The following is a 71,276-nucleotide window of genomic DNA, read 5'->3' as shown; positions in this document are numbered from 1 at the left end:
GGTGAGTTTGGCACTTTAAAAAATCAAGGTACTCATTAACCTTGTTCATATTTTAGGAACTGGCAAGACTACATTTATCAGAATGCTGGCTGGCCGACTAAAGCCAGATGAAGGAGGTGAGTAGCAATAGCTGTAATTTCAGATATTTTTGCAAGGTGGCCTTTAAGCCTTCCCCTTAGTTGCAATGTAAGTGTTTTATCCGGATATTGAATCAACTCTGTCTGACTTTAAGGTGATGTACCCCTCTTGAACGTCAGCTACAAGCCCCAGAAGATCAGCCCAAAATTCAAAGTGAGTCCGATCACCATTCTGCATCCAGCTAATCTCTATGCTGCATCTATAGTAACAATACATTAGCTTTACCAAACAATATGTTTCAGTCTTGCCCCATATAGTTCTGCTGTATTTCTAGTTGATAGCAGTGTGTCATATGTAGGTGTATTTTTTAAAACACTGGCATTTAAACAGGCAATTGAAAGGCTGTTCAGCTGTCATTTTTCTGATAATTCAAAAATGGTCCAACTGATCCCGTTGTGGTGTGTGTTTTCTTTAAGGGAAGTGTGCGTGCACTGATGCATGATAAAATCAGGGACGCTTACATGCATCCACAATTTGTCACTGATGTCATGAAGCCCATGCAGATTGAGAGTATCATCGACCAGGATGTAAGTGACGTAACTTTTTCTCAAATTCAAATTCTATTCTTCAATTCAGTTAGTGTTGTGTTAATTAACCTGTCCAAGGCTACATGTATGCAGGGGTAGCCTCTGGCATTCTCCAGACCTTGTCCCCTTGAGATTTCCAGACAATGTTTGAAATGGTCTTCAGCATTTTGTTTGAGGAGAACAAGTGATTAAGTATAAGATGGAACGGAAAGTGAGGATATTCAGTGCTGATGATGGTGTCTACATGCAGGTCCAGAACCTGTCAGGAGGAGAGCTGCAGAGAGTAGCCCTGGCTCTGTGTCTGGGCAAACCTGCTGACGTCTATCTGATCGACGAGCCGTCTGCCTACCTGGACTCTGAGCAGCGTCTAATGGCTGCTAGGGTCGTCAAAAGGTGAGAGGCCAGACACAACATCTGCTTGTTTTGCCCTTTCCTTAACAATGGCTGTACTTACATTTGCTGTGAATTAATTCTCCAGATTCATTCTTAACAATGGCTTCATTTACATTTGGCGTGAATTTATACTCCAGATTCATTCTACATGCCAAGAAAACCGCGTTTGTTGTGGAGCACGACTTCATCATGGCCACCTATCTTGCCGACCGGGTAATTGTGTTTGATGGAATCCCATCAAGAAGCACAGTTGCAAACACGTGAGTACATGTAGTCACAAATGAAAGTTTAAGATTAGATATACAGCTATATTAGCATAGCATCAGCATTTTAAAACTTTAAAAGGCTGGCAGGCTGGTCGTGATGCAAACAATGTGATTATTTTTTTCACATTGCTGTACATTTGTCCAGATGTAGTTTTACCCAGCCATATATGAACGGGTTAGATCTCTATAGATGTAAACCTTGTTATGGGAAAAAATAAATGAAGCAGGGGTAAAAAAAATAGAGTTCTTGATTGTACAGGCTGAAATAAATGAATATGTGAACTCTTGAACCTTCAGGCCACAGACTCTGCTCGCCGGCATGAACAAGTTCCTCTCCTTGCTGGAGATTACTTTCAGGAGAGACCCCAACAACTTTCGACCAAGGATCAACAAACTCAATTCCATTAAGGTATGAGGACACCCTCAACTCATCTGTGTGTTGGAATATTGAAAGGGATGTAATAATTGGACCAAATTCTTGTAATTTAGCCCATGAAAAGAGATTGGAGATGCAGTCATTCTAGCAACCTATTTGCTTGATGGCTCAGTAAAGTAGTCGGTAACTGAAGAACGAGAATAGGTCCAGCTTGGTACCACGTCTCTTGAAGATGACCTTCCTTCTCTATAGGCCACAGATTTGACCTTGCTGGTCAGTGGTCCTCAGCCTTTAGCTCTGTCAGTTATGCGGTCGGATATTTTGTATTTGCTGCGGCAAGTCACTTCATCAAATAAATATTTAACAGCAACTGCTTTGTAAACTTTCTTGCCAGGATTTGGTCCTGTGATGGCACTGAGAGTAGGGCAAATACCAGTTTCAAGTATTTTATTGTCAGATGCACAGAAAAACAGTCAGGCTGGGCATTGAAATTCTTAAAGGGATAGTTCGGTTTTTAAGACATGAAGTTGTATGGCATCTACATCACCAGTGTAATGCAATCCACGCTGACTTACCTCCGATAGCGTCCTGTGAGCAGAGTTCTCGTCCAGTTTTGGTCAAACCGAAAGTAGTCCGGCTGGTTTCTAGACCCAGGAAAATAAAACGTTTCTCTTCCCAAAACATTATGTGTTCAAAAGAGTGATATATTTGCATCCCAAAACCGTTGTAGTTTTTATCGAGCATTATCGAGCGTATTGAAAATAGGGCCAAGTGATAACGAGGTGTGACTTTTTCCACTACAACGGTTTTGGGATGCAAATATATCACTCTTTTGAACACATAATGTTTTGGGAAGAGAAACGTTTTATTTTCCTGGGTCTAGAAACCTGCCGGACGACTTTCGGTTTGACCAAAACTGGACGAGAACTCTGCTCACAGGACGCTGTCGGATGTAAGTCAGCGTGGATTGCATTACACTGGTGATGTAGATGCCATACAACTTCATGTCTTAAAAAACGAACTATCCCTTTAAGACAAGACATTGCACAACAATCTAACATGATATAACATAACATATAAGTACTCTGGACATAAATTATACATAAACCTACCTAATATGCAATACAATATGCTCAGCATACACATACACATATAATAACTTAAGTAGCAGCAACGGAGCTCTCGTCAGTACGACCATACTGCAGGCGCACCGGAACACAGTTTCATTTACTATCATTTTCAGTGTCATTTTATAGAATGAAAAGAAATTGCAGATGTATTAAAGGGGATTTTTCAGTAAGCCACTTGTGTTGTAGTCTACATGCACATTGTAAGTCTTCCCATGCTTACTCTAAGAATATTCAGATGCTTCCCCAATAGCTAGTTTTAGGCCGAATCTCGATTCTTCCCCTTGCCCCTTTTGCTTTGTCTTTGTCTTGTCTTAACCCTAGCACTTTCCCCTATGAAATGAGACGCCACTCGGTTTCGGGTACGTCATGCGTGACTGTATGAGCTATGAAACTAGCGATTTGAAAAAAAAGTCTAATGAAGAACATGGTTGCAAATATATATGTATACAACTGTGTAGAGCACGAAACAAGACTGTCGTCATTTTTAAATTAATTATAAGCCAAAAATACTTACATGTAGTGTATGTAGCATGATAGCTGGCAAGCTACCATATAAGCCAATGGAGTGGTGGTATACGCGCTAATTGTATCCTAAAACTACCGTTTGAAAGCTTCAGTTAAGACCTACAATACTATGCATCGTTCGTGTAGTACATTTCAGATCAAACCGAGTCATTATAAACATATAAAAAGTTGTGTAGATAGCTTTATTCATGTAAAATATTCCTCGCTTCAAGCAGCCATTTTTTTTTGAAAATTCCCGAACTGGTTTCGCTATGTGCTCTGGGATAGCCCTTGGAGGTAAGTGAGCTCTCAAGTGAGCTCTCAAATAATCTTAAAAATAAGGGGTACATAGCACTCGATCTTATCCCTTAATCTTGATCAAATTGGGTATTGAGTAGTGGTGGTTGAATCTGAGTCAATCGGATTCAAAGATCCGAATCCTTACATTCACCCATGAGTCACGAGTCCGTGGTCTCAATTAACCCGAATCTTTCGGTTCTGGCTGCTACGGACGACATTATTAAAACAATGCACGAATGTCATCAAACCCTATAACAACATTAACCCATCCGTTTTTCATCTGCATAGTAACTTAGATTAAGCATAACTATTGATATACGGACCCGGAGCTGCGTTGTTGAATAAGAACTTCCTGTAGACAGAGCTGTACACAGATCCAGATCCATAGACTGAGCGAATTCATGGGTCGGATTCGTATCCGGTTGAGTGAAAGACTAACTCAAAAGATTCAGGGGAAATGGGTCGGACTCGTATCCGGCTGGGTGAAAGACTAACTCAAAAGATTCAGGGGAAATGGGTCGGACTCGTATCCGGTTGGGTGAAAGACTAACTCGAAAGATTCAGGGGAAATGGGTCGGACTCGTATCCGGCTGGGTGAAAGACTAACTCAAAAGATTCAGGGGAAATGGGTCGGACTCGTATCCGGCTGGGTGAAAGACTAACTCAAAGGACTCAGGTGAAATTAAAAAGGATGCAAACATCGGAGATGTCGCCAACGTGACTGCTATCTGAGACTGATAGTCGCGTTGGCGACATCTCCGATGTTTGCATCCTTTTTAATATTCAAATATGTCCGACCCATTCAATATGAGTCATTTGAGTTAGTCTATCACTCAACCGGATACGAGTCCGACCCATTTCCCCTGAGTCTTTTGAGTTAGTCTTTCACCCAGCCGGATACGAGTCCGACCCATTTCACCTGAATCCTTTGAGTTGTCTTTCACCCAACCGGATAGCCTACGAGTCCGACCCATTTCACCTGAGTCCTTTGAGTAAGTCTTTCACCCAAACTCAATTGATTGATACAGCAAGCAGGCCCGTCGTCAGATTAATTTTCTACGTTTGTAACAGCATTAACGCTACTTTCAGGCCGTGTTTAACGTGCGGTAAGGTAGATAAGCTGACTTAAATCATTTGATGACTTCTTTCAGTCAAAATCGATTGTAACTCGTCTGAACCAATTTTCTTGAAATTTGTTTATTGTAAACATGACAATTAAATTATTAAATTAAGTAAGAATAAAAAAATAATTATCCATTCACAATTTACGAAATTACATATTTAATTTTGATAAGCTGCCTAACCAGCCAAGCCTATCATGTTACAATTTGTTCAATGTATCTAGGCTTACTGTGTGTGTGTGTGTGTGTGTGTGTGTGTGTGTGTGTGTGTGTGTGTGTTTGCGTATTTCCCCTGGATATCCTCAAAACTGCATTACAGTGGTTTGCTGTGAGCGTGCGCATTAGGCACTAGGGAGTGGGCTGCTGGGCTCATTCAGCGACAAAATTTCTACTGATTCAGATTCAAAGGACTCAAAAGATTCGGATCTTTTTAGTGATTCACTCAAAGGACTATGAGTCTTCTAAGTGAATCGAAATTCCCATCACTAGTATTGAGACACCACTAGCTCTCACATGAACGTGCAATTTCAAGGGTAAGGGGTAAGATAAGGGGTAAGGGGAAGTATTGAGATTGGGCCTTAGTCTTGTGTGTCAATCTATAACAAGTGACCGTATTTCCGGTTTTATTCAATGCATAGGGATGCGTCAGTTCGCCATCAATGTGGCATGCCCAATTTATTTTAAAACCTCCAAACTTGAGAGATTGATGATATTGAGATTCATTAAGTTGTCTGACAACATCTTAGGTGTTCCTGTGTCACTCATGCAGGCATAACTGTTGCCTAAAACGATATTGGATGTGTTTCTCATCCGTCATTTTATTTAAGAATATCAAATTCCACACAATTCCACATTTAACTGTGTATTCCGTTTCCTTACTGAATTACTGAGAGGACGTAAATATAGTTCAATCCTGCACTTGACTAAAATCCCTCTTCAGCTGTACACTTTGAAGCACCCTGTTTGCCCAGCTGAAGTAGGACTTGAGTCAGAAGTGTTTTAAAGGAAACCTTGCGGCAAGATAAGAACTACTTTTACTGCCTCATCGCCTACTTCTGTACACATCAGTTACGCCATGGATTTTTAATGGATTATTAATTGCATTTTGTTTTCTCCTCCAAGGATGTGGAGCAGAAAAAGTCTGGGAACTACTTCTTCCTGGATGACTAGCGGCACCACCTCTGATCGCTTTGACCTGCCGTGCTATCCATCCCACTACAGCCGTCTAGCATACCATATACAGCTTAGAGAAGAGAGGGAGCCTTACTCTGCTGCTCGACAGACGGCCTGAGTAGGGGGGCGAGGGCCTGATAGGGGTGCAAGGGCCGGGGACCTGCTTCTGCTTCTGCTTCTGCTTCCAGCCATCACTTGTTTGTGCTCAGCTGGGCCTCTGCCATCCCTTCAGGAGCACCAGCAACAACAAATGTGTCATTTTATCTTTCTGATTTATCATATTAATTATAATTTTTTTTTTTTTAAAGAAAGAATATTCCTCTTCTCAATAAATGCTAGCCCCCCCTACCTCCTCTGCATGGCTGTCCTGTGTGTATGTGAATAAGTAGAAGTTTGTCCACCAGAGAGCTGTTTGTAAAACGGACCACTCCGCTCCTGACTGCTGCTGTAAGATCAGGTCATGACTCCCCTTTTTCCACCTTTGAAACTGGCCATAGACCAGTGGTCAGGGGCATGATGTGTCAACTTCTAACCTCCACTGGTGACCAAGTAATGATATAACTGATTACTCACCATCTATGCTCAGACATCCCGCCTCTTTACATTGATTGCAACCTTTCTAAATTCCATGATTCAAAAATGGTCCTGAAATATCACAGGTTAATATTATGAATTATAATTTTCACTACAGTTAATTCTAAGTGACATTTCCTTTTGTTTGTCACACAAATTTGAGATGTGCTGGAATTTGGAAAGGTTTCATTTTTTCAGTCACCATTAGCTTAGTGTGTATGAGAGTGTGTGTGTGTGTGTGAGAGAGTATGTGAGTATATAAACTTTGGTGGTAATTGTTGAAGGCCATCTCATTTCTTGAAGCCTGAAGTGGATATTGTACCAAAATGAATGAAATAAAATCCATTTACGTAGATTCTTCTGAAAACAAGTGGTGTTGCTCTCTGAAATGATGAATACTTGGAATGAATCTCATGCAGTTCTTTATCAGAGTCCAAGACAAAACTGGATAGAGGAAAGATGATGCAATATAACAATATAATACAATTTACCACACAACCAAAGGATGTTGCTGTTTTAAAACGGTGGTGTTAAGATATCAAACTGGAGAATTCAAGATTTATTCACAAAGCAGTCTTAAATTCTCCATCTTAGTGGGACAGGTTAGTAATGTGTATGACCAACCAACAGGTGGCACTGAAGAACAGCCACAATTAAGTTTTGTCTACAGAAGGATTGTATGCAATGTTAAATATTTGCAAGCATAAGGGTTTACCTCCAGGATATCATTATCCTTTATGAATTTTTGTTTTATTTGCGCATCCAAATATACAAAAACCGCATTTGATGATGAAATGTCACATTTTAGTAGACAAACCGAAAACAAACTGCTGTTTATCCATTTATTTTGTTGTGTACAAGAGACAGAAATCAGTTCTCAGTGCAGTGCTTTTTAGCAATTGGAATTGGAATTGAAATAAATTCTAAATGTGAAGTTGTTCCACATCCAAGCTCCTAAGTGACAACACAATAAGGCTAGAGTGGCCAGAGATCAATCCCATCCCCCTAAAGCTGTCTCCTAAGTGACATGCTCCACAGAGAGGTTATCAAAGGGCAAGAGCTGGGCTGCAGCTGGTTGGCCAGCCAGTCTTGGTCGTAAGAGCTTGTAATTGGACTTGATCGATGGCACTCTCCAAGGGATGGCGAGGGGTGGAAGGGTTGGAGGGGAGCCATTCCGGCAGTGAGCAGAGCTGTGTTGGGGAGGGGAGGTTTTGCACTATATATGTTGAGGGTAAAACCTGATCCAGGGTGAGCCTCGCAGAGATGAGCCAGTGAGACAGCTAGTTAACCGAGCTAACAGCTTGCCCTTTGACCTGTGCGTCCACAGCTGCAGGGGCAGCCAGGGCTGTGGCGGAGAGATCAGTGAGGTGTCGGCCAGTGACCTCATCCCGCAGAGACTGAAGCAAGATCATGTTAAGGAAATTTGCCATTTATTTTCTGTGCATGTGTTTGGTTTAAGCTTTCTAACCACGTGGATATCTGTAAAATGCCCCACCGTTTTAGATTGGGAGACAAGTAAAGATTCTGTAATTAATATATTTCACCAAGAGCCTTGGGTATATTGCAGCTGTTGTGACTAGGCATGTAAAAACTGAAATATTGGTATATTTGATACTGTGAAGGCTCTGTCATAGGGTATCATTCATAGACTGTCTTACCCAATCCATCCCCCATATTAGATTTTTATAAGACAAAACACCTGGTCGTGACCTCACTTCCCTTAATGGTGTCTTTTTGTAAGACAAACAAATCACTCGCCGTTTGGTTTGGGAATTGAGGCTATTTTTTAGCCTCACAACCTGTGTTTAGAACATACACTATGAGAGGGGATGATGTCACCAGCCTGTTGCTTACAATAACCACCCCCCCCCACACGCACACACAACCAGATGAATGACATATCCCTCCTGAGAGATGACCTCACCATCCAGTTGTGAAGCAAAATTTGCGTGGAACCTGGGTACGTATTGTGAATTATGTCCATTTTTATATGATACCTGACGTCATTAGGATGTCCTGCTCCATATGGAGCCGATGTTTGTCCTGCTTGGGTTTACTTTATGTGTGACTGGAAAAAGATGTTTAAATGTTTCATTCTCGAATTTTTTTTTAAAGTAGTAAAATCAATATACAGCCTCAAAAGATTTATTCTCACACGACACCATTTACTGAGTACAATTAAAACTACAATCTCTGGATAGAAAGAAATAATAATCATGAATTTTTCTGTGAAACTGTTTACTATTTGATTTTTAAGTGATATTTGGCAATAATAGGATTTCATCTATGAATTTATATCATTTTACAATACAAAAATGCTTGAATTGGTTTGTGCAACTGAGACATTTAGAACTAGACAACAAATGAACCACATATCCCGTCTTGAACCTTACACTTTGTCTCAGCATCTGAGGATGGTCCTTCCTCAAAATCAATTGAATTTTAGTCAGACCGTTAAGAGCTCCCTGATTAATGCCAGTGCGATCTAAAGCTGTGTAACTCCACTCACCAGCAAGTGACCATAGCAGCTGTTGTGGTATTCCCAACCCAAAGTCTAAACTCCTAAATGTGCCTACATACCTCATGCAAAATGTTGGGGGTTGAGGGCTAGAGAATAAGGCAACTAAACCACCCTCTTAGTAGAGTCCCAGAAACTGAAATTTGGGAGTGCAGGGGTCAATGGGGACATTGGAGGTGGTGGGGTGCGTGTGTGTGTGTGTTAGAAGGGGGTTGGGTGGGGTTGTACAACTGTGTAAAGCCGCTTTGACAGTCCATAGGAGCAGCTCAGCTTACACATACAAATACCATCTATTTACAAATGGCACATTGTTCATTTTAACAACTGCCAATCACTGCTGGACCTTTACTGAGCATGGCGCAGCCTAATGAAAGGTGTCAGCTGGTGTGTGTGTGTTCAGGGCACTCATCTCCTACACAAAGCGCCCCCCCCCCATTCCTACTATGCTACTTCCGTGCAATACTGTGTAACCATGACAATGACAAGGCAATTAAATGTTTCAGCTGCAGTAACTATAGTGTATTAGAGGAGGCAGTCTTATGACAGACTTTATCTTTTGAAGAATTCATACTATAAATAGTACATATTTATTGAGACAATCAGTTGTGTTCTTGACACCTTCTCACAGTGATATTGTGGAGTATTGCATTGCAGGTACAGTCTGTAATTCTGGCAAAAGGTTGTTAACATCTGAGCATAATAGCCAATGAAATCCCACCCCTCCCTTCCGTGCTCCTGAAGGAAGTTGTTGATTGGATGGAACAGTGTATGGCTTGGTCTGAGCTTTCCCATTTACAGAGCCAGGACTGTGTACAAACACCATTTGAGCACACACACAGAATGGACAGAGGACTGTGAGAGGCAATTGGCTGAATTTGACAAAGGTGGATAGGATTACAATCTTTACTTATAAAACATACTAAAACACAATACGAAGGTGCTAACATAAACATAATGCATGACCTCTAATGCATGACCTCTTATCATGTCGTCCCGTGTGATGTCACTGCCTTTTCAATATTTCAACAGCATTTAAAAAACCCAAGCAGGGGTGCATTTCCCAGGTACATCATCTCTTGGCATTCTACGAAGACTACTAAAGATGTTTACTTTTCTACATGTGTTTCCCAAACCATCTCTTAAGAGTTCCTTTAAAGGTAGAGTATGTAGGATTTAGTGACATCTAGTGGTAAGGCTGCAGATTACAACCAACCAACATTTAGAGAAACCTTCTGCATTTCTTGTTTCTGGAATCGAATATTGCCATGCACATAGGTTTGAGCATGCATGAGATGAGTAGGATGAGCATATGTCAGATTGGAAAGATCAACAAGAAATAATATGCAGATCAAAATATATACATATTTTTTTAATCCACTCGTAGATAACTAATCGTTTTGTATTCACAAGAGATTAAAAATGATTGCCTATTTCATTTTATACCAATTTTTTTTGTTTAATTAAATGACGCACACAATGTGGGCCTCATGCATCTCAAATCTTGGCCTTACATCGCAGTCAATGCATACATCCGGATATTAACACATGAGTCATGGTGTGAAGACCAACCTTCCAGAGGTATCTCAGGCTGACATATTGCCTCTTCAAGATATATCTTATGAACAACACAGCATTAAAGGGGCTATATGTCAACCTGACTAGCTGTCGGCTAGTGAGCTAAATTATTTCATCCTGCCCACCCCATCACAATTGGGGGCCATATATCACTACATTTGCAGAAGTAACCAAAAGTTTGGCCAAGGTGGTGGAGGATACAAGTAGCATGAAAACATTTATGATTGAAAGATATCTACGATCCAATTAGCGTCTTGATTAACGTTGATTGATATTTAATTTATATGTTGCATTAACAATGTGTTGATTGGCGCTTTTGAGGCAAACAGACCCCTGTAGGTCTTCATTTAAGCACTCAAGCTTTTGAGCTAGGTGATAGTCTAATCATGAATGTTAACCGACGGGCTTGCTACTGAGCTACTTGTTAATACTAACTACAAGATAGCCATGCTTAATTGTGCCCATTCGTTAATTCACACCGGCACTCTGAAAATGGATTGAGGCTCTGTAGGTCAAAAAAATTGAGCGTTCCATTTATCCACAAATCAGTAATCACTCTCTCATTATTTAAGCCTCTGAAATGGGATTTTAGCAATTAAAAACACCCTTCCTAAAAGGCTTATGCTAGTCACTGCATCCTTGCTTTGCCTTGCTGTATTCGCTACATTGACTGTCACCAACACCTCTTGAGGTAAACTTGGTATTATGAGAGGATAGGCTGGGGCTAGCTGGTTAGAATGCTAGCTTTAGTGAGTATCTACCATTTTTCTTTTATCATTGCCAGGTGGAGGGGGAGGGGAAGGGACGTTAGGGGAGGGGGTATGGAATCAGATCAATGCCATAAATATTTTGAATCTGTAATATAGATGTTGTATCTGTAATATAGATTTTGTATCTGTAAAACCATCTACACTTTCAAAAACTATCTTCACTTTCAAAATGTATTTACAGATACGGATTTCAAATACGAAATGTATCTACTACACTTTCAAAAATCTATCTGCGCTTTTGGCAGATTTTCTAAAGCGCCAATCAACACATTGTATCATGTACTGACTAGCCGATACAATGTGTTGATTGGCGCTTTAGAAAATCTGCCAAAAGCGCTGATTGGTTCTTTAGAAAGGACGTAAAATCACTGCCATAATTCGTAACTGAAATCCCTATCTGTAGGGAGTTTTTGAAAGTGAAGATTTGAAATCCGTATCTGCAGATAGATTTTGAAAGTGAAGATAGTTTTTGAAAGTGTAGATACATTTCGTATTTGAAATCCGTATCTGTAGATCTGTTTTGAAAGTGTAGATGGTTTCACAGATACAAAATCTATATTACAAATACAAAATCTATATTACAAATACAAAATATTAATGGCATTGATCTGATTCCATACCTGATCTCTGCAGAGGTTAGTAGGCCTATACCCAACACCGAAATGTCAGCTGTTTCACATAGCTGCATTAACCTAATAAACGATAACATATTTAATCAAAATAACCAGTGATGTTTCATTGAATGAAAAAGCGTATTGACCGAGCAGACACCGTCATCATACCTCATGATCCACGATTTATAATGTTACAAACACGCCAAACATCCCATTAAAATGACATGACATACGGCTGAAATCGCTTAGTCTTTACTGGTTTTGAATTTGGAGTCTGTGACATACATGGTCGTATCGTCTGTTCTGTCTAGCATATCCTCACGCTCTTGACTAGCACTGTTTTCCCAGATTTCACATTCACGTGCAGCTTACTCGCGCCTCACTCAGACATTCTGTCGCCAGCCGTGTGACGTAACCAGCGCGCTCGGGACTTCCACTTTCGTTGTTTTCATCCGCCGAGAAACCGAGCCAGCCTTCAGTAGAATGTAGTTCCACCTCTCAAGCATTAACAGTGGTAGAGCCATCTGAAGACGGGAATGAATTTGGCACTTGAACTGTGTTAGAACCGTAGTCACAATTTCCAGAACAAATATATGCTTGCACCTTTCAAATAAATTAATATTTTTGTACAGATGTTATTTCAAAATATTGAATTCAGGCTGTTAGTGTTCACTAGCCTTAGTGCACTGCAACACAATGCAGAATGCGAATTTGTTGATAAAATATTCACTGCTGCTGATTACCACTGCATACTCAACTTTGTATGGCTATGTTAACTGTCAACTGAACTATATACAACTGATACAGCTAGGCTATTCAAACTGCCATAGGCTTGATTGCACTGACATGGCCTAATCTAGGTGGTCTGCAATAAAACATTTTGCCAGAACATGATTTTTCTTATACTCTCATCAGTAGAGAACCCCTCACCACACACCCACACACACTTTGAGAACACTATAAATAGATAAACAAAATGTATGATTGCATAGGGATTAGACAAACGCCTGTGCATGCCCTTAAGTGTTTGGTTAAGCCTACAATCTGGTCAGTTTTTTTTTTAAGAAATCCACATTCTGTTCATTGTTCTTCTCATCAATTAGTCACCAGAACTGTGCATTTTTTTTCATAATTCTAACTAAACTAATTAATTTACAATCTCTCCAGAGAGGGCCTCTGAAGCAGACTGTAACAACATACTTGGCTAACCATTCTACGAAAGAATACATTGTTTCACAGTTACATAATCTCATTCCAGAAGGCCTGCAAACATTAGATGTGTAAAAAAAGTAGGTCTCTTTATTATCGCACCGCCCCTAACTGTATCCCGCGGTGTGATACCGTCTTCGCGCGGAGGGTGAGGTGGTTCCGCGACACACTGACGCCAGGCGAGAGCAGATTGAGCCAGGCTGTAGGACGGACGCGCGGAGGGAACGCTTAGAAGAGGCAGTCGAGGTATAGTAAACTTCTTCCAGCCTTCACTAACAAAGCACGTAAAGTTACAAAGACGCAGTGTCAGCACTATATTTACGCATACACATAAGAAAGGGGCATCTTATTCAACTTACCGTTTGTATCTGAAAGTATCTTTGTGGAGCTACAAAACTTTTGTCTTTTATAAGGGACGTCGACAGCATGTTGGGGGTTTTCGTTACTGGAAACATTATATTGTGCAAGATATCTATTAATTTGTTTTCCTCTATTGCAAACCTAGTTGACATCTATGAATGCATAGGATACATATCAGTTGGTCTTCGATATTGCGTGTTAGTGTACTTTCAATGTCTGGCTCTTGGTATAACGTTACCTCATTATTCTGTGTCTAGCATAGCCATAGATGTGGAAGGCTACAGTCAAGCTTTAATTTCTTGAAGGAGAGAGGTTCTAGATGTGGTATTTTTTGATAAATGTTCTTTGATAAAGGTTTAGAATAAGTGATGAGAGACAAATAGATTGACAAATGTCATTGTGGCCTACATTTTAAGACACTCTATGGTTTTGGAGACAGTCTGACAGTGTTGTGTATTTGAGAGGAATATGCTATTTTAGCACACATTGTACAGTGTGTGTGTCTGTGTGCATGTGCGCTTGTGTGGGTGGGTGCTTTGTGGATGCAGAGGCTGTTAGTCCTGGGCCAGATCGCCTGACATCATTGAAGATGACATATCAGATTACTCAAAGGACGGGGAATTTGTCCTTGTCTGTGATTTGGTTGAATTGTTTTATTCTCCCACATTCCTCTCATGACTTTGGCTTATGTTTTCCCTTTGGGTTGGTCTGTCTGATGACTGGAGGTGTGAGATTTTACATGGTCCACTTATAACATGCTATATATGCAGATAGAGTGTTTATAAGAATCTTTTTTGCGTCTTTCTCTGAGTTTTTTTAATGTGGTGCATTGCATCACCCAAACTCATCATAATCCTGTAATAAATATTACAATATCTGTTTATTTACAAATGTAGTAATGTAAGTAAATGACAACTGTTCTTCACTGGCATACTATAGAGGCAACATATCTGAAAGACACGCGGAGTCCCTCTCTTAAAGCCAAATGTTCTCCAAGGGTGTATGTTCTCCATGTGCATGTATCTGGGCCCCAGAATCTACCAGAACTTATGATGAACAGATGAAGTGTATTTCAAGTGCATTTCTCCCTCTCCCCCCCTTCATTCATTCTTTTTCCTGTATATTTATTTATTTCCCCTCCATCCCACCACCCTCTTCTCTTCCCTCCATTTTTGGTTACATTCTTCAGTCAGTGTCCTTTCCGCCATCGCTTCCAGTCAGCCTCTCTTCCTCAGAGATACTGTGCTTCTGGGATGTCGAGAGTATTTGATCAAAAGCCTTTAGAAAAGGTCAGATTTACTGGCATGTGTCACCAGATATAGGTCTAGCTGCATGACTTTTCCACCACCACTCCCAATCTCTCCTGCGAGGACTGTGCCTCTGTTTGTTTCTGTCTCCCCATTCCTTTCTCTCCCTTTATTTTTTGAGCTATCTCTTCAACGTCTCAATTGAACTGCCAGATCTTAATGGAGAGCCTCAGATCCAGGCCCCTGATAAATAATGTAGGTTCTCTATAATGCAGCGTCCCCTGGGATCCCAGAGAGAGCACCATTACTGCCCCCTCATCCTCTGCTGCAGGGGGCTAAATTGATTAACAGCACTGAAGCAGCGCAAAATGATACATGCAGAAGTAGGGGTGGTGAGGGATAAAGCTTGTCATGTGATCAAGCTGTGTTAGCTTGGTAACACTAAGTGAGCACGGTTTTGCACACTTCTGCTAGTGTTTTAGCATTGGGGTAAAATGTAATAATAGGTTATGTGCATGTAGGTTATGATAGGTATGATAGGTTATAATAGGTTATGTGCATTAATCAATTATTTGATCAAATTGAGTTTGGTTGAGGATCCTGTTTGACTCTCTCATCAACCTTTATGCATGTCTTTGAGGGTTTTTTTTACGGTAAATATCCTCTTGTGAATACAAAAGATGCATGTTCTGTCTGTCTCATTATGGAAAGGCATTACTGTACACCTAATAATGAAAAGCTTATAGGTATTGATGTGTCTTGCATCCACATCAGTTTTCTTTTGACCAGCATGTTAGATGATCTAAAACATCTATTGTCCGTAAGCACAAATACAATCAGCACACTGATATATATGTCGTAGAGTTAGCAGAACGTATAGATTCTGAAATTAGGGGCACATTTGGAATGCTCTTGAAGATGACAGTGAGTGTCATTGTGCTCTCAGGGTCCAGATGTTTAGCCGATGTGCTTTCCTGGAATTAGCCACAGAATTGGATTAAAAGTCGTTGTTTTTTTTCATCCTATCCATCTGGTGGCAAACTGTGCAAGGTCTGTCAGAAGTTATCAACGCAGACCATGTTTCCACGGATCAGTAAGGTACTCTTAGAGATAGCATAGGGCTCTCACATGAGTTTTTTTTACCCTTATAGCCTTAGTTATATAAATACAACAGCATTTTGTTGAGAGACTGCAGCGTTTGGTATACTTCTGAGGACACAGTCTGTGTATGTTTTCCACGGTAGAGATGACACACATTTCATCATCCGTATAGCCCATATGGACAATCCATGCTGCAGCTGAATTTTGTGTCCGTATTGACTGCACATGTGCGAAATTGAGAGCGCAGTAGTGCCCATGTGGTTAATACAGTAAGGTCGTAGTGCGCATGCACTCAGTTTGTCCGTATCTGCTTATCCACAACAGCACAAAAATGAGTATACTTTGGACACACCAATGCGCATGTTCGTGTTCATATTGCGCAAAGCCTTGTCAGCAGAAGTGTACCTCAGCTAAGTATGCTCACTGTATTGTACTAAATTAATTGAATTGAAACTGATTGAAAATGTGTTATATGCAATGATTTCTATTGCTCTGGCACAGACATTGTGATGTCCATCGGACCACAGTGAGAGTCTGTATTCAAGAGTCTGGCGCTTGAATCATCTCATCCAAAGTTGCCAACCTCCCATTTGCTCATTACAGAACAAAAGTCGTTGCCAACCTCCCCTATGCCCACGACAGAAGAAGAGTCGTCAACCTCCCCTATGCCCACGACCGAAGAAGAAGAGTCGTCACTGAATGCGGAGTTAGGTTAGATAACAGCATGTTAGATGGAAAACTATTTGATTGTATGTCTGATTGTATGGTTACATTTTAGGTGGAAGAACACATTTATATTGTCCTTAGTCTCAGCTTTTCAAAACGGTAGATTCAGTCAAAATCACGTACATTTGTGCAGAATGACTTCCCGGTGCTGTTCTATTAAACTTGCCTAGTGTGGAGTGGCAGTAACCTTCAGCATCACCTCTGTGCCTGCCCACTGCACTCTTCCTCCGTCCCGAAGAGAGGTTGTGCATCTGTGGCCGATGGACAGACCCCCGGGACGAGTCAGCGGAAAGGGTCACCACTCCCTCAATTGTTCCTCTCCTCCACCTGCATGGAGCCCTGGGGTTTTGCCACGGTGGCTACCCATTGAGGATATTAGATGTTTCCTTTGATGCCTCTTCATTGGATAAGAGAAGGATGTGGCTGCCTTCCTCTGCAGTCCTCCCTGGTAACAACACAGGTTCCAGGGATTTTAAATTAGCAGTTGGCGCAGAGATTGGACTGCATTGCTAAATATAGGAGAAAACTTTTTAGCTTTCCTGTCGCTGTGGACCATGATAGCAGCCACAAAACCCCACACAACCCAGCCCCCCTCCTGGGATATAAACAGCACCTGTTTTCATAGCATGTCTCTCAATCTTCTTATGCCACACACTCACAAACACATGCACACACATGCAGCCACTCCGTGGGCTACTCCGATCTGTAAACTGTGCCAATCTCCTAGCACCAAATCCAAAAATAAAACTCTGTTCTCTAGGCCCCTAGGACCCTGATGTGAAAGACCGTGATGCAGGAGTTGCTGTTTGTCTTGTTTCTTGGGAGATATAGGATTTTCAGACCTCAACCTGACGCACTTTTGAGAATTTCTTTGTGGCCCGGTTGGGAAAAGCGCAGCATGTATGAGGGGGCAGACGGCCTCTTTGAAAGGGCCATGGGTGATGCATGAGGCATAACCATCCACACATGTGACTAACTCACCATGTTACAGGCACATGTCTAGTCTGCTCTCTCCTGACTGATTCTAGTGCAGCTATCTGAGGACTTTGAAAGACAGGGGGCTGTCCCTTCATGTGTCTTTTTTTCTCTGATCGAATGTAATCGGCAACATAGGTGGTGGCACTGTGCTGACTTGGTTGATTGCAGTTGGTTTAGTGAAATAAGTGCAAAAGTTTTTTCTGTGTCTACTTTCAGATGCCCCAAACTATTTAAAGGGTGACAAATACCACATTCACACTTTTCGTAGAGTATCACATTACATGAATGCTGTGACTCACCACAGCTCCTTTCTGGCCAACTTCAAAGCAGGGTGTGAACTTTCAAGTCATACGTTCCTGTTTCCCTCCAAATACCCACAATCCCTGTTCCTCTCTACTAAATGAGGGTCCTGGGACATGCCTGAAAATGGCACATTTATGCCAAGTTCCACTAGTATTTCCTTTCTTATTGTCACAGGTTTGTAGTGATTGAAGTTTCTGACAAACACCAACGTAATATATTTTTGAAACTATTTACTTGAAGTGCAAGCTGCATTTTGGTAATATTATGAGAATGTTCATCATAAAGGATCTGGTAACCAGAAATGGAAAGCTTAGTAGTAGTGTGGGCATGTCAATTGTGACAATGTAACTAAGATATTATGCTAGATGTTATGACATACTTCCATACCCCCTTACACTGACACCTGCGAACATTGTCATGTCATTAATTACAATGAGAGAACCTCTGTTATTAGTTACAATGAGAGAACCTCTGTGATTAGTAACAATGAAAGAACCTCTGTTATTAATTACAATAAGAGAACCTCTGTTATTAATTTCAATAAGAGAACCTCTGTTATTAATTACAATAAAATAACCTCTGTTATTCATTTCAGTAAGAGAACCTCTGTTATTAATTACAATGAGAGAATCTCTGTTATTAGTTACAATGAGAGAACCTCTGTTATTAGTTGCAATGAAAGAACCTCTGTTATTAATTACAATAAGAGAACCTCTGTTATTAATTTCAATAAGAGAACCTCTGTTATTAATTACAATGAGATAATCTCTGTTATAAGTTACAATGAGAGAATCTCTGTTAGTAGTTACAATGAGAGAATCTCTCTACATCTGGGCCCGTATTCACAAAGCATCTTAGGACCTAAGTCTTTGAGAACTAGGAAGTAGTCGAGAGGACCTCCTAACTCCTAACTCACTAAGACCAGCTCTCAAACAAATGAAAAATGCCAGTTTCTATCATTTCACATTACAATGTTTTAGAATGCAGAATTAGGCTGTGGAGCTTGTAAGGGGATGCAATAATGTCAACCAATCGAAACAATCCACTCTCTGCCGAAATGTAATTGAGTGTAAGGTTTGATTACAAAATTGAACCAGCTTCTGTGTACACAAACGTGTCATCATACACTGAGTTGGGGAGTAACTAGTTACATGTTACAGCGTTACTGACAAAACAAAATGTGATTTAATTACAACACTAATCAAAATGTTGGTGATTACAAAGGGGTTACATGGGAAAATATTCTTGTAGGTAAATAGCTTTAACGCTTATATGTAGAGTCTTACATTCATTCTCTGCATCTTTTCGCCAACAGGCTTTATTTCATTTGGCAATATGCGCTCACATTTTGAGCATTGTTTTTGAATTTGCACCACCAAAAGTTATTTGATTAAGTAATTAAAATATTTACACGACTTAATGCATTTTTAACAGGGTAACTAGTAATCTGTAACCTGTTACATTTCAAAAGTAACCCTCCCAGCCCTGATCATGCAGATGCATTTTGAAAACTGTGTGAAGTCTGTGGGATTATTTCATGTGCATGTCACATATTTATTTGTTGTTCTCTGCGTTAGGCTATGAAGCACATGCTGTTGTGTTAGGAAAGGTTCACACACAAACACAGTTGTAGCATCCACACAAATTCTCATTTACTGTTTTGCATCTTCAAAAAAATCTCACCATCAGAACCAAGCAATGCAGTACCCATCACTCAGACATAACACAATGATTGCAGCAAAATAGAACAAGGCTAACCCAATGCATCGCTGAAGACACGCGCAGACAAAACACATGCCTACTCGCCAGCACAGGCCTGTCACTCATCTGCCGAGGTCTTTGAGAGTAAGCTTGTGCATGAGACTTGGCATCAGTCATAGCAGTGGAGTCTCCTTAGCCAAGGAGTTCTTACTCTTCCTTAATAAAAGTTTGTCTCAGCAGCTTTGTAAATAGGATTTAGGTTCAAACCTTTAGTGAGAAACTTTTAGTGCGACTCAGGAGGACTCTTAGTGGTAAGATAAAATGCTAGGTGAAAACAGGCCAAGATTTAGAGAAGCCTGATATGATTATATGAGTTTCAAGTAGCCCAATGTAATGATAAAATCTGTTCATCAGTCCAAGATTATACTTATTGTACCTCATCTGTTGTAGTGTTTTGTAGGGGAGAACAGAAATGCCTTATGCTTTTGTCTGTCTAGAAGGAAGGTTTTTGTGTAGTATGCTAATACAATCTCTGTCTCCACTTTCTCCCACTAGGCTTCCTGAATATCCTTTCTGATCTCCCTGACTAGAAACTCCAGAGGACCAAGAGTTGTTTTGTGTGTTTCTGACTTGCACCCTGTGGACACCCCCCTCCACCATCAGTGTGTGTGTGTGTGTGTGTGTGTGTGCTTATGCCCGTGAGAGCTGTGTGGGGATCAGCAGGAGTCCTCTCCTCTCTGTGAAAGGCCCAGACCAGGACAGGTGGTGTGGGGTGGGGGTGGTGGGCGTCAGCTGCCTGGGGCGTGCAAGGCAAAGCCGCCAACCATGAACGTCACATCGCTGTTCTCCTTCACCAGCCCGGCCGTGAAGCGGCTGCTGGGCTGGAAGCAGGGGGACGAGGAGGAGAAGTGGGCGGAGAAGGCGGTGGACGCCCTGGTGAAGAAGCTGAAGAAGAAGAAGGGTGCCATGGAGGAGTTAGAGAAAGCCCTCAGCTGCCCCGGCCAGCCCAGCAGCTGCGTCACCATTCCACGCTCCCTGGACGGACGCCTCCAGGTGTCCCACCGCAAGGGTCTGCCACATGTCATCTACTGCCGTGTGTGGCGCTGGCCTGACCTCCAGTCTCACCACGAGCTGAAGGCACTGGAGTGCTGCGAGTTCCCGTTCGGTTCCAAGCAGAAGGATGTCTGTATCAATCCCTATCACTACAAGAGAGTAGACAGTCCAGGTGAGGCGTCCCCATCCAGCACAGCTCTGCTTTGTAGAGTAAGATTGTCATTTTGTTGGGAATATGTTTTTTCTAAATAATGTGTTTTCTTTTTGGGTGGCCAGAGTTATGCAGCTATGCCACCCATTTGAAACTGAGGTCTTATAAAGTGCTTTGTTCTTCATCTTTCTGAAAAAGCCTAGGCACCTCTCTGGTGTTGATGTGAAGACCAGTATCAGGCCCTCCATATTAGGTTGTTGTTGCAGTGAGACTGTACATGTCTAGGAATCACTTGTATGTTTTTTTTCCATTCATCCACAAACTTAAACATGTTTCTTGACCATTTTCTCACTTCAGTCTCTACATATAAAACCTGGGGTCACTTAAAGCAGAAATAAGGAGTTCTGTTCCTAAACTAGGAAGCTAACTACCTAAAAGGCATGTAAAAACCTTGCAAACACCACCAACAGCCCAGTTGACACTGATAGAAGCTTGCCAACCCACTAACTGGTGTATTTTGGCAGTATAGCTGACAATGTCATGCCGTGAGAGCTTTTCTTCCATTTTTGCAGGGTGTTCCAGTAAGGACTATATAGTGCATATCCTGGATGGCTAGTGGGAAAGACACAGGTGTTTATCTGTCTATCACCATATGACCATATGCTATCAAAATTAATTTGAGGATTGTACCAAAACTAGTTGCCTATAAAACCATACATCATAAAGTGTCAAATTGTTTCATAGTATTACTTTAATTGTCACCTAATTGTACTTACCCATAATTGTTAGAGTTGGATTGGCAAAATGTCCATATATATAGCAGTGATAAGCTTTATACCATGAGCACTACAAAGCAAAACAAGTATAATAACAGAAAAGGCTGTAAACTCACTTGAAACCATTTATTTAAACCACAAATAGTTCCTATTTTTCTTTAGTCCAAATCTGACTGTATTGTTCTAGATAATTTCCGGTGTTTTGGTTTTACTATCACCACTGATTCACTTCCCTCATAACTAGTACATTCAACCTCCACTTAGGATCAGATGCTCCATTATCGGCCTTCCCTTTGTCCTCTCACTCATCCTTCCTGTGGCCCCTGCAGATGTTCGTTCTGCTTCTCTATCTCTCATCGCAACCACATTTCCCCCCCTCCTCCCCCCTCTGCTCTCACTGTCCACCATTTGTTAGCCCGGTGATTCTGCTGCAAAACACTTGTGAAGAGGGGCGGGTGGTGGAGGGGTGCACATCAAAAGCTCAACCCTCTTTTGTTGGCTAAGCAGAAGATGAGGGTCAGCTGACGAGACAGAAACAGCTGTCCACAGGCTGTGATGTGTGTGTGTGTGTGTGTGTGTGTGTGTGTGTGTGTGTGTGTGGTGTGCAGATCTGTGTGTGCATACATGTGGATGTGTGTGAGCAGAACGGGAGCAGGAAATTCCAGCCAAGGGGAGAATGAAGGCTTTGTTTCATGGCAAACTGTGTGTGTGTGTGTGTGTGTGTGTGTGTGTGTGTGTGTGTGTGTGTGTGTGTGTGTGTGTGTGTGTGTGTGTGTGTGTGTGTGTGTGTGTGTGTGCACCGTGTGTGTGTGTGCACCGTGTGTGTGTGTGTTTGCATGTCTGCTGTATGTGTGCGCGTGTGTGTGCTGTTGCCTAGCAGGCACAAGTGAACATGTGGCCGTGGAGAGGAAGAGTGGTACAGGAACTCCCTCCCTCGCACACACACATTCACAGATACACTCAAAGGCACATGCACTCACACATTCACACACAATAGGAGGAAGCAGAGGTTGCCTAGCTTTAGTGTTCTTGTTAAGGGTCAGTTGTAGTCAAGACGAGGACACCTGTCGGCCCTCCAAACACAACCCCTCCCCCAGAGTGGAAAGAAACAGATGCAGCCCATAACTCCCAAAACGATTGTTATTGGACAGACAAAGTGTGTAGTGTCAGCAGTATTTAAATATGCAAATGTTGTGGCATGCCAAACTGGCCTTTTGTTGCCACCATACCTCATAACAATCTAATTTGTCACTTTGGGGTTTCCTTCGTCAAATAACATAGCTATTGTGTATCTTTGGAGTAGGTTTTCTGTTTACTTCACAGGGCCGAAGTGACCGCTTAAGTTTAAGCTCTACAACAACGAGACACATTTCTGTATAACTCTCCTGTTGTCTGTACATTGAACATTTGTTAATAGAGTCCATAGTTGTTTCTCTGCAAACGTGCCAAAGATAAAAGCCCTCTAGTTTCTTATGAAGGAGGAGACGTAAAATGATTTCTGTGGAGTAAGCTTCTCCTTTTCCTTCTCAGTGCTGCCCCCTGTGTTGGTACCGCGCACCAGCGAGTTCAACGCCAAGCTGAGTATGCTGCCTCGCTTTCGGAACCCTTTGCACCAGACTGAGCCTCACATGCCTCAGAACGCTACCTTCCCCGACTCCTTCCCACAACAGCCACCACAGCCACCCGTCAGCAACCTGCCCTTTGTGCCACACTCGCCCACTAACAGCTACCCGAACTCCCCTGGCAGCAATGCGAGCAGCGGTGCCACTTTACCACAGTCCCCCTCCAGCACAGACCCTGGCAGCCCCTTCCAGATGCCAGGTGAGATGTCTTCTATTGCATTTGAAAAATTCATCATAAATGGCTTCTTGGCAATGAACAGAGTTGGTAGTATCTAGGCACAGGGTAAAGGATAACAACTATATACAATTAAAAAAATAAATACATAGCAGTCCTATCATTTGCACACTTCCACGAAAATACTTCCAAAATGTAGTTCTAATAGACTAAGCTAAACTTTAGAAATAGCTAAGCTAAACTAAAGAATAGACATTTAATTAATGTATTTTTCAATACTTCATATCTTAATGGGAATACATTGACTGTCAATAACTGATCAGCTAGTTAGTGTATGGTTCATTCCAAAAATGCAGAGATTGTTTCATTGGATTGGGAAACTTGTAGTTCTTGTTTGTTGCTTATGGTACTAATACAAAAATATATTTGTTGGACACTGTCATCACCGGATCATATACAGTATAATTACTTAGTCAAATGATAAGTGTCACATTCTTCTGAGGGCTGTGAGCAGACTAACTTTTTTCATTTTAGAGGTGCAGTTCTTTATTGTAATCCCTGTAATTCAGCTAAATGTTGTTCCTCTAGCAAAACAGTGTGTGCGCTCCAAAAAACTGTAAATGGGAAACAAGCAAAACACTATCTCAAGCAATCACATTAAGGGCCGCTTGTGCTTGAATGTTTCTTCAGGAGCGCAGAACGGAGGGGTATATTTAATTGGCCGCTTATGGATGTGGCAGATTGTTTTAAAACATTCACTTAACACAGAATGGGTGGAAAAATACCATTAAGCTAAGAAAGTATTTGTGTGTTCATGTTTTAATGTACAGAAACCCCTCCACCTGCCTACATGCCCCCAGATGAGCCAATGACCCAAGACTGTCCTCAGCCAATGGACACCAACCTGCTGGTTCCCTCTCTGTCTCTTGAGAACAGCAACCGCCCAGGTACTCTAGCCGCGGAGCTCTGTGTCAGAGGAGCAACCCAACACTGAACAAACACAGTTCACTGAATTTAGCTGTTAAGAAGGGAAGCATCACACAAGTCAAGAATTTGGTCTTTGAAAGCAGCAGAGTTTTAAATGTGTATCCCTTGAGATGTAAGTCAAAGAAAGGTCTTAAAAAGGGATAAGGCTTTTTTAAAGGTAAATAAATTGACGCTTATGTAATTTCTAAGTCACTTTTTCACACCATAAACGTTGCAAAATGCTAGTAGATCTTGGCCTAACCCTATAAAATACTACGGTTAAAATTAGCATCAGTTACAAACCTACAGTTCAAGGATGCTAGCAGAAACAATTTCACTTAGGAAATGAGTGCAAATGGAAGACAAGGAAGTGATGAGTTTTTTTGGGTGGGTGTGTGGAGGGCCAGTGGGAGGCTTTGGCAAGCTGCATCCTGAACGAGTGTGTGAGTGGGTGGGGTAACTACGTTCACACTTCTATTGTTGGAAGCCTCTGGAAAAAATGGGCTTAGACAAAACACACCTGGCGAGCAGGGCTGCATTACAGAGGAAGTAGGGGAGAGGTATGTGCTAGATAAACACTGGCAGCGTGTAGCCCTGTCCACTGGCATTGTGTAGCTGGCAGAGCCTGCCAACAGATACCCGCTTTGAGTAGAGGGTACAGAATCAACAGTCAGCAGTTGCACACATCACACACATACAACGACCAGTGTGAATATCTACATGTGTCTATAGATTTAATTGGATGTGACCCATGTGATGTTGTAATGCCTGTAATGTAAAGCCTGCTAAAATACAATAAGTGGTTAACAGTGCTCAACTACGATTGATTATTGTATTAGTTTGACGGCCTCCTTTTTTCGAACTGTAAGCAAGTGACTGTGAGTCGATAAAAAAGCTATTAAATTAGCTGTATCATCTAGTGTTGTTCCATTCCATTCTGTCTGATTGTCAGTCATCGTGCATGTCTGTGCCTTCTGTCTGATTGTCAGTCATCGTGCATGTCTGTGTATTATGTCTGATTGTCAGTCATCGTGCATGTCTGTGCCTGTCTGATTATCAGTCATCGTGCATGTCTGTGGATTCTGTCTGATTGTCAGTCACCGTGCATGTCTGTGTATTCTGTCTGATTGTCAGTCATCGTGCATGTCTGTGGATTTGTCTTGCAGACGTGCAGCCAGTCGCCTACGAGGAGCCCAAGCATTGGTGCAGTATTGTTTACTATGAGCTGAATAATCGTGTGGGCGAGGCCTTCCAGGCATCTTCTACTAGCGTGCTGGTGGACGGCTTCACTGACCCTTCCAATAATCGCAGCCGCTTCTGTCTGGGCTTACTCTCAAATGTCAATCGCAACTCCACCATTGAGAACACACGGCGCCACATTGGCAAAGGTACAGCTCAAAGCATGAATGGGTCATGTAACTGTATGTGGCACTGAAGCAGAGAGCACTGGTCTTTACTTCTACTAAATACCATAAATGTCGTAGTCATTCACTAGTGTCCTTTTGACTCTGTATACTACTGTAGTATGAGTAATAATGACAAATGACCAGCTCCAAACAGTCAGGGAAGCAAAAGATATTTGACATTGAGATGTATTCATAGTGATGTCCTTGCTGATCTCTCTACAGGCGTGCACTTGTATTATGTGGGTGGAGAGGTGTATGCTGAGTGTCTGAGTGACAGCAGCATCTTTGTGCAGAGCCGTAACTGTAACTACCACCACGGCTTCCATCCTACTACGGTCTGTAAGATCCCTAGTGGCTGCAGCCTCAAGATCTTCAACAACCAGGAGTTCGCCGAGCTGCTGGCCCAATCTGTTAACCACGGATTTGAGGCTGTATACGAGCTTACCAAAATGTGCACCATCCGCATGAGTTTTGTAAAGGTATTGCATACACTTCTGACAAAAACACACAGTCTATCTTTCTTTACTGGACCACAGATCAAAATCACTACATCCCTCAACACAAACAGACAAATGATACTAACAAGTCTAGAGAAATGCTTATTGTACGGTCTCCTCTCTTATTTTGCTCTGCTCTATCTTCCTGCTGCAGGGTTGGGGTGCCGAGTACCACCGGCAGGATGTCACTAGCACCCCCTGCTGGATTGAGATCCACTTGCATGGCCCACTGCAGTGGCTGGATAAGGTCCTGACCCAGATGGGTTCTCCTCACAACCCCATTTCATCGGTGTCCTAATCAGAACTGAGCCTGGGTGTAAGGGTGGGTGGGGGTGGGGTAAATCAGAACACACACCCCCTGGGTATCCACAGCAGTAGTTTGACTGATAGGCAGGGGGTAGCTCAGGTGGGTGTTTGTACTCAACTTCAGAGGATGCATTAGACCAGTTCTAGAGGGCCAGGGTGTTTGTTGGTTTTCAGCAGTGAAGTTCTTATCACAGTCATGTTGCTTCAACCAGCCCCTTTGTAAGCTTTATGAAAACTGGTCCACACTCTTTCCCTCAAGAACAGGTCTGTGCTGCTCTGTTGTACTTGAAGGAAGTCTAACTAGGGCATATTGGGGTAAGAAGACTGACTGGGGAGTTTTCAGAGTTGAGTTGTTATTTGGGAATCTGGAAGATACTTGATTAAAAACTAAATGTGTGACCAAGCGTAATAAAAAAAAATCAGACTAGCATACTCATTGCCAAGTATCCTTCCTCTAGAATCTTCTGGTGGCCTTCTTTTTGTTATAGCATTTGTTTACCTTTTTTCTGTCTTTTCTTCTGTTCTCCTCCACCTTTTTAAGTTTACATCACAGTATTCCATGTGGGAGCCCCTGGAGAGTTCCATGGGGAGTTTGGGACAGTGGGTGGGGGGAGGCAATTTTTTTTTTGTATGTGTACAGACTCGTACAGAGTGGTAAGGGAGTTTTGAGGGGTGTTCAGTTGAATAAAAACTGAAAAGTAAAAAAAAAATTAAATTAATGTTAAAATGGATTCGTCACTAGATTTTAGATTAGATTGAGTTTACATATTCAGGTTATTACATAAACCAGTGCAACAGATAATTATGGGTGGTTATGTCAAGATGGTGAGAGGAATGTCACAGAGATTGTTAAGTAAGTGACAGAGGAATTAAAGACACATGATCTGCTCTTTAAAGGACATCCAAACATGCAAGGGTGTGATTTCCTGCCTACAGACATTGGTGTGACGCATCATGTTGTACTCTTTTCAACATACTATTATTGTGTCTGAGGGAATGTGCAAGTTGGAAAGAGCCTTTTTTAAATTCTGTCATCGTTGTGCATAAATCATAAATCAGCTTTTTGGAAGATTGCCTTTAAATTCCAAATTCCAAAATATTGTGAAATATCCCTCAGTTTTCTGTAAAAGCGAAGATAATTTTGGTAGATGGGGTTGTAGATATGAGTGGGTGGTCATTCAATTAACATGTTTTGCTACATGTTTCAGTTGTGTTCAAGGTGAGACAAAAGATTTGTTTTTTTTAGATGCACTCATCCGCTAGACTAAGTGCTATGCAGTCTTTATCTTTCTTGCTTGTTTTATCCAAGTTTGTTTGGTCACGTAAAGAATATTTTAAGCCAACAATGTATAATTTTCTGGAGCAGCAGAAAATACAACCAAGTCACTACTGACTTGCACAGTGAATACCATAAAGATGCACTGCATTTGTTTCTTTGACTGAATCTGACTTAGTTGGATCTATGTACCAATTTAAACAGTCATGTTCTGCCTGAGCGTGTCCAGATCAGTTCAGGCTAGAAAAAGTCAACATTTCATATCTGTGCTCTTTGTGAGTTGCTGTGGGTTACAAAGTTGATATTTTCTTGTAAATGCAATCGAGATAAAACTTATTTCTTGTCCATTGTTAAAGCAAACAGAAATCCCATCCGGTATTAATGTAAACATTTTTGTATTTTTGAGATGTTTTACTGTTTTCTGTTTTTATATGCACTTTCACAGATGGCTCCTTTCTGCATTTGTCTTGTTTGTCTCTTTTTTTTAGCTGTTTTTGCTAGTAGTATTCCCAGAAAGCAGTTTTATTCCATGAATATCAAGTCTACTGGAAGATTCAATAAAAACTGTTTCTTTATTAATGCATATTGTCTCCATTCTTCCACACCATTGCAAGTGTAGGGTTCAGCTTTGTTATAAGCAACACTGATGGCAGAGCCTGTGGATCCAAAACTAATTTCTTTATCTCAAACAAACTGTAAGGATAATTCTGTTACCTGTCAGACCATGTGTAACACACCATGTTTTTTGAACGTTTAGTGCTGGGCTGAACGACTTTTATGGGCCACAGTTTGTTTGAGTCAGTTCTCCTAAAATATTCGTTCCGATTAGTCCTCCAACTTACTCAGTGGTAGGCTCCTTCCTGTTTGCATAAACTAGATAAAAAATGATATGTCAAAAAATGTGCCGTTTACTTTGGCTTCGTTATAAAGCATGGTAGAGCAAATAATACGCGATCGTATTGCATTCTGTAAATGCAACCAAGTTCCTCATTCAACTTTTCATCAGCCTAAATTAGTTTTCAATTGTTTTTTACAGGTAAATGTTTTAAACATTTTTTTTTGTCTTTGCTCTTATTAATGTTAATGAATTTATTCCAGTATCTTCGAGTTGCTGCACACTTTTTCATTCAAAGACATGAGGACCCTTCAAAATCAGTCTGACCATAACTGTTAACATTTAAATGGATAATCAAAATGATATGGATGTTTGGATGGAACATTGTCATTGAGTTTAGATTTGTAAAAAATGTTTCAGTAACTGTTTGCTAATGTAATCTTTTTTAAAAACTCGGGTTACTGGACTGGACCCAGAGAGAGCAGTCCATCTTTTCACAGAGGCAGCCCTTCCAGACAAGCAAAATAGGGAGCCCCTCACAATTACCCTAACCTTGCAGCCACACGAGTGACACAGGAGGAAGACAAATGGGCTCTCCCAGCTCGTGGTTACCAGGTTACAGAACTAAACAAGTAGGCTAAACATGATTGGTCAATTGTTTCAACAACGTGTTACGTCGCCTTCACTCCCATTGGTGGTCCCTATGTCACGTCATTCAGTATTTGCATAAACTAGACCTCTAGCCTATTTCTGCCCAGTTGGTGATGCAACGATCATTTGTCTCGTCACTACAGGGCTGTAGTCTACGTGATACGCAGGTATACGCCGTATTACCACCTAAAACGTTCGTGGGTTTGCGTATATCCACTAAAACCTAGGCCAAGATACGTATCAAAAGTCTCTGAAACCATCCAATCAGTCAATATTCATCAGTTAGAAGAAACTGTGGGTAGACGATGGATTGACTCAAAAAACGATTGGTTGACAACCCATCAATATTCTAGAATTCGTCTAAGATTTAGTTACCAGACAGGAACTGAAAACACCATTTATTTGATTGGCTATTACCAGGACCTCTACTTTTTTCACTTAGCTACAAAGACTTTGCCTGACTTTAATGGGGTGTCACGTTTAACGCTGCTGTTAAACATTAAAAGCAACTGAATAACACGTTTGTTAGGTGTAATCTGTAGCGGTAAATAACAACATAAACGACAATAACGTGAGTGATTGATAAAGGACTTATGTTACACTTCACAAACACACATAATCGATGTTTTTTTATTTGAGAATAACGTAATTGGTTAGCTTATTTTATGCGAGGTAATTGACCTAGCTGGCTACGGTGTTTTGGTTAGCTCAAGCTAGCAATCTCACAGATACAATAAGTGATAAGCTCTGCCCCCATTGTCAGTAATCTTGATATTCTGTGGTGTTTACTGTTTTGTTTGTATTTAACACTAAAAGGTCTATATCCCTCGTCTTTTTTTTTGAGTTTTCGTCTTAGAGACATAAAAAGAACAACCACGGAAACATTGAACCCTTTTCTAATATTATTGCTGAGGTCTTCTAGAATATAATCATATATTCCATTTGTGCATCAATGTTTTTAGTTAAGCAAAATGTACAAAAACATCAAGGCATGTCAGTCAACTTAGAAAAGTGTTAAGTGAAACACATGGTGTAAATGTCCATCCATTCAACTTCATTTCCAGAGCTGGCTACGGTGTTTTGGTTAGCTCAGGCTAGCTATATGGTGGTTTTGGTTAGCTCAAGCTAGCAATCTCACAGATACAATAAGTGATAAACTCTGCCCCCCCATTGTCAGTAATCTTGATATTCTGTGGTGTTTACTGTTGTGTTTGTATTTAAGTGAAACACATGGTGTAAATGTCCATCCATTAAACTTCATTTCCAGATGCAGTAAGATAGTAATACATATACTATTGCATGCTTTTGAAATAAAGGCTTCAATTAATTGAAAAATGTATCCCTTCTGCTGAAATATTTGTGAATCTTTTAATCCCCACCCCTTTTTTACAGTGTGTGGTGGATAAAATGCATCTAAATTGTGGTCAATATTAGCATGTGTATTGTAAGCTATATATTTTGCATCTTTATTTTCTAACATATTTATTTATTGGGGAAGGGCTTGTGGGCCGCAGGGGGGGGGGGGGGGGGGGGAGCTGTGGCACCGACCCATCACAGACAGTATACCCACCACAGAAAACTAGACTACAGCACTGCGTCACTATATATTGCCACCTCATTGAAAATGGACGGATGCTGGTCACTTCATTCTACAAAAAACAGAGGGTGGAGTGGGCAAGGCCCCTAACTTGCAGATTGATTGGTGAAAAAAAAAACTATTACTGGAAATACACAGATGTGGGGCACTAATTTGATTGACAGGCAAGGAGCAAAGTCCAATGCGCATGAACTAAAGCATGTGGGAGCATTGCACTGACCCACCCATGTTTACACTTAATATCATGCTCATGGTATTAAATTAGCTAAATTACTTTGCTAAGTTATTAAATTCGCTTTAGTTTATACATGGCAGACTTTGGTCGTTGCCAGTTGCCCGTCAATGAAATAAGGGGCCGTGAATTTATCACGTTAGGCCTGACAAGCTGTAAAATTGAATAGGCTACCTGTAGAGCATTGACTGATATTTTGATTGAGGTGACTCTTTCACTTAATCATCTTTAGAGAATCATAGATATCGTTTACGGTTGTTTTTGTGAAAATTATGTAGTGTAACTTTATACAAATAGAACATTTTGACCTGTGATAATGCTGTTGGCATAAAAGCCATGTGCTGTCCATTGGGATGTAAGCCCTGTAGACATTTTTCACACTAGTTTTGTCTTTGAATGTGTTTCTTTGTTATTTGACTGTTTTCTTTGGAGGGGGAGTGGGAGCATCTAACTCCATCAACAAGTTAGGAGCTCCTGGAGAGTGACCTTTGTGTCACTGCAGGAAGGATGATCGGTCATTCTTTTTTAATTGGGGGCCTATGTCTCATATACCCTTAGCACAAAAAAAATCATCCACAGACTTTTTGGTGTCAATACAGAGATAGCAGACTGAGTGGATCAGGTTGTCCAGGATGTCTTTTAGCACTGGTTTGGATGAACCTGTTGTGATATGCTCATGTCCCCTCTCCCCACTACACTTAGTCTTGCTCTTCTATGACATTCAAGATTGATAGCTTCTCTTAATTGTCTGTAAAACGGTATGCAGTATAATCATTCTAGTCCTTTAATCTGGCTAGTAAAAGGAGCAATATGTAGCCGGAACACCAAGTGTTTAAAATCGGTACTGCATTCTAAATTAAAAACATTGGACTTAAACTCACCCGGGTTGCCAGGTTGAGGACACTGAACCTACATGATGGAGTGCAAGACATTAAACTTTGACAATGGCAAGCGACAACGAGTCCTTCTGTTCTTCCTTGTTGTAGCATGATGTAGACCTCAGTTATGAAGTGCCCTCACCAGTGTCAAGTGAAGCCAGTGAGGGCTGGTCAGGTGCCGCTGATACGAGAGGCAGAAGGCGGAAAGGATGAGCTAGAGAGAAGAGGAGAAGATAGTTCAGGTCCTAGTGGTCGAAAAGGCCGAGGAGGAAGAACAACAGACAGAAGAAAGAGTGTAGGAAACTGAAATATGTTAGGTCAGAGATTGATATCTGTGAGCCATCTCCACCGCCCACACATACACACAAAAGACAACACATGCAGCAGGCATATTGTTACATTTGCATGGTATTTCTGAAACAGGTCTGGTTCACCTTGAGATAAGAGTTTGTTCAGTTAAGCTAAATATTGAACCTTTATTGACTAGAAGTCTAAAACTACTACACAGACATAGTGAGCCGCATAGTGTGAACATGGCAGACTCGCACTGCACAGCAGTCTAATGGACTTATAATTATTTACAATTCGTGAGATTCAGTGTCACTTATGTGAGATACGAGAAATGTTGAAAATCTCACCAGACTTGACAGGTATGGAGTACAGAGAGGAAGAGCCAGCTCTACTCTGCTCTGTGGATGGGTCTAGTTGTTGCGTGAGGTGGTCCCATAAATCATAATGTAGTGAGAGGTCTGATGCCCTATCAACCAAAGTTACAAAGTGCCATACCTGGCGTCCTCAAAATTATTTTGAAGCTATTATTTTAAGGTAAAATTGTTACATTATGTTGCTTTAACTAGTAATGATAGTTGTTTTATTACATAACCTCAAAGTCGCCAACTGACAGAAAACATGTGCACAACATGTTCAAATGTGCATAAGCGAGACATGAAGTTGGCGTGGAGGAATGCACAATCTCACGTTCATCTCACAGTCGACAATCCAGTGACGTCACGTCAGGGCCCGAGCGAGTTGTCCGGGTCGGACAAGGAAGTGTTTTGCACCATGTAAGTGAATGGAAGTCTAGCTATCAGCAACCTAAGTTTATAGAAGCAGACAAAAGCTTTGTTGTTTGCATAACTTGGTATTCATAGATGTGCCAGTAGTGTCCCGTTTAAGGTATGTTCACTTTAACATAAAATTAACTATCTATGCTAGCTATGTTTACCTATGCAATCTAAGCTCCATGTGTAACCGACTTTAAACCAACTAGCTAGTTGGCTAACATCGCCAATATTCCTATCCGGGTACCGTTGTTTGATGCTAATTTAGCTAGCTAGAGACGACCATTTTCAGATCTAGTGGTATTGGTGGGGCAGAGTTATTTACTCGCGGTCATACTCCACGTAGGAAAGAGTAGATTGCATACCAGCATCTAAACAGTATGTATTATTGATATGGTTACTTATCAACATAGCACTTTAGCTAGCAAACTAACATCTGGCAGAAAGTTGACGTAGCAAACATTAGGCTACTTCTTGTTATTATCACTGTAACATGTAGCAGTTCGTTGTCCATATCTTAAAATGAAACAGATAACATTAGTGTTACTCAGAAATATCTAAGTGCTGATTGAGTTCACTATGCATGTCTCGTAAACCTCAGTTTACTTTAAAAGTTTAGTTTAGTCATGTCGGTTAGATATGATGTACCAGTTAAAGTGCACGTTGTGCCTAAAATGTTATGTTTATTTTTGTATGTGTATATTTTAAGTTTGCCACAATACTGAACATAGAATAGTACATAAAGACTATGTTCTTCCATGCATGCCAGAGAACTTAGACAGGCCGCGAAGCCCTATCACCAGCCTTTGGGGGATGTGTGTTGAAACATGCCTGTTTCTTCTTTTGATGTCTTGTAGCCCAAAATCTAAGGTGAACCCTCTGGATTAGCTTAATGAGATAGGAGAGATACATTGAGATGAGATGGAATGGGCAAGACATGACTCAGGACATTGTCTGTGGCACTGTGTTTAGCACAGTTATTACTACATACTAATAACAACAGGTCTTATATGGTCATGAAAAACCTGGGAGAAAAGTAATGGAATTTGAAAAGCATTTTTTTTTGGCCTTTGTTGTGCACATTGGACTTGTACAGTGGTGAACAAAAGTCAACAACATCTTAACCATTTAACCGTTTCTGCACCAGGCACCCCAGTTCAGCAGAAATGTCTGTTTACAGGACTATGCTTGGTTTACTATGCACAGTAGTCCTATAGAATGCAGACTTGGAAACCATCAGCTCCATTCTAAGATATTATCTGGCAGGGATGACATTATTTGGCCTGTTCCTAAAATATATTTCCGTCTGCCTGACGACACAACTTCTTACATTTTCCCTGAACTCCTTCCTGCAGCCTCCAAGTCTTCCAGAACCTCATAATTTGGATAACAAATATGGAAATGGTCTGTCCCTGTTTTAGATACCCAAACTCTTTAATCACACAATATGTGTCCAAATTAAACTTCTCCTTTTCCCCCTTGGGAATATCTGCAGCTGCCTACAGTTTTAGAACGGAATTAAATTCAGAATAGGGGAGACTGAAATCACAATGTGCCCTGAATTTAAGGTGCAAAAATGACAAACTGTACGTCCAAATGTGGCCTGTTAGTGGTGCTAGTAAGACACCGGAGTCTGTGAGACTGGTTTGGATGGAGGATTTGTGTGTCAAAGCCCTCCCCCACCATCACTCTTTTCTGCCACTGGGAAGATGCTGAGTGGGTGGGATCTATAGCCTTTTTGTCTTGCTAGGCTGCCAATCACAACTGCTAGTTCGTGTAATGCCCTCCTCCTTCCACCGTGTCGGGGGTGTGGTGCTTTGTGAGGCAGAGAGGAAGAGGTAATCGGAACGCTGCTCTCAAAAGACTGCATGAGCTGGGCTATAAAACGAGGAGGAAACGGAGGAGTGAGGAGATAGAGGGAGGCACCACCCTAATTCTGAAGGCACAGTGGAAGAATACAGTTGCTTATAGGTCAGAGAAGGAGACATGTTCCCTGGTACTGAAGCCCGCAACCCACATGTGAGTCAGCTGCCTTTTCTGTCTTTTTCTTCTCTCCTTTCTACCTTAGTGCCTATCAGCCTCTCCCTGCCCCCATCCTAATGACTAGTGCCGTGCTCCAGTCTTGTGATGCTGCGTCTTAGGTGAGCTATGGCTGTGCTGCTTTAATGGGGATTGTAAAGAGGCTGTTAGCGCTAGAATGTTAGCGTGTGGCCTTAAACAGGATGCTGAAGGAATGTGTGTAGTTCATACTGTGGCTTGGTCCTGCAATAATGTTCCAAAATCTAATTTGTCAGATGAGTAATTGTCAGTGTACTAATGTATTCAGTTGCTGTTGTGGCATCTAGTCTGTATGTAATGAATAACAGGTCTATGTTTGCACTGGCACGAAGGACCATTTCACACTGGATGTTCTTAAGTTAAGTAGATTGCAAGGAAATATCTGAACATTACAGTGCCTGAACAGCGTTTGTGGTGCTATCAGGCTCTCTGAAGGCTCTGCCAGAAGAGTTTAGGAACTTAAAATCAAAATGTAATTAATATCTGACGGCTGAAAGAAAAGGTAAAACAACTAAAATGTAAAAATGTTGGCGAAATATAGATTTCTTGATTCAAAGGTTTGCATTAAGTAGGCTATTTCATGTAATTCTTTTCTGTCCAACTTAAAGCATTAGAAAGTCACAACGAATCAAACCTTTTCCATTTTCCCCTTTCTTCACATAATATCAACTGTAGATTGTGAATTTGTTTGTTCAGATTTGAAGAGCAGTATACCTATTGTTGTCCAGTCCAAATCTATCCATACTTGAGCTGAATTATTAACCTCATGACAACAGTTAGCTCTGTGAGCTCCAGCCAGCAGGAGGTTGCTTTCAGCTGATAATACAACCCTTTATTATATTATTTAGAAGAGTTTCAAGGTTCAGTGGACAGTTCTAGGTTTTGTGCGGAGCTGGTCATTCTTTTTGAAAATAGTCTCAGTTTGTCATGGAATCATTGTGCTTTTTACACTGTGTTAGAGACCCAAATGTGACGTGTGTATGAAACTGCTCTGGCCCATGTGCATGGTGTCAGTCCAACTTGCCTGTGGCGTGGCACAGAATCATGTGCTTTTAAACCCCCCACAGCTAAAGGGGTCTGTGTTCTTTAGATGGCTGTGGTGACCCTCAATAAAGACATCAGTCAGCTAAGTATGATAGTGGCAGAAAATAGTAGTAAGAAGCTTTTAACAGGCAATGAGAATGATCATGGGACTCAGAAATTTAAATTTTTCTCCACCCCCAAACCAGCCTCATCTTTACTCACTTCTGCAGGGAAGGTACTGAGAACTGGAAACTATAATTAGCATCACAGTACTTTGGCCAACAATTGCTGGTTAGGATTCAGTTCAAAGGTTTAGTGCAATGTAGATGGTAGCAGTACTAATGTCTTTATCTTTGCTACATCTATGTTACTTTGATAAGTGGAGTCCTTCACTGTAACAGAACAATGATTATGACCTTTTACTGACATGATATTATTGCTGAGGTCTTCTAGAATATAATCAGATATCCCATTTGAGCATCAATGTTTTTAGTTAAGGGAAATGTACAAAAACATCAAGGCATGTCAGACAACTTAGAAGTCTAAAAGGCATTGGACTGTAGAGTGTTAACTATTCATGAAAAAATGGAAAATAAAATTGAAATTCTTTGCTGGTTGTAGCCGTGAATGCAATCTGAAGCTCCTCTAATAACATGCTTATGCCAAGGGTGTTGGCAGGCAAACCAATGCAGTGGGCATGAGTGCATAATGGAGATGGTCTGTTGTTGGGTTTAATGAGGTTGTCAGAACCATAAAGGATAGCTGAAAAGTAATTTTGTATAGCTTAAAACTACAGTGAACATGTCTTATCACCTGTTTGTTTTTAGTTGAAAGCCGACTGCGGACATTCAAGTTCCTGTACCTGCTCTGTTTGACCTATGTCAACATATGCACTTGCTCTCTCCAAAATCCCTATAAAAGGCTGTAAAAGGGACTATGGAGCTCTGTGCTCAATCAATGATTATCAGGGCCTTGGGAAGGCACTGGGGGAAGAGATAGGAGATAGGAGGAATGACCACTCCAGTGACTCTAGTGAGTTATAGAGACAGAAGGAACTTTCATTTTTCAGAGATCATTTGACAAAAGATTTGTTCACTGGAATCAGGATTAATAGATTACCACAAACTGCTTTCCAGTTGATTGATATATTTTCCCTTTTTCTTGTGAACATTATTGATTATTAAAGAATAATTTGTTACCTGACTTTAATATAATTCCAAAAGTATTACACTCCACAATTAATTGAAAACGTGTAAGCGACCTGTTGTTAAGTTCAACAGGAGACGTTTGATTGTAGTCTAGTGTTTACACAATTGAGTCAAGGACATTTTACATTTTGTCAACGGTGTTGTACCTGAACACTGTAAGTATACTCGCAATACCAAGTGACTTAGTTATGTTTACTCCTTGAAGTATTTTGTTCTTTGTTTTCTTGCCTCAGCGCCTCACTGAGAGGAGCACTCATGTAAGTATGTTCCACAACCTGGTAACCTTGGTAACCCTCTCGCATGGTGATCTTAGGCTTGCATAGATACCTGCAGTGTATCTCATGCCAGGACACTGTGCACTGTGAGTGCTGAGCTGCATCCTGTTTCAGCGCATTGTGCAACCAGCAGCCCTGCTGATGTCCTGAGACCTCTGTTATATGTGGTCTCACTTCACTTTGCTTAGAACTCCACTGTGGGTATGATGGAAGAATGTTAGAATGCTATAATATTCTACTCTGATGTCTATCATGTAATTCCTCTTATCAGAAAAAAGGTTTTGGTAGAGAGACCAGGTGTAACAGATGTCACTGGAATGTCCCTTTATCTGGTTGACCCATGCTGTGCTGCAGGTCCACCTGTCAATATAGTGAGACTGGTTCACCTAGACCTGGTCCTGTGGATCCCACGCTGTTTGTTATTCTCTTTTCTTGAAGGATTATCTGACTTGTCAACAAGTGCCAACTACAAAACATCCACACCCAGACCACACAAATAATTTGGCCTGGATTGCATTCTTTACTTATTGCCAGTCCTTGAACTTGTTTCATGGGAACCTGTGTTGGGATGAGGCCAAACACAAAGTAGTTTACTTGGGTCAACCAAATGATATTCATACTGTTGTGTTTTTACCGTTTTTGGTAGGAGCTGTATTACCTAAACATCCAAAGAGCAAGAGAAAGACTGGAGAAGATGGAAAATAATGGCAAAAGGAAGCTGAGGGTGTGCGTGGCCACTTGTAACCGTGCTGATTACTCCAAGCTGGCACCCATTATGTTTGGCATGAAAGCCAACCCAATCGATTTTGCGCTGGAGGTGGTGGTGCTGGGATCTCACCTTATTGATGATTATGGGTAAGTTAACGTTGGTCGAGGTGTAGGCTACTACTGTTTGTTTATCTTTGTAGTAGTTGTTCGAAAATATGTGTCTTTAAATTTCTCTACGTGCTAAAGAAGTTGTAAAGAAATAAATTCATGAAATTCCAGGAAATGTCGGCAAAGACTATTTTAAAATGCTTCCCGAAATTCCCTGTTCCACACAGAAACACATTCCGTATGATCGAACAGGATGAGTTTGACATTGGCTCTAAGTTGCATACGATTGTGCGCGGGGAGGATGAGGCGGCCATGGTGGAGTCCGTTGGTCTTGCGCTTGTCAAGCTCCCCGACGTCCTCCAGAGGCTCAACCCTGATGTCTTGATCGTCCACGGTGACCGGTTTGATGCTTTGGCCCTGGCTACGGCAGCAGCCCTTATGAACATTCGCATCTTGCATCTGGAGGGAGGAGAGGTGAGGATTTCAGGAGAGAGAAAGGGTTTAAGCGCAGCATTTGAGATGTCTAAGAAAATCATATCCCAAGACTCATTACTCACTGTTAGTTAGAAAATGTAGTGGGCTGGACAGTTTTGCTAGCTAGGTAGGCTAGCTGACAGGTTTCTAAATGCACCAGAATAGTCTGCAGAAAGGACCCCATTATGCAATCAGACAAGTGGCAAGTGCAACTCATGCCAGCCAGTGCAGGTGTCATGGTGGTAAGTTTGAAGTTTAGCAACAAAAGAACAAATACGGCATAGACTAGCTTAAAACTGTTGCATCACATCCTTCACTTATTCCACCTCTTCTAATAATGGTCTTTCTCATGCACTGAACACGCTCTCTCCAACAGCTGTACATTGGTGTCACTGCCTTTCAAAGAAGTCAATTCATTCATATAGTTGTGTCCTAAATAGTGTTCAGTTAAATTTGTGTCATTTGTAAGACCTTTTGCACTTTATTATCTTAGAAGTCTACTATGATCTGCCTGGTGGTTCCCAGAGACAGCTTGTCAGTGCTGATCTGTGGGATTTTGATTGACAGGCATAAAGGGATCTCTGTGATGTAATGCATGGCGTCTGCTTCCCCATGCAGCCTCCATAGCCCGGTTTCAGAGACATTCAAAACACCGCTGTAACGTTACTGTTCTCCTTTAGTTATGCTTCCATTAGCACAGTACAGTCACAACACAACTAGTTCCAAAAGTAGTATCAGCCATCTCTGGACTGAAGCAGGTGACATCGAGTTATTGGTATGGTAGTATATGCAGTTGCCCTTATGATCTGGGCTTTTGAATAATAAAATACTTTTTGTTTCCCAATTAATGTGTTTGTGGCGGTGAGAAGCATGTAACAATTTGGCGTGAGAAGCATGTAACAGGACCAGTAAAGCTGGCTGTCATGCAGTAGCCACATGTTACATGAAACACAGGTGTGGGGACTGTGGCTTATGTGGGGCCTGTGTACTGAAACTTCCTAAATGGGTTTCCTGTTGCTTGAGGAAATGTTCTATATTTGATTGAATTTCATACATAAAATTGTTATGCAGTAAGTTTAACCTACACCTTCTGTGTCCTCAGAACCTTTTGTGGTTGTCCTGATTTTTTTAAATCTTTTAAAAACTGAAATGTCATGATCATATCTTCCTGCGGGTCTAGGTGAGTGGCACTATAGATGATTCCATTCGGCATGCGATATCCAAGCTGGCCCACTACCATGCCTGCTGCACACGTGGTGCTGAGCGCCACCTCATCGCCATGTGTGAGGACCATTCCAGAATCCTCCTGGCTGGCTGCCCCTCTTACGACAAACTGCTGGCTGCTCACAAACGTGATGATTATGCAGATATTATCAAGGCTTGGCTGGGTATGTCCTGACAAACATGCTCATTTAAAAATGTTTTCAACAAAATTTGTGTCCGTGGGCCGTGTGTGTGTGTATATATATATATATGTGTGTATGTGTGTGTGTGTGTGTATGATGCTATATTTCTTGGAATTCACAATACAACACTTTTAATACTTCATGTATTTTGTGAATTACGCCATTTCATATTTTTACATTACATTATTTTTACATTAACAAAGTAGCTACAATGTATAGAACTTTAGAGACTTATGATCATCCATAATTACAATGAAATAAGTATAGCATAGAGGTCAAATATTTTGTCCAACTGACAGTGTACCAACACCACTCATTATTAAATGATTTACTGGTCTGCACATTTACATTGACCCTTGGATTCTCCATCATACAAACCTGTACACGTAGTCGAGACCTGGGTAGAAACATTAGGAATTATCAGACTTTATCAGAACTCCATGCTTACCCTGACTAATTGATCTATTGCTCAAGCACTGACGGATCTAAAACCTCACTGATCTTGGTCATGTTTTCTGAACAGGAGACGGTGTCAAAGAGCAAGATTACATCGTAGCGTTGCAGCATCCTGTAACAACCGACATTAAGAACTCCATTAAGATCTATGAGCTCATGCTGGATGCCCTCATCTTATTCAACAAGCGAACATTGATTCTCTTCCCCAATATTGATGCTGGTGAGGCTAAGAGATTGGTTGTATCCTCTATCTACTTTAATCTGGATCAGTCCTTTTTCTTCTTTAATTCAACACTCAGTAGTGCTTTCAGCAGTTAAATCATTTACATCCCAAGTGTTTAGTGTGTAGTGTGTTAGGTGAAAATTCACCCTAGTTACCTCAGGACTCAGGAACTGCATATAAGTATATTTATTAGACAAACAACAATTGCAATCGGGCTCACTCCCAGCACAAGGCTGAAAGTGAAGCAATTTCGCTGACAAACCACAAGGTTTATATACTTAGATTTATCTAATGCTGACGCCATAAGTGTTTAACATCATAGTCAAAATAAGGTTCTCGACCGAACTTCTTGTATTTTCTCAGGGTCGAGAAAACAATAAGTTGCGCCAGTTAATGAAAGTTACACATCTACACAGAAACACAGAAAAGCCATGTTCCTGCTTACATAAGTACATGATTCATTTGAGGTAATTAATAATACAAGGCACTTGATTATTATATTCTTTAGTCATTAACAGTGTTTGGAAATTATCTCCACCATAGTGTTTAGTCCCTTGACTACATTCATTTACTTTAAGTATTAAAGTGTAGTCGATCAGCAACAGCTGTGTTTAAGGAACAAAGAAGGTATATGTTACTCAAGTAATGATGGGGCAGATCTCTTTTCATCCAGGAATGCAATAGTCCATGATGTCAATTGGGCCTGTGTAGCTTTGAATTAAAGATCCTCTTCATGCTCCCGTACTCAGCAGCATGCAAACAAATGTACAGGTATCGTTTTTGCCATAATAACCACAGTGTAACTGAACCATTCTCTTTCCTCAGGCAGTAAGGAGATGGTGCGTTCGATGCGCAAGAAGGGTATTGAGCAGCACCCCAACTTCCAGGCCGTAAAGCACGTGCCCTTTGAGCAGTTCATTCAGTTGGTGTCCCATGCGGGGTGCATGATTGGCAACAGCAGCTGCGGTGTGCGTGAGGCAGGAGCCTTCGGCACACCCGTCATCAACCTGGGCACCAGGCAGACAGGCCGAGAGACAGGTGTGTGGATGTTCCAACAAGCACTGGAGTCTCTATCGCTTGAACCTAGGAGGAGATGGGGATGTGACCAGAGGATGCAGTTTACAGTGTGATTCACTAGTCAGTGCTCTGAACTTTAAGATTAGAGCTTTACTGCATATTTGTCTCTGGTATACAACACAATTATAACTTTTTCATGTTTGATGATTGTTGGATAGGTGAAAATGTTCTCCATGTCAGAGATGCAGACACTCAAAATAAAATCTACCATGCGCTGGAACTTCAGTTTGGGAAGCGATACCCCTGGTACGTACACAGCGATCCTCACTCACACACTTTCGTTTAATTCAAAAAATGTAGTAGCATGTTTGCTGGTATGTATTCAAAGCAGGATGCAGCAGCTAATCTCAATGTTTATTTCCCTCTCAGCTCCAAGATCTACGGTGATGGAAATGCTGTTCCGCGCATCCTCAAGTTTCTGCAGTCCATCAATCTGGATGAGCCACTGCAGAAGACCTTCTGCTTCCCAGCAGTAAAGGATTGCATTTCTCAGGATATTGACCACATTTTGGAGACCCAGAGCGCCCTCGCTGTGGACCTGGGAGGCACGAACCTGCGTGTAGCCATTGTCAGCATGAAGGTGAGACGCATGCATGTGTGTGACTGGCTGAAAAACTCTTTAAGGTCAAACTCTTTAAGGTCCAGCACCTCACATTTGACTCAATGCTGTAGGTACCCAGCTCTTTTAAAGACAACGCCTCAGGCCAAATTCAGTGTCAGGTACCACGACTTTGCAGTTGAATCTGTACTTACAAACTAATTTTATGCATGCATGGTGAAGAATCTGATATCGGATTAATTGTGATGTGGGCAAAAGCCTTGATTTAAGGATCAGGACATTGGAAATCCAAAATTTCCATACGCTCATATGAGACATAATTCTACGTTTTTTTCAGTTCTTATACATAGAGCTTGTTTATTTATTGAAAAGACCATGTGACTTTTCTTTGGGGTGGTGTTTCTCAAATCCAATTCCATTCATCCTTTGTAATTCCTGAACATGTGATTGCTCTTAAGTCTTGTTGCTTGCTTTAGTAGGATTTCTGACTGTTGTACCCTCTTGTACAATAGGGTAAAATAGTGAAGAAGTACACCCAATCAAACCCGAAGACCTACGAGGAGAGAATAGATCTCATCCTGAAGATGTGCAAGGAGGCCTTGATTGATGCTGTGCATCTGAACTGCAGAGTCCTTGGAGTCGGTTTGTAGCCCTTCACTCCCTTATATAGGCTATTTTCCCTATTCGACTATTATCCGCACCATATAAAACCATATAAAACACACTTGTGCATTAACCACAGTTTATTCAATGTAACATCGTCGTGTCAGGTAAAACTAAATGCCATGAAGTTGTGGTGCACTAGCCATTTAAAAGTTGTATGACATACATATTTCGTTGGGCCTCTCTGCACCACACACCAACAAATACCCGCATCCCCCTCACAGTGAAAACCATTTATTGAGCGTTTATTTGGTGTTGAAATGGACACTAAACGTGGAATATATGCTTTGGGTTTAACTCAATAAAATCAATAATGAACGATTAAACATCTTTCTCATACAATATAAGAAGTAAAAATATATGCTTACTATCCCCACTTATTGAGGCATGTTTTTACCATGGCTCAATATTGCAGCATATCTTTAAGTAATGTGAATATCTAATTCTTCAAATTTGCACGTGTCAGATGGTTGTTGTACTGCGGCTTGGTTAGTGGCCTTGTCTGCTTTGTGTTTTCCCAATGAAACCGGGTCTTTTGCATGTGTGTGCGCAATCAGTGCAATTTGTTCTGCTGCCTGTGCGGAATAGTGTGGAAGTAGTGGCTATGTGTTCAAGGTTTATTTGCTTGAACCATCAACAAACAATAGTTAAATCAGCTTTTGGAAAAAGCCTATCTTGTCAAGTCAGTTGAATCTGTAGATCAGCTCTTTTATCTGTCCTCTGCCGTAAGTAAAAGTGTAGCTGGGTTAAATATCACGCAGTGATATGAGGCTGCGATAACAAAACAGTCATGCAAGATAGCTGTTTGGTTGGTGGCATTTTAAGCATGTGTGTGAGTGGGCTGTGTAGTACAATAGGAGCAGAGGCCTGCACCGCCAAGGCGGCAGCCGCTACTGCTTGTAAACATTCAGACATTGCTTGGGCTACTGGATCTAGCCGTGTGGAATAGTATGCCACTGGTCTCAACTTTAAGTCCCCACTCCTGGATTAACACAGATGTCATATAACCTTTTTTACAGTCTACAGCTTGTACGAATGTCTTGTCTAGTCATGGATGTGCACTTTTTCACATTATCACATCTTTATTAACAGGTGTAATAGGCCAGTGAGGTTATAGAATGCCAGATTTGGGCTGTCCATAAGCAGTATCAGTAAATCCAGTTTCTCATTAAATGTTTGCCTCATATGAGTCAGTGAATTAATTGAGTCTCTCCACATGGGTGCGCTCCTCTGCCCTTCTGTTCTCTATCAGGTGTGTCAACGGGAGGCCGAGTCAACCCCCAAGACGGTGTGGTGCTCCACTCCACAAAGCTGATTCAGGAGTGGAGCTCAGTGGATATCAGGACCCCCATTTCCAATGCTCTGCACCTGCCTGTGTGGGTGGATAACGATGGGAACTGCGCCGCCTTGGCTGAGCGCAAGTTTGGCCACGGAAAAGGCGTGGAGAACTTTGTTACCATTATCACAGGAACAGGTATGATCTCACAGCCGATATAACTGCCAAATCATTTTGGTTGTTGTTGTTGTTAGTACTACTGCTACTCACACTCCCCAAGCTACAGTTACTGAACAGCGAAATTGTGAGTGACTGAAAAATAAAGAAACACACAGAGAGCGGTGACTTTTTGATGTGGTCGTTGACAGTGACGTGCGGTGAAGTCAGTACGAGGGTAGGCACTGAGTTATGAAAGCCAGATTACCTTATTTATGCTAATAGGCTACGTCACAACAGTAGGTAGCCTACAAGTGCGGCACACAGGCACGGTCGATCGATATATTAAAAAAAAATACAATCACGATAACATATCGTGTGGCCTACTACTCTCAGTCTCGCACACGCACGCACACACCAGTTAATGTCCATCATCAGAATGCAACCATCTTTATCCGCACAGCGGCCAATTATGTATGTCAGTCAGCAGCAATGAGAACACACACTGCTCAATTGAATATGAAAGCAAATGGCTTGCAGTCGGCATTAATTCAACCCCACACTTATCATTTCAAAATTAAGCTCAAAATAGTTTCTAACTCACCTGACTAGCATAGCCACAATGCCAATCTTTTTTGTCATACCAGTCCGTTTGAAACGACAATTTTTGGTCCCTTTTTCTGCAGAAGTTCATTTAGTGTTGGAATAGGCCTCCCTCTTGCTAGTTACTCCTATTTTCTATTAAAGTCGAGTTTAGAGAAATGTCTAAGTTCCACAATATCGGTAGATACCGCTGTTGTCATTTTTACTTTGATTTTCGCGGGGATTACGCTTAGCTTGTGTAATGACGTCAGCTGCGCAAATGTCCAGTAATATCTCGATTTTAATTGGTCCATGTTTGATAGGTAACGTAGATGATTACTGGCATAACATATTTACGCGCAAAGGCACAGTAGAGTTGTGCCTTTCGACGTACATATTAAAGAATACAGAATCGAAGTGCGCATGCGCGACATGACTTTTCCGTTGCCATTCACAATGAATGGACAGTAAAGGCACTGCTTATTCTACCGTTTTTTTGTATTTGTTTATGCGTAACTGATACAATTGTCATCGTAACGTCTAAACAATTGGAATAACGTATGTATTGCATATATAAATCACAAGAATACTCGGTACAAATACAAATACAAGTTTATTAAATAAAATGATTTAATAAACATTTTTACGTTTGAATTTTGTCAGGGTAGGCAGTGCCTACCTTGCCTACCCTGACTGCATGTCACTGGTCGTTGAAATGATGTATCATAATATAGCAGATGCTTTTTTTTATCATGAATCACTTTAATAGGCTAAAATAAAATGTCCAAAACACTATCTGAGCGGAATTACTCAACACTTTGAGGTCCATTCACAAAGCCAAAAAATGTTCTTCTTGCACTGTTAAACAGTTGTAAACACTATGTGTGTTTGTGTTCAAATGAACAGGTATAGGTGGAGGGATTGTCCAGCACAACGAGTTGATCCATGGTAGCACATTCTGTGCAGCAGAGCTCGGTCACATCATGGTGTCTCTGGACGGACCAGAGTGTATGTGCGGCAGCCGTGGCTGCATTGAGGCGTACGCTTCGGGAATTGCCCTGCAAAGAGAGGCCAAGAGACTGAACGATGGTGAGAATCAAGCACAAGCACTTTCATTCATTCATTCTTTCTCTCACTCGCTGACTCGCACGCATCCAGATGAAAACACACGTGTTCATACAATAACAATTGCAATCGGGCTCACTCCCAGCACAAGGCTGAAAGTGAAGCAATATTAAACACATCGCCCAAGGTTTATATAGACAGAAGTTTAGCGTTCAGCAGGGATAACCACGTAGTGGAACTCTGACGTCCGAGGCTCTCTGTCTTGCAAGGATGGCAGTTTTGCACAAGGTCGGAAGAAGCTTATCACCTCTGGTCTAAACATGGTCTTGTACAAATGCAACTAAGTGGCACTTAATAATCTAAGTTACACACATGCAGAAACACAGAAAAACCATGTTCCTGCTTACATAAGTACATTATTCATATAAGGGAATTAAAAATACAAGGCACTCCATTATTATATTTTTAAGTCATTAACAGTGTTTGGAAATGATCTCCATCACGTGTTCTAAATGAGCAGTCCTACCTCCAGTGCTGAAACTCATGATTGTGTCGGCATGTGTGTGCAGAGGACCAGCTGTTTACAGAAGGAATGGCTGTAAAGAAAGAAGAAACCATCAGTGCCGTTCACCTGATCAATGCAGCTCGTTTTGGCAACCCTAAAGCTGATGCTGTGCTGAGAACAGGTATGTCTCATTCAGTGTCATGCTTGAGATCACACTAGTTGTGTGTACCTGTACACATCATTCAGCCACATGTAATTCTAATAACCTGTCTTTACTGTTCTTAGCTGGCACAGCACTGGGTGTTGGTATCGTAAATATTCTCCACATGGTGAATCCGGCCATGGTGATTCTATCTGGTGTTCTGGCCTCCTTCTATGAAAACCCTGTGCGACAGATCATCAACCAGCGTGCTCTCAGCTCTGCGCGGGACATCCAGGTCCTGAGCTCTGAGCTGGAGGAGCCTGCCCTGCTGGGTGCTGCCAGCATGGTGTTGGACTACGCCACGCGCAGAACTTACTGAGCATCTCACCTGGAGAGGTCATTCTACGGCATCCTCGCCCTTAACTTCAGACCTCCGCTGGACCCCAAGCCTGAAATGGCTTAATGATTTTGTGTTTTTTGACTGAGAGCAAAATGCCCTTACCCTGCCTACTACCTAAACATATGCAAACTTATTTCAAGTCCTTCTGCATTCCATTTTAGATGGATAGGATTTTGGATGGATGGATTTGAACCTTTGTTCTTCACCTGAAACCTTATTTGTTTTTATTTTACACAGTGCACCAAATATATGCTGCCAATTGTTTAATAGTGGAAGGCTCCGCCTCTCCGATCAGAGCGCTACTAATCACACATAGTTGATTGAAGTCCATGAACATGTCATCTGCTGTGATTCATTTATTTGTACGATTTATACGACTTGAAGGACTGATGGTTGAATTTGGGATCAAACACTAGTCATCCCTGACAGGTGTGACATGAGAGTGAGAGGTTTGACACGTGTATGAATTGTGCTGTTATTGTTTGTGTCGTGAACTGAATTAGCATGCCCACAACACAAAGACATTTTTAACAATCCTGAAGACGACCATAACTGTTGGTAGAACTTGAGAACAGCATCGCCAGCTAAAGTGCACCTCAGCAGTGACACAGACCGAGGTATATCTTGATAAGCTTAATTTACATTTAGTCATTTAGCAGACGCTTGTGTCCAAAGCGATGTAGAAGGGAAAGAACAGTCAAGCTACGAGCATTAGAACCCTGGTGTAACAATAAATACTACTTTAATTATTATTTAATAAGCGCTCCTTCTGTTGCCTAACTCATTTGATTTAGACCTGATTTATGAAATAAGGACCATGGAGTAGGTACTATGTACATTCAGAGTTCAGTGTATGTATGAACCAGTCTGCGGTAAATATGGTGGGGATGTCACCATTTTGTATGGTCACCAATACAGCTAAAATGCTCAATTGAGACAGGTAAAATACCAAGGATTGCAGGCACAGCAAACTCTTCAAACCACCTCAGAATCTCTTGAGACACCTTGTACCAGCTGTGCAATTAAATGGAGAAATTATAATATATAATTATATTTTATTTGTAAAATACATATCATGCATTATATAATATATGTCATTCTTAATAAAGACTTAACTATAGAATAGCTATGACGCACTATTGCAATGGGCAACAATATCCCAGTAACAGCTACATGTCACTGTAATGCCTTGTGACATTCTTGTGTGAATACTGGATTTTAGTGTTCTTGTTATTTTACAGTTTATGACTGATTCTATATCACTGGTGTAAATGGGGTTGAAGCACCATACCTTGTCTGAATGTCAAATATGTCATAATGTTCACATTCACCTTCAGTTGCACCTTCAGTGCATTTATGACGGACTCAGTGGTCAAATGTAAGTCTGTCACATATTTACATATTGTGCTTCATTTTGTCATTATTGTTTACAGCCCACATAACCACCACATTCGTTATAATCACACATGTGCAACTGTGGGGAATTTGAGAGTATTTAGATACTCATGTATGTATGTGTGTGTGCATGTATGTATAGCACATAGTGGATTTAAAATTTGACAGGTGCCTGATAATTCATGATTTAATTATAGAGATCAGCCAATAGAATATCCCATATTTATAGAAATGTATTTTGCATTGTACAAAATATACTTGCCTCCATGCCATTTTATCAGTTACGGTTTTCTTTTTTTTTTTAATCTGATGTATTCTGTAACAATTCTGGAGCAATATTCTCAAACTAATTTGTTATTTTACAAATGTGTTATTCCAGCAAAATCATTACATGTTTGAGTAGAACCCACTTTATTCAAACACTATGAAAATTTTAATGACAGAAATGTATGATATTTTAGTTTTCAGGTTTGATAAATTGAACCATGACAAAACCTGTATTGGTCTGAGTTGATGTTAATCCTGTAGATAATTTAAGATGGTTTTGTTCATGGGGCCACAAAGAATCTTTGAAAATAACTTAATGTATGCTGTTACTTTTATAACTAAGTCAGGGCCCAATGCTTGGTCCATCTTATTCACTGGCTATTTTTTTTTTTTACCAAGATCAGAACATACCAGAGTATGTTTAGAGTGCCATTAGGTTAAAAGGACACCTATTTCTGAAGTGACATAACAGTATTATCTATCAGTATTTCTAAAACATTCTAGTAGTATTGGATGCATTTTTAGCTTAAAGGTTCAGGTAAACATTTAAAACCAGAGAAGCCTACTCATTTTTATCGTGTTTAGAATTGTTTGTGTGACTGAAAAATAATAAGGCAATGGGCTTTTCATAAGACGTTTAGCAGAGCAACGTGAACTTACAGACTTTAGTGTCTGGCTACACTACATCCTTTAAACATGTACCCAAACATTCCTATGCATACTCAAAACACAAAAACATCCATAGATAGGTGTTTAAACTTTGCAGAGAACTGATGGCAAGGTTAATAAATTACAAGCGACACCCTCGATGAAATTATTTGCTATATCGTTCCAGCCATCCAATCATCTCTATACAACCTGGGAGTCACGGGACGTGTACGTAAGAGCTTTAATGATTTCATTGGTCTCTTGAATATGTCTTGCCCTATGGTTGGACAGTTGGACAATCCTTCAAAAAAGGCTAAAGCCTATTGGTCTTCTCTTCGTTTCCGTTTCTCCCTTCACCTCTAGCGCTGGTCTCGTCGAGAAGAGAATTTACCATTGGCCATTTTTCTAACATACTTTTAAAAATAGTAGGTTTATAGTAACGTTAAGGTAGATATGGAGGACTTCGATATGCTTAGCGCACCACAGTCGAATGCCGGTAATGGTGTTGGATCTGAAGAGGATCCAGCCGCCGCTTTCTTGGCCCAGCAAGAAAGTGAGATCGCGGGGATTGAGAATGATGAAGGATTCAGCATCCTGGACAGCGGAGAAGTCCCTTCTTCTCTCAGCAATAATCTGACAGGAGATCAGGATGATGCTGGTGTGTGGTTTTACTACTTTAGTTTTGGTTTGTTTGTAACCAGCTACAACATTGAAAAACGTTACTTAAATGTGTATTTATCCTCTCTGTTGATATTTCAAAATATTGCCATATAGATCCTTTACTTGACGTTAGTTACGTGATATACTTTCATTCACTTAGCTTTAATTCCTTAATCAACACGAAAAAGGTTAGCCAGGGAGCTCGCCAGTTAACGTTAGACGGCCAATAATATTGCTGTACTGTGGCACTTGAGCCCTCTAGCTAACGTTAGCTTCTTGGCCAATCAGCTAGGATTTGGATCAATAGCATAGTGCTGAATGAAAGGACAACATTAACGTTAGCTACCATCAAAAGGAAAATGGCTATCTAACGTTAGCACCGTCAGGCATTATCGATAGATTAAATTACGTGAATGTTAATATTTTATGTTTTAGTAAGATAATGAGGTAAATTAGCTTTAGTGGTTTGAGAAGAGTTGAACGTTAACGTTACTTCATTTGCGTTAGCCATCGAAAGCCAGTTAGCTAAGTAAACGTTGGATAATATAAACTGGCTGGAAGGGATAAAGGCCACTGTCAACTTGGTTTTCTATCAGCCGATTTCAACGACTGTCTCACTCAGGATCTAGCTGTTTAGCTAGTTATATAGACGACTAAGTCTGTTTGATGAAACTCTGGACATATTCTATCCAAATGGTTGGTAGCTCGCTAACTTTCCATTCTAGCCAGTCGTCTCTGTGTCTGACCTGTCAAGTCGGTTTATAGCTACTCCAAACTCAACCCCAATGCGCCGCTATGTTGCACCACGACCTTTGTACCAGATGAAACATCAGCGTTTCCTATTTCCTCAACGTTGGCTGACACAGCTCTATGTTTTCCTGTAACTATCTGAGGCTGTATCCATGAATACATTCCAGCGAAGATCTCTCTTTGTAGCTTGTACCGTAAAATGTAGAGTATCGTGGTGGACGTGAATGCGACCGATATGTGTATTCGTGATATAGCGAGGATGCGCACGTATGTTTTGGTCTGGAAGGGGCTTGACATGTAATTCATCACCCCCTCTGTCGAGATTTATAAATGATAAGTACATCTGTCTCGTTATGGTACGTCAAGATTAATTTCGTCACTTTCATTGTTTCTCGTTCGGTGTCGGCGAATGACCTTCTGTTGTCATTTACCACAGTGCAGCATCCCTTCCGTCCGCCTAGGCGCCTCCGTTTCTTGTCCCTCGCTGACTTCAGTGCTATTCAGGCTGGAATTTTTAAATAATTGATGAAGTGGATGCTATTACAAAGTCTGCATGTATACAGGACTATTCGCGGTAAAGTCATTGTGAGACACAGTAGTTTCCAATATAATAGATGTATTAGCATATTTATAATGCATAACGTATTTCCTCTGCGACATTCAGAGAAACATAACAATTATTCTACATTTTAGTGGTATCAAGTATAACTGTGTATTTTTACAGTTCACATCAGTTTCGTAATGAGTGAGGTTTCTTTTCATTTGTGTATTTGGGGTCAATGGTTCTTAAAAAAATGCAGAAGTGCCTTACAGTAGGATGGGTTTTAGAATGGCCCTTCACATGAGGATGGTGATGTTCAGGACTGAAAGAGAAGGGCAGCGCTTCACAGTAGCCAGTTGCCTCTCTGTGAACTCACTGTTTAATTCCAAAATACTAAAACCACCAAACTGAAAATTCGTATTTAAATACCTTTTATGTGTAGACATCTCGTTGAAACAATTGAATTAGTTTGAATGTGTCAGAAAGCCAAAACATAGCCCATCTCAAAAAACACACAATGGCTAATGTCAAAGTTGAGCTGACAATTCAACAACGTTTGGAGAACGTTTGGAAAACAGTATTGAGTATTAAGGTGCTCCGCTAAACTGTCACTAAATGGTGAACATTCCGGGACAAACAGAAAAATAGGAGTGGAGCGTTTGTAAAGTTGTGGGCATGTTTTGTAAGTCAGCCTTATTTGTGTTGTGTCTTGCTGCAGTTCAATACAGAAATATGAATGTGTTGTCTTGAGGAATTGCACCCCTGTGAAGTCATGTGAGCAAGCCTTATACAGCAGCAGTTAGCACATACGCTGCACAAATGTGTGCCACACCCCTTGGTAGAACTGGGTGTATTGTGAAATCAACTCAAGTGGCAACTAACATTGAGCGGTGTAGAGATGTTTTACACTATACACATTGTCCTCAGAGTAATTACCTCTTCACCTCTATTTCAGGTGGGGCCGTGAATGGAGACATACATGAGGTGAGGTGAACATACATGCAAACATCACTTTGAAATTTTATGGAGTTACATTTGAAAAAAGTCCAAACTCAAATATTGACACGTTTAATTTTACCTAATCTAATTCAACCAATATTTGTGAAGAAGCACAAATTAACTTTGGACTCTAAATATGTGTATGAATCTCTTCCAGGAGAGTAATGGTCCGTCCGATGCGTACGCTGCCATTTCCAGTGTTGACCGCTTGCAGGCTGAGCCGGAGAGTCTACGCAAGTGGAGGGAGGAGCAGAGTGAACGTCTAGAGGTTTTGGGTGAGCGTGATGAATCCAACCACATTTGTCATGTGCCTACTTTTAAAGAGTCTGAAACCAGTCATTGTGGGGCCACTTTAACCATTGTAGAATTCCAAACTAAAATATTCCTCTATTGTATAGTCTTCAGAACATGGTGAGAGGTTTTAACAGTTAGGCACTTGGTTATGCAGTGTGATCTAATGCTATTGCCAAAATAGTTTATGGACCACCCGTTAGCCTCCAGTTAGGAACTGTTCTTTATTTTGTGATACAGCTGTGTATTGTGTAACTGAGTCTTCGTGGTCTCTGTGATCACACTGTTGAATGATGTACCGCAGATGATTCATAGCCACAATGTACATTGCAATACATTGTGATTTGTGATTACATTTCTTCAAGTGCATTAAGCTCTGCAATCAACTACAGTCGTGGCCAAAAGTTTTGAGAATGACACAAATATGCATTTTCACAAAGTTTGCTGCTTCAGTGTCTTTAGATATTTTTGTCAGATGTTACTATGGAAGGCTGAAGTATAATTAAATATATTTAATAAGTGTCCCTGGCTTTTTTTTGGCAATTTCATGAAGTTAATGCAAAAAGTCAGTATGTGCAGTTTTGACCCTTTTTTTTCAAGACCTCTGCAATCCGCCCTGGCATGCTGTCAAATAACTCCGGGCCACATCCTGACTGATGGCGGCCCATTCTTGCATAATCAATGCTTGGAGTTTGTCAGAAATAGTTTTTTTTTGTTTGTCCACCCGTCTCTTGAGGATTGACCACAAGTTCTCAATGGGATAAAGGTCTGGGGAGTTTCCTGGCCAATGGACCCAAAATATCAATGTTTTGTTCCCCGAGCCACTTAATTATCACTTTCGCCTTATGGCAAGGTGCTCCATCATGCTGGGAAAGGCATTGTTCATCACCAAACTGTTCCTGGATGGTTGGGAGAAGTGGCATAATATGGATATCACCAGAAATGTTAAAACTTCATCTTGACATCAACGTACAACTCCAAAAGCAACACTTTCACTAAAGATATCTAGAATAGTAGGCTGATGGCAGTAAATATCGAGGTCAATCCAACATAGGCTAGCCCTTATGTTATACACTGACAAGTACTACAATATCAATACCATAGAGAAAGTGTCATGCCATGAGAGGGACTTAATGAGTAACGCCTGGGATTCCCTGGTCTTTTATGAAGTACAGTATATCTATATCAGAACAGATATACATTTACAGAGAAACATCTTGGGTATTAGGAAATCGTAACAGGACGTGATATTACACCAATTTGTTGTAAAATAAGTTCATTTTTGTGAATGCCATCAACAATATTACCTGAAGTGTATGATAATTCCCGATAGCATTTTCCTTCAATGAATGGTAGTATCACTCACTTAATGTGTGAGCTCAATCCCTTTACATTCTGTCGTTGAGACGCCGTTAGGGTTAGCATACACCCTGATTTCTGAACTTTAAAAACGTGACTCTCTTTCCTCCTCTTTTCTTTCTTTCCTTCCTCCTCCTTTCTTCTCTTCTCCAGATGCCAACTCTCGTACACAGGAGACTGAATGGAAGGAGAAGGCCAAGGTGGAGCTAGAGGACTGGCACACACGGCAGGAGGAGCAACTGGAAAAGACCAAAGTCAACAACAGGTAACCTGTCGCCCCCTTTCCCACCAGAGAGCCTCACTGTGTGGCTGCAAGTAGCATACTCCCTCACCCGTTCAGACACTTGAATCCCAGTGGATATCATTTATCAGGCTTTGACCACAGCTGATGCAGAAGATTTCTAATGGAGTTGAGCACACTCCAGAACTCCATCAATTTAGATGTCAAATGTCATAATTCACTGATATGGGTTACAACCATATTTTCTTTAGTTATTGGTTCCTTAGATTTAGACAGACTATGAAAACAGGGATTGGCCTTTCACCCGTCCAGTTCTCAGCCTAGACTAGAGACAAGATATCACATGACAATATAATAATATATACAATATAATATAATCTGAAGTTATGACATTCTTGGGAGTCCTGTTCCTGTTTTCCTACATTCTTTGTTCTTTGTTCTTATCAACCCTACCTACATTGTGAAGTTACTGGATTAGGCTTGTTTTTTTTACCATACCAAAAAAGAGCTGACGTTATGAAGCATTTGATATTACAGTAATAAATACATGTTTTCGTATTGATCTGTTAGATAGACTTAATTTCACCAAAGGACCATAGTATAAAAGAAATTAAGCAGTTTCAGGTCATATATGCCATATTGTCAGTAATCTTTATCTGCTTACCATTTTCAGTGAGTCACCTCTGGCTTTCGTAAAAGGGAGTAGTTCATAGCCATGCGAATGAGACTTGTACAGAAGAACTGCTTGTGCAAACTTCGCTTGGACAGTGAAATTCATGAAAACTATGTTCTACCTTCAGGCCTATCTTAGAATATGTGTTGTGGAGAATAACAAATATGATGTAATTTTCTTTAAATAATGGGTTCATAAATATACAGCCGCGGAAAAAATTAAGAGACCACTTCAAAATTATCAGTTTCTCTGGTTTTACTATTTATTGGTATGTGTTAAAGTAAAATGTACATTTTTGTTTTATTCTATAACCTACTGGCAACATTCCTACCTAATTTCAAATAAAAATATTGTCATTTAGATCATTTGTTTGCAGAAAAATGACAATTGGTCAAAATAGCAAAAAAGATGCAGTGTCTTCAGATCTCGAATAATGCAAAGAAAACAAGCTCATTCATTTTTAAACTACACAATACTAATGCTTTAACTTAGGAAGAGTTCAGAAATCAATATTTGGTGGAATAACCTTGATTTAAAATCACAACTTTCATGTGTCTTGGCATGCTCTCCACCAGTCTTTCACATTGCAGTTGGGTGACTTTATGCTACTCCTGGCGCAAGAATTCAAGCAGCTCGGCTTCTTTTCATGGCTTGTGACCATCCATCTTCCTCTTGATCACATTTCAGAGGTTTTTTTATGGGATTCAGGTCTCGAAATTGGGCTGGCCATGACAGGGTCCTGATCTGGTGATACTCCATCCACACCTTTACTAGCCTGGCTGTGTGGCATGGAGCATTGCCCTGCTGGAAAAAACACTTCTCAGAGTTGGGGAACATTGTCAGAGCAAAAGGAAGCAAGTTTTTCTTCCGGGACAACGTTGTACTTTGCCTGGCTGAGGTTTGTAAAAGACCATAAGGATTGAACCAAAGCGGACTGGAGGGTCTCCTAGTTCGTCTTCTCTGATGAGTCCAATTTCACAGTAGGTGCAAGACTCTGTGGCTTGTAGGCCTCTCCAGGTCTCCGTCTAACCATCAGACGACCATGTGTTGGGCAAAGCTGAAAATTGGACTCATCAGAGAAGACGAACTAGGAGACCCTCCAGTCCGCTTTGGTTCAATCCTTATGGTCTTTTACAAACCTCAGCCAGGCAAAGTACAACGTTGTCCCGGAAGAAAAACTTGCTTCCTTTTGCTCTGACAATGTTCCCCAACTCTGAGAAGTGTTTTTCCAGCAGGGCAATGCTCCATACCACACAGCCAGGCCAGTAAAGGTGTGGATGGAGTATCACCAGATCAGGGCCCTGTCATGGCCAGCCCAATTTCGAGACCTGAATCCCATAAAAAAACCTCTGAAATGTGATCAAGAGGAAGATGGATGGTCACAAGCCATGAAAAGAAGCCGAGCTGCTTGAATTCTTGCGCCAGGAGTAGCATAAAGTCACCCAACGGCAATGTGAAAGACTGATGGAGAGCATGCCAAGACACATGAAAGTTGTGATTTTAAATCAAGGTTATTCCACCAAATATTGATTTGTGAACTCTTCCTAAGTTAAAGCATTAGTATTGTGTAGTTTAAAAATGAATATGAGCTTGTTTTCTTTGCATTATTCGAGATCTGAAGACACTGCATCTTTTTTGCTATTTTGACCAATTGTCATTTTTCTGCAAATAAATTATCTAAATGACAATATTTTTATTTGAAATTTGGTAGGAATGTTGCCAGTAGGTTATAGAATAAAACAAAAATGTACATTTTACTTTAACACATACCAATAAATAGTAAAACCAGAGAAACTGATCATTTTGAAGTGGTCTCTTAATTTTTTCCGCGGCTGTATATCCCTGAATTGCAGATGCAAGCTATAAGTTTCCCCTCTCTTCCATAATCATGCGTCTGTCATGATTCATGAATAAGACACCCGTCAAACCTGAGAGGTCCTGACAGTCGTGGCTACTATTAGGCTTTGGTCCTCTAGTCTAACATGTCCTTCCAGCATGAATATGGCAAATGGCTCTCGTCTTGTTTGTGTGTGTTTGTGCACAACACGCACAAACGCTTTGTGAATGTTGACGTGATAACACTGTGGGTCTATGTGCTCAGTGTTGGTGTGTTGTCTTGTGTGACATGCCAGTGTGTAAATGTTGTGTGTGTGCTTGTCCAGATTGATCTGTGTGAGTGTGAGTTTGCAAGAGTGTTTCTTCTCCTTTTTACCGCTCTCTCTCTTTTCTCCCGCTTTGCTGCTGTCCTCTGGAACTCCAGGGTGTTGGATGAAGATTTCTACAAACAGCCCTTCTCTGAGCTCATTGGTTATGTGTATGTTGCTAAACTAACATCCTTTCTTTTCACATACATCTCACATTAACACGCTTTATTCCACCTCCCCCCCCCTCCTTTTCTGTTTCTGTTTTTTTACATATAGTTTATTATCTTCCAAACCCCATAGTTTCTGTCTCCACCCAACACCTAATTGTTGACATTGCTTGTAAACATAGAGAAAGTTTCTTTTCGATTGAAATGTAAAGAAATGCACATTTTTGTTTCATTTAATTTTTTTATCTCCCCGACAGTCCAGTTGCCCTTTTTCTATTGAAGAGGTTCAAATGAGTCTGAATGAACCTTTTATCAAGACAACAGTTTTCCCGTTCATGTGATTAGTGCATGACCAGTCAGGGGGAAAAAACTGTTCTTTCAAATAAAACAAGAACGTTTCTCATGCTAGTTTTTATATTAGTTGTGCGCTATAAACTCTTACATCCATTCATCATTTCATTTCATAATATCAATGCCATGTGGTTATTTGGAGTCATTTTACTTGTGTGCTATAAACCATTTGTCAATAGATGTTTGTTTTAACAAAGATGAAAGATAGTCATTAGCCTTCAGTAGTGATTGTTACATATCAAGCAGTTGTTTTGATGAAACAGTATGATGAAACATCATGTTACTCGCAAAAACAGTGTTTTTATAGCCCAGGTAATTAGCTGGTAGACATAGATTAGTTATTTAGTTCCAAGCAACTGTGTTTCCAGCTTTGTCCAAATGATGCAAACTGTTTTAACTGCTATTCATGTGTTGGCTACCATAGATCTAGTGACACTGTGCTACGCTGTCTTTTTAATTTGCTTAGTCACAATCGATTAGATGGGGGGGGAAAACCTGGCACTCTCTGCAACAGAACATGCAATGTGTCAAAGATTACCCATTACTACGACCTGTCATTAAACTGCAAGACTGTTAGCAGAGTTCTTTGCACCGTTGAAACTGTGGTGGCCATGGATAGGTCAGCTGTCTCAGATTCTTTGTAGACAGATGGCGGTCTTTCTCTCAGAGAGTGGCAGTGTTTTTTCCCCATTCTTTCTCTAAGCTCTTTTGCTGTTTGCTACGACAGTGGATTGTAGGACACCTAGTTGCTTCTAACATAAAATATAGGCTGTAGACCATGTTTGAAAAGCTACTGTTTATCGTAGAAGGAGAAAAGATGTTGGCTTCTTAGCGTTGCAGCCCTCATATCTGCCTTGGTAAGCCTACGAGTGAAGTTGAGTCTTCTGAAGCCAGTCTTTATGGCCAAACAGGACATAATACTTAACCTTTTAGTTACAGATAGACTTCGATAGAATCGGCACTCATCATGAAGGCTGCAAGCTAAGCTCACACTTAGTAAAAACATATCAAAGTTAACTTGGTTTCAAAAACAAAGGGAAAAGAAAATGCATGCTGGCTTTGGTCATCTGCATAAAACTCATTTATTTTCATTTCTATATATCTGACTTCTGATCTGTTTCTCCTTTTTCTTTCTCTTCGCACCTTTAAGCACACACATTAACCATCCTTGCTACCGCCTAGACCAGTTAAGTAAAAATACAACAAAAACTAACAAAACAGAGAAAATACTTTCAGGAAAAAGTAGTATGCCAAAAATACACACGATCTGAAATGCTATATTTCCTCCTATATATTTTTAAATTTTATATATATATATGTATGTATATACATATATTTATATATATATATACGTATTTCTAATCCACTGCCAAATCAGAAAATGAATGTCCCTCTGTGGTGATGTGTTGGTCCACCAGTCCTGTGCTTTCTTTGTAGTTCGTTGTGACGGTGATCTTCATTGGCTTCTCATTCCCATTTTGCTGTGTGTATTGTGTACTAGTGTAGAGGGGTCTCCTCCCCCCCACAAACTGGAGTCCATGGCAGTGGAAAGGTGTATTATCCTGGTTGGGTGGGTTTGGTTTGCCATGCCAGTGCCCAGGTTTGGCTTGCACAAGGCCATAAGCTCTTGCCTGACCTTTTAAGGACAAGGTCCCCCCTTGTTTTTCTTTTTCCTTTTGGAGCTACTTCAGCACCCTTATTAGAGATGGTTCTACTTGTTCAAAGATATATATATATATATATATAACTTAAAATATAACTATTTCTGTGTTTGCAAAGTAACAAAAGGCTCTTGCTATTGTCAAATGCCCTGCTTCTCTGCATGGCAGATCTGGCTTCTGTAAGTTGCTTGATTTAATCTTTTCTTACAAAAATGCTATGTAGTAGGGTATTTCCTAGGACACATGTAAATGATAGAACATTTACAGTCCATCTCAGCTCTCTGAGGTCAAAAGAATATTCTAAGGGGAAGGGAAAAGCATTACATTTAGCTTTTGTTTCTTGTGTGGCACAAGTCTTTAGCCAGCTCGGTCCTTTTGACAATTACCTCTCCGATATTTGGAGAAAACCTGAGCTAAAAGACGTTCCGACCCTGATTGAAGTGGGGCATGCTTTATATTCAAATTTAATTCAAGTTAAAATATCATCTGCTTTTTGATGTGGTCACCTTGAGAATGTATTTTTTTTCTATGGCCGTCCTGGATTCTTGGTATGATGGCCTCTGACAACCACCACCCAAGCACCATACACACCCTCATACCCCTCCTGCAGCTACAGACCTCATTCACTGTTTCTCAAGAATCGATTTCACATTGACGTTCTGAGCAACAGAAACTACTTGGCGTAATCAGAGTCAAATTAGTTCTCTCAGTCCGGATTGTTATTTCTACTTTTCCAGCCCATCTAACATTGGAGAGTAGAAGTCAGCATACTGCCCAATAAGATGGGAGGTCAGAAATTGGATCTGTGTGCAAAATTCTGGGCCCTCAAAGGCTCTGGAGGCTGTAAAATTAGGGGTGTGCCCGGGTGATGGTCTGAGGCCTGAGGCATTGTACGTCACTCACTCCTCTCTCTTTCATCAGGGCGGCGGAAGAGGCCATGGTATCTGACCTCGATGAGAACAACCCAGGAACAGAGTGGGAGCGTGTGGCACGCCTCTGTGACTTCAACCCCAAGTCAAGCAAGCAGGCCAAAGATGTATCCCGCATGCGCTCCGTTCTCATCTCTCTGAAGCAGTCACCCCTGGTCCGCTAGGCCTACTGCTATAGCAGGGGAGAGAGAGAGAAAGAGAGAGAGAGAGAGAGAGAGGTTGGGGGGGATGGAAAGGGGGGGAGGGGGTAAAGAAGGAGAAAGCAAACGCTACTGATCCTTAACTACAGCAGGCACGAGGACAACACTACCATTCCGCGGTTCACCATTTCAAACCTCCTTGTGGCTGTGGTGTGTAATGATTTTCAACTCTATTTCAAATCACATTGTTTCAAAGAGGAAAGTGTTGAGAGTTATTTTTTGAACGATTTTGTTTAGTCTTCAAAGGACCAAACGTCATTATCATGTGTGTTTGTTTTTTTGTTTTGTTTTGTTTTTTCTCCTGCATTCCCATAGAACTGGCGTGTTTGCATTGTGACTTAAATCTATGCATTTCCCCATGACCTCCAGGAATTGGTTAATAAACGTGATCTGTGTATGTGTCTGTATACATACAATGTACTATATGTATCCTCTGTGTGTGTATCTTTGTACATAAAGAATACTGGCTCCATGTATACATAAGTATGAAGACAGAAATAGATAATAGTGGTTGTAAAAGCAGAGCTAACCTAACTTGTTGCATCACGTGTCATCCTCTATTTGAATATCATTAAAGGTGTATGGAACCTCAGAACAGTCCTTGTGTACTTGCCATAAATACTTTAAAGGTGCATTAAGGATAAATAGCTATTCGCTAAAGGTATGCTAGCAGCTAAAACTAACGAAATCTCTTGAAATGTGCTGACTTTGACATTATGACAAACTTATTACTCAACGACTGTCCTTACACAGTCAAACATCAATCATGTGCAAGTATTAATTTAGACTGAAAAAAGACTTCTAAATCACATCTGCCATGGAAAGCAACCGTTTTTCTGCTACTTGGCTGCCCACCCTGGTTTGTATGATGGTAAAGGGGGAATGTGTGAAGAAATTCATTGAATGGGAACCTCATGTGGTTGATATCCGATCAATGATCAATTCTATTCAAAAGAGTCTTTGTGTACATTTCCAAACCAGTTGTATTGGACTTTTACAGCATGTCATTTCTTATCTTAATCTCTACGCCAACATCCTGTTCCTCATCTGTAAATATTGCATAAAAGCAAATAAGCCTGAAGGTCCTCCTCTTGACAATTGACGATGTTTTAAACTTTAGACTCATAGTCTTACGTGTATACAGCCGCGGAAAAAATTAAGAGACCACTTCAAAATTATCAGTTTCTCTGGTTTTACTATTTATTGGTATGTGTTAAAGTAAAATGTACATTTTAGTTTTATTCTATAACCTACTGGCAACATTCCTACCAAATTTCAAATAAAAATATTGTCATTTAGATCATTTATTTGCAGAAAAATGACAATTGGTCAAAATAGCAAAAAAGATGCAGTGTCTTCAGATCTCGAATAATGCAAAGAAAACAAGCTCATATTCATTTTTAAACTACACAATACTAATGCTTTAACTTAGGAAGAGTTCAGAAATCAATATTTGGTGGAATAACCTTGATTTAAAATCACAACTTTCATGTGTCTTGGCATGCTCTCCACCAGTCTTTCACATTGCCGTCGGGTGACTTTATGCTACTCCTGGCGCAAGAATTCAAGCAGCTCGGCTTCTTTTCATGGCTTGTGACCATCCATCTTCCTCTTGATCACATTTCAGAGTTTTTTTTATGGGATTCAGGTCTCGAAATTGGGCTGGCCATGACAGGGTCCTGATCTGGTGATACTCCATCCACACCTTTACTGGCCTGGCTGTGTGGCATGGAGCATTGCCCTGCTGGAAAAAACACTTCTCAGAGTTGGGGAACATTGTCAGAGCAAAAGGAAGCAAGTTTTTCTTCCGGGACAACGTTGTACTTTGCCTGGCTGAGGTTTGTAAAAGACCATAAGGATTGAACCAAAGCCGACTGGAGGGTCTCCTAGTTCGTCTTCTCTGATGAGTCCAATTTCACAGTAGGTGCAAGACTCTGTGGCTTGTAGGCCTCTCCAGGTCTCCGTCTAACCATCAGACGACCATGTGTTGGGCAAAGCTGAAAATTGGACTCATCAGAGAAGACGAACTAGGAGACCCTCCAGTCCGCTTTGGTTCAATCCTTATGGTCTTTTACAAACCTCAGCCAGGCAAAGTACAATGTTGTCCCGGAAGAAAAACTTGCTTCCTTTTGCTCTGACAATGTTCCCCAACTCTGAGAAGTGTTTTTTCCAGCAGGGTAATGCTCCATGCCACACAGCCAGGCCAGTAAAGGTGTGGATGGAGTATCACCAGATCAGGACCCTGTCATGGCCAGCCCAATTTCGAGACCTGAATCCCATAAAAAAAACTCTGAAATGTGATCAAGAGGAAGATGGATGGTCACAAGCAATGAAAAGAAGTCGAGCTGCTTGAATTCTTGCGCCAGGAGTAGCATAAAGTCACCCAACGGCAATGTGAAAGACTGGTGGAGAGCATGCCAAGACACATGAAAGTTGTGATTTTAAATCAAGGTTATTCCACCAAATATTGATTTCTGAACTCTTCCTAAGTTAAAGCATTAGTATTGTGTAGTTTAAAAATGAATATGAGCTTGTTTTCTTTGCATTATTCGAGATCTGAAGACACTGCATCTTTTTTGCTATTTTGACCAATTGTCATTTTTCTGCAAATAAATGATCTAAATGACAATATTTTTATTTGAAATTTGGTAGGAATGTTGCCAGTAGGTTATAGAATACAACTAAAATGTACATTTTACTTTAACACATACCAATAAATAGTAAAACCAGAGAAACTGATAATTTTGAAGTGGTCTCTTAATTTTTTCCGCGGCTGTATATGTTAATGTACTAATGTATGCCGAGGCTGTACATTGTAGAATTCATGTTTGAATTATCAGCTTAAACTTCTGTCTGGTATGAGGTAGAACAATTATAAGATCTAAACTGATGGTTCATCCAACTGACATATATATTGAAATATTAGGCACCTTATAGCCATGTATATCACAAAACAGGCAGAACGAGATATATTTAATTGCTCAAAAAAAGTTATGATGGTGCCCGCGCACCTGGAAGAAAGTGTCACTCATTTGGGGTTGAGGAAGTTGGCAAATTGAGATTTTACTGAAACATTATGCATTTTAAAAGTAGGCCTAACTGACGCCAGCTAGATGTTACTTTACTTTACATTCTATTATTTTATATTAGATTAGATTTATCAAATAGTTGATCAATAAAGGGGGAGAGCACCTTGGCTGCATGCTTTCAGTTTTAAAATGTTTATAATTTTTTTTTCGGTATAAGATTCTTTGTTTGAATATTGGGGGGGGGGGGGGGGGGCGGGCATCATAAATGTGTTTTGCTTAGGGCGCCAAAATGCCTAGCAGCGGCACTGCTCAGAGCTGGAGCTTCATATAAGTATATTTATTAGACAAACAACAACTGCAATTGGGCTCACTTTCAGCCTTGTGCTGGGATAGGATACCGTGCTGGGAAGGATACCGTCACCTTCCTGAAGAGAGGACTTTTCTGTTAAAGCAGGCCTGTTGCCATGGTGGAACGCTAAAGGTTATATGTAAAAGCGCTGTGATCTGAACTTGAAAACTCTCTAGGCCTATTTCTCTGGATATTTCTGTATATATTCCTGTCCGCCTTGTATGAAGGGAACAAACTTTTCAATTTCTGTTTTCCTGTGGGGGCCCCTGGTAGGCCTCTGGGTGCATTGGGGGCTATACAAGAGGGGTATAGTCTGTTACAAATAGATATATTCCTGAGGGAGACAAATTAGAAGAGCTATCTCCAGTTTCCTTAAGAGATAAAGAAGAAAAAAAGAGAGTTACAGATACTCCTGTGTGTTATTTTTCTGTTGGGTTGAGACAACATTTTTACTATGGGTAAAACACAGATAATTATAGTCATAATTTATGTTATTAAAGGACTGATTTCGCATTACTGAGATGCCTTGACCCGGAACCAGTAAGGGACTGATCACCCCAGGGAAATTCCCTGGCCTCAACCTCCTCACAAAACGAGTGAGATGGAGGACCTCTGGCTGGGCTCGGGTTGACTCAGTATTGCGATCTCAAGAGAAATTTAAGCCTGTCACACTAACTACATTAACCTAGACTGATGCATTGGAGTAACACAGGCTGGGTGGGGGCTGAGTGGTGGCTCACAAGACTCTGCTGTTCTCCAGATAAGAACACCTGTAAACAACATACCCTGGCGTTGTTAAGATTTTTAGCAGAAACAAGGCTGAGAAGCTGTGGTCCACTAAAGTAAAGCTATCTTTAAGCACCTCAGCCAGAGACATTTCAATAAATTATGTATTTTCTGGGAATTATCAAATTGTGTAGATCAAAATCTGCTCCTATTGTACTACACAGCCCACTCACACACATGCTTACATGTCACCAGCCAGACAGTTATCTTGCATGACTGTTTTGCTCTAGCAGCCTCATATCACTATTGAGCATTGGGTGACATTTAAACAAGCTAAACATTTACTTACGAGAGAGGATGATAATCTAAATGATTGTGTAGCAGAGGACGGATAAAAACTATGGCAGCCAGAGCTGACCTACAAGATACGCCTCGTCCAAAAGCTGATTTAACTATTGATTGTTGATGGTTAAAGCAAATAAACCTTGAACGCACAGCCACTACTTCTACACTATTCCGCACAGGCAGCGGAACTAATTGTACTGATTGCGTACACACATGCAACAGACCCGGTTTCATTGGAAAACCACTTACCAGGCCGCACTACAACAACCATCTGGCGCGTACACAATTGAAGAATTAGATCTCACAATACTAAAACGTTTGCTGCAATATTGAGCCACAGTGAAAACACGTCTCAATAAGTGGGGATAGTAAGCATATATATTTTGTACTTATTTATATTTTATGAGAAAGATGTTTAATCTTTCATTATTGATTTTACGTGGTTATATACAAACTATTAAAAGCAAATTGAGAATCCAAGAGTTAAATTAGTGATATTAAGCATTCATGTTTTAATCACTGTTTGAAATTAACCTACACTGCCTCAGCACTCAAACCATTTGCCCAAACAGCCAACGAGATTGAATGAACATTTGCACAATATATGACAAAAATGTGAATTAGCAAAATGTTTTCAGAACTCTCTGCTTCACAGGAACCCGTGAGGCTGAAACCAAGGTTGGGTCAGGAGATTGGGTCCTAATCAACAGCCTCGAAAGAAAACACTGCCACTCGCCAGAGAGGGACAGACCATACCAAGTGCTACTGTCAACATCTACCAGTCAAAATAGCGGAGAGCCACCTGGATTCATCTAACACATTGTAAACGAGTAAGCCTTCCTTAGAAAGAGACAGAGATTAGGATCTGTCTTCCTCTAGTTTTTCAAGGCCGACCCACTGTGACAGAAGGGGATTCTTTGCCTAAGGGAATTTTTCGTCTCAACCCTGGTAAAGAAAACAACACTGTCCAGTGGTCATGGGGAGTTACAAGGGAAAAATTAAACAATGTGGGAATATTTTTGATAATAACGGTACTTCTCTACATTTTAGGACTGTTAGCATATTGATCACAACAGGCACCGGTCTATGTCAAATGTCTGCATTTGGGCCTACCTAAAGATCATCCGTGGTGGAAATGGGTGAACCAGACTGCCAAAACACACTTTCAACAAATAGACTGTTTACATTTTCCTGACCAGTAATATTCATCAGCTGATGTGTTCTGCAGAATGCCTGACAGGGAACAGGGCCTTCAAGGGCACAGCAAAGAGGCCTTGTTTGATGTTATCTGAAAACTAGGCGAGGTAATGACACACACACAAACACACACACACACAGTCGACACCCACGATGTTGGCCTATAAATGCAAAGTATACAAATGTGTGATAAGAAATATGAGGATGATATGATAAAAATCCATGTGATGAAGCCAAGTGATGCTTTTGAGGTTATCCATTAAAATTGATAATTGACGAATTAAGAAAGATTGTGATTATGATTTTGAATTATACATTGAAACGGATAAAAGGGACTGATATAGATAATTTCCAAACACTGTTAATGACTTAAGAATATAATAATCAAGTGCCTTGTAGTATAGTTACCTTATATGAATCATGTACTTATGTAAGCAGGAACATGGCTTTTCTGTGTTCCTGTATATATATATTACTTAGGTTAACTGGCGTCACTTATTGTTTTCTCGACCCTGAGAAAATACAAGAAGCACGGTCAGGAACCTTGTTTTGACTATGATGCTAAACACTTACAGCGTCAGCATTAGATACATCTAGGTATATAAACCCTGTGGTTTGTGAGTGAAATTGCTTCACTTTCAGCCTTGTGCTGGGAGTGAGCCCGACTGCAATTTTAGTTTGTCTAATAAATATACTTATATGCAGCTCCAGAGTCCTGAAGTAACTAGGGTGAATGTTCACCTAACACATACCAATACAGAAACGTTGTGGGTGTCTGAATAAACTGGCTCTATGAATCATGTGTGTTGAAAAAGACTTTAATGGACTCTATCAAGCAATGGCATTGTTTGTTTATCCCACAATGTCAAAATAAAAGTGCTTACTAGCAAGTTGTTACTACACAGAAATTGCCGTATCACAATTTAAACAACATGATTCTGGCCCAACTCACAGAACATAACAGGTCTAAATAAAACTGCTGGGTTAGAACATGTTTACAAATAACCAATGAATGAACTCTGCTGCCTGGAGAAGGGCAATATCAGGAATGTTCACTGAAGCACCGCCCTCAGCATTTGGCCTTTTTGCCATAGTTGTCAACGATTTCCGTAGTGATGCTTTCATCTTCTTCCACGTCAGCTATAACCTTCTTGCCAACCAGCTGGAAGATGTCTTCTGGTGGCGCCCCTTTTGGTTCAGCCACTTTCACCGTCATCATGTCCAGGGTTAGCTTTGTGTCCTTTGGAATGGCAGTTTTTGCCACAACAGACTTGCCAAGCTGCAACAGAGTGTGTGTGTTACTTACTTTACTGTGTAGCACACCAAATGTAATACGCATGCACGAAGTCAGCCTAATATTCAACCTCCAACTATCCAGCAACCACTTTTCTGAGTGAGGAATAACTGTGAACTGTTATGATTAAGTGGAGCTGGCAGTCACTTGTATGACAATATCACATTTTGTAATGCCTGGGCAATCCTTCACAACAGTACCAGTCAAAAGTTTGGACACACCTTTCATTTTTTGAAGAAGTGATTTCTTAACTTTTATTATTTTCTACATTGTAGATTAATACTGAAGACATTTAAACTACAAAAGAACCCATATGGAATGATGTACTAAACAAAAAAAGTTTCGTATTTTCAAGAAAATAATAAAAGTAAAGAAAAAACTTGGTGTGTCCAAACTTTTAACTGGTAGGATGACTACCTGCCATCCTACCAAAGCACACTGAAGAGGCAGAGCATAGACACCCACCTTATCGTGGCATGGCACCTCACAGGGCAGCATCCGTTTCACGCCTGTGCCCAGTGCCCTCTCCACAGTGCGGATGGAGCGCACCAGCTCAGCCAGCTCGTTGAAGTCCAGAGAGGCTTCATGGTCACTGCCCTTCCAGGTCTTGTCCAGGGTGACGTGGCGCTCAACCACCTTTGCTCCAAGTGCCACTGCCGCCAAACTAATGCTGATTCCTGACTCGTGACCTGAGTATCCAATGGGAATGTCTGGGAACTCCTTCTGGTACTCCTGTGATTGCAACACATTTTTTTTATATGTACAACTGTACAATTCACCATTTATACTGCAGAATGAATGCCTTTTACGGTGATACATACCATAAGTCAGAGTCTAGGGGAGCTAATGCAGTATAATAGTGAATACCCAGTCTACATTACTTTATGTTAAACTTCAGATGAAGAGTGTCTCACAGTGATGACCCGCAGGTTAACATCCTCAGCCTCCAGAGGATAGGCACTGGTACACTGCAGAATGCAAAAGTTCTGGTTGTGCTTCTTCACTGTTTGGTAGACAGTCCTCATGGTCTCCATAGACTGCATTCCACTGGACACCACCATTGGCCTCCCTGTTATGAGAAGAGAAAAATTTAAGAATTAACAAGATCTTATGAACCATAACAGCAAAAAGAATGCATCAACTCCATGGAAGTAAACTATACAGAAACAGTTCTCTATGTGATGGTATATTCAGTTATGAATGAAATTGACTGGAGTGAAAACATGCATATATTTAGAGGAGATATTACAGGTCCTATAAGTTATATTGTAATTTGGCGATGGAATTTACTCCTCAACAGTTACACGAATCTAACAAGATCCTCACCTTTTTTTGCAGTCTTTTCTAGGTAGGGAAAGTTATTGGTATCTCCAGAACCAACTTTGAAAAAAGGAACCTCCAACTCGTGGAGGAATTCTACAGCCATCTGAGAGGAGGCAACACCATTTTCTTCTTAGTATTTTTACAAGATATTCATGGGGTGGCAGAATACAGCATGTGCAAATAAATAGGAATAAAGTACAGGTCAGCATGTGGAGGAAGCTTAATCAATGCTGCAGAGCTGTTCAGACACATACGAGGAAGTGACACACATGCAGGGGCGGATCTAGCCATTTTGGGGCCCTAGGCAAAATATAGACATGGGGCCCTCATTTTTGAAACACGTACACAAAACAAATAACCATCCCAATACTCTTAGAATCGCAATAAACCCATAGTGCACTGCCACTCAACTCTCCACAGTAAAATCAGTTTCAGATTTCTCCAGCCTTTGCCAAAATGACATGTTTATTACTCGAGTAGAGAGAGAGAGAGAGAGAGAGAGAGAGAGAGAGAGAGAGAGAGAAAGTGTGAGAGAGAGAGAGATTAGAATTTCCATTCTCTGCCAGAGATACAAAATGATCTTGCACTAACAGAACTAAAATACAAAATGGATATGAGTCTATGAAAACCACCATTTACATTTAAACAGGACCAATGAAAAGATTTTGTGTGTGGACAGGAATAACAGTGGCTGTGTGTGTGAGTGAGAGACAGGCAAAGCAGTGGTTCAGTGTGAGTGAGTGACAGGAGAGAGAGAGAGAGAGATAGAGAGAGAGAGAGACAGAGGGGGGGGGGGGGGGGTGTTTAGGTGTGCACATGATCCCTCATCACAGGGTCAAACTGAGCCATCAGCTGAACTTGGCCTAAGAAATTCCCATTGCCATGCTCATACAGCTTCTCTGAATGGCCAAGTGTGTAATAATGGCGATCAGACGTTTCAAGATCTCTCTCCGTTTGTTTACTTCGTTCACAAACAGCTCTTGATTTACATGATCTATGGCTTTACCTGTTTGGAGCTGTTGCTGAAGCGTTCGCCAAACAGCCATATTTGCGAGGTGATCAGCAGACTTCTCGTGTTCTTTTAGGAAGGCTGATACATTGATGTCAATTTCGGCAGTGTATCTGCAATTATTTTCTTCTCAGCACATTTCTTTCGTTTAGCACAACCACTATCATAATCCCGCTTCATTTTCACCGAGTCGCATACAGATCTCTCTGCTTTGGTTTGAAGTAACGTTATTTCGCGCTGCGCGCGTTACTACGTCATCATATTCTGGACTAGTCCAATGCACAATGGAGGGGGGCATGTGTGCTGGAAAATGATTATTTAGGCATTAGTTCGGCGTTATGTTGATATTTTTGTTATTTTTTTTCTACTAAAAATGTTTTTTTTTTTTTTTTTACTTTACATAAGTAATGGCTGGGGGGGTCAGATTTGGGGGCCCCTAATAAAGACAGATTTGGTTGCGGCCCTAGGCACTTGCCTAGGTTTGCCTAATGGAAGATCCGCCACTGCACACATGAGAGGGACCAACCATGCCAACGGATACATAGAGACTTTACCTCGTCCATGCCTGATGCAGTGAAAAAGATGCCAACTTCCTTGGCATACTTCTGCAGCTCTCTGTATTGTTCATGACTGAATTCGAGGTAACGCTTGTGTTCCCCATAAGTCTTTCCCCATGACTGTTTGGAGGTGTAGGGGCGTTCCAGGGCACGTTTATTGAACTTGAATTCAAGCTCACTCTTTTGAAACTTGGCACAGTCTGCTCCAGATTCCTACCAAATGAAACAAGGACATTCCATTAAACCAATTAATACTTTAAAGGTTTAACATACACATACAATGTTCTGTCAAATAGGGCAATCATAACTTTACTGGAAAGGTGCCAAAACAGACAGTTACACAGTTTGCACATTTTGAAAAGGAGTAATTTATATCTTAAGTAGAAGTTAAATCTTAAAGGCTTCCTCCATTAATAATCGGGCACTTATGTAGACACCGTCAATCAGCTAAATTGCATGTTCACACAAATGCCTAGGGTACTGGGGAATACGGCCGTATCCTTCCATTTTATGAGCGCCGCCACTTAACTAACCCTGGGGCTTGGACATTCTCAACAGCCAGAACAGCAAAATGTAATTTTTACTTCGTTAACTAATCCATGCAGATTAACGTTAACACTTCAAATTAAATATGCTGACAACGTTCAGAAACACCATCGGATATATTCGTGTTGTTGTACCTTAGACAGTTTGATCATTTTCTTTGCGATTTCAATATCTCC

The 71,276-nt window shown here is 40.8% G+C and overlaps 5 protein-coding genes across 6 annotated transcripts in view; 4 read left to right on the top strand and 1 right to left on the bottom strand.

The window, feature by feature from the left end:
- The window catches only part of abce1 (ATP-binding cassette, sub-family E (OABP), member 1), a 10,982-nt gene extending 4,111 nt beyond the window's left edge, over positions 1 to 6,871 (top strand). The window contains exons 12-18 of the mRNA XM_080836912.1: positions 57 to 116; positions 233 to 291; positions 555 to 665; positions 916 to 1,058; positions 1,196 to 1,318; positions 1,622 to 1,733; positions 5,878 to 6,871. Of these exons, the coding sequence (XP_080693038.1) occupies positions 57 to 116; positions 233 to 291; positions 555 to 665; positions 916 to 1,058; positions 1,196 to 1,318; positions 1,622 to 1,733; positions 5,878 to 5,925 (656 nt within the window). The 3' untranslated portion in view covers positions 5,926 to 6,871. The remainder of the gene's footprint in view (positions 1 to 56; positions 117 to 232; positions 292 to 554; positions 666 to 915; positions 1,059 to 1,195; positions 1,319 to 1,621; positions 1,734 to 5,877) is intronic.
- A 6,504-nt stretch (positions 6,872 to 13,375) lies between these two features.
- Positions 13,376 to 26,557, top strand: smad1 (SMAD family member 1). Of its 2 annotated transcripts, XM_080837436.1 has the most exons (8): positions 13,390 to 13,433; positions 16,499 to 16,606; positions 20,159 to 20,828; positions 23,114 to 23,404; positions 24,211 to 24,327; positions 25,513 to 25,734; positions 25,975 to 26,231; positions 26,404 to 26,557. In XM_080837436.1, the coding sequence occupies exons 3-8, from the start codon at positions 20,429 to 20,431 to the stop codon at positions 26,545 to 26,547; spliced, it is 1,431 nt and encodes a 476-aa protein (XP_080693562.1). In that variant the 5' UTR covers positions 13,390 to 13,433; positions 16,499 to 16,606; positions 20,159 to 20,428; the 3' UTR covers positions 26,548 to 26,557. The 2 variants fall into 2 exon arrangements, with proteins under 2 accessions (XP_080693561.1, XP_080693562.1); XM_080837435.1 differs by lacking the exon at positions 16,499 to 16,606 and having other exon boundaries at positions 13,376 to 13,433.
- A 6,508-nt stretch (positions 26,558 to 33,065) lies between these two features.
- On the top strand, positions 33,066 to 49,176 carry gne (glucosamine (UDP-N-acetyl)-2-epimerase/N-acetylmannosamine kinase). The gene is made up of 13 exons (XM_080836785.1): positions 33,066 to 33,088; positions 38,296 to 38,504; positions 38,693 to 38,939; positions 40,120 to 40,327; positions 40,869 to 41,021; positions 41,850 to 42,062; positions 42,260 to 42,347; positions 42,471 to 42,681; positions 43,173 to 43,302; positions 44,576 to 44,797; positions 46,244 to 46,426; positions 46,972 to 47,088; positions 47,193 to 49,176. Exons 2-13 carry the CDS (start codon positions 38,344 to 38,346, stop codon positions 47,426 to 47,428), a joined length of 2,169 nt encoding a protein of 722 aa, XP_080692911.1. The 5' UTR covers positions 33,066 to 33,088; positions 38,296 to 38,343; the 3' UTR covers positions 47,429 to 49,176.
- Positions 49,177 to 50,145: 969 nt separating this feature from the next.
- On the top strand, positions 50,146 to 60,718 carry clta (clathrin, light chain A). The gene is made up of 5 exons (XM_080837742.1): positions 50,146 to 50,417; positions 52,666 to 52,694; positions 52,867 to 52,984; positions 54,513 to 54,624; positions 60,518 to 60,718. Exons 1-5 carry the CDS (start codon positions 50,213 to 50,215, stop codon positions 60,687 to 60,689), a joined length of 636 nt encoding a protein of 211 aa, XP_080693868.1. The 5' UTR covers positions 50,146 to 50,212; the 3' UTR covers positions 60,690 to 60,718.
- A 6,455-nt stretch (positions 60,719 to 67,173) lies between these two features.
- Positions 67,174 to 71,276, bottom strand: part of nansa (N-acetylneuraminic acid synthase a) — a 4,292-nt gene continuing 189 nt past the window's right edge. Inside the window, exons 1-6 of the mRNA XM_080838017.1 lie at positions 71,235 to 71,276; positions 70,552 to 70,767; positions 68,992 to 69,091; positions 68,580 to 68,734; positions 68,131 to 68,397; positions 67,174 to 67,650 (exon numbers count right to left, since the gene is read on the bottom strand). The exon at positions 71,235 to 71,276 is cut by the window's right edge and continues 189 nt beyond it. Coding sequence (XP_080694143.1) covers positions 67,441 to 67,650; positions 68,131 to 68,397; positions 68,580 to 68,734; positions 68,992 to 69,091; positions 70,552 to 70,767; positions 71,235 to 71,276 — 990 coding nt within the window. The 3' untranslated portion in view covers positions 67,174 to 67,440. The remainder of the gene's footprint in view (positions 67,651 to 68,130; positions 68,398 to 68,579; positions 68,735 to 68,991; positions 69,092 to 70,551; positions 70,768 to 71,234) is intronic.

Source organism: Sprattus sprattus (assembly GCF_963457725.1).
Source record: "Sprattus sprattus genome assembly, chromosome: 4".
NCBI classification, from domain to species: domain Eukaryota; kingdom Metazoa; phylum Chordata; class Actinopteri; order Clupeiformes; family Clupeidae; genus Sprattus; species Sprattus sprattus.
The sequence above is the reverse complement of the archived record's forward strand: the minus strand, read 5'-3'. Positions and strand labels throughout refer to the sequence as shown.

Coding starts and splice junctions, on each gene's coding strand:
- smad1 (XM_080837435.1), top strand. CDS start 20,429: ATGAACGTCACATCGCTGTTCTCCTTCACCAGCCCGGCCGTGAAGCGG. Junction 24,328..25,512: donor TGAGAACAGCAACCGCCCAG/GTACTCTAGCCG, acceptor TTTGTCTTGCAG/ACGTGCAGCCAGTCGCCTAC. Junction 26,232..26,403: donor TCCGCATGAGTTTTGTAAAG/GTATTGCATACA, acceptor TTCCTGCTGCAG/GGTTGGGGTGCCGAGTACCA.
- clta (XM_080837742.1), top strand. CDS start 50,213: ATGGAGGACTTCGATATGCTTAGCGCACCACAGTCGAATGCCGGTAAT. Junction 50,418..52,665: donor AGGAGATCAGGATGATGCTG/GTGTGTGGTTTT, acceptor CCTCTATTTCAG/GTGGGGCCGTGAATGGAGAC. Junction 52,695..52,866: donor TGAATGGAGACATACATGAG/GTGAGGTGAACA, acceptor AATCTCTTCCAG/GAGAGTAATGGTCCGTCCGA.
- gne (XM_080836785.1), top strand. CDS start 38,344: ATGGAAAATAATGGCAAAAGGAAGCTGAGGGTGTGCGTGGCCACTTGT. Junction 44,798..46,243: donor TACCATTATCACAGGAACAG/GTATGATCTCAC, acceptor TCAAATGAACAG/GTATAGGTGGAGGGATTGTC. Junction 47,089..47,192: donor TGATGCTGTGCTGAGAACAG/GTATGTCTCATT, acceptor TACTGTTCTTAG/CTGGCACAGCACTGGGTGTT.